This window comes from Mercenaria mercenaria, unplaced genomic scaffold (assembly GCF_021730395.1).
Source record: "Mercenaria mercenaria strain notata unplaced genomic scaffold, MADL_Memer_1 contig_3198, whole genome shotgun sequence".
NCBI classification, from domain to species: Eukaryota; Metazoa; Mollusca; class Bivalvia; order Venerida; family Veneridae; genus Mercenaria; species Mercenaria mercenaria.
In genome coordinates, this window is record NW_026461315.1 from 1 (window position 1) to 69,447 (window position 69,447).

General features: G+C 33.7%; 2 protein-coding genes across 2 annotated transcripts; both read right to left on the bottom strand.

The window, feature by feature from the left end:
- Positions 1 to 12,403: 12,403 nt before the first annotated feature.
- LOC128552826 (copine family protein 1-like) lies at positions 12,404 to 34,028 on the bottom strand. Its single transcript, XM_053533890.1, has 5 exons — positions 33,769 to 34,028; positions 20,433 to 20,533; positions 19,661 to 19,777; positions 19,069 to 19,200; positions 12,404 to 16,516 (listed from the first exon to the last, which is right to left on the bottom strand). The coding sequence occupies exons 1-5, from the start codon at positions 33,935 to 33,937 to the stop codon at positions 16,178 to 16,180; spliced, it is 858 nt and encodes a 285-aa protein (XP_053389865.1). The 5' UTR covers positions 33,938 to 34,028; the 3' UTR covers positions 12,404 to 16,177.
- Positions 34,029 to 59,525: 25,497 nt separating this feature from the next.
- LOC128552827 (copine family protein 1-like) lies at positions 59,526 to 68,970 on the bottom strand (the record flags this gene model as incomplete). The annotated part of the gene is made up of 4 exons (XM_053533891.1): positions 59,526 to 64,203; positions 64,946 to 65,077; positions 65,402 to 65,518; positions 68,841 to 68,970. Coding segments are annotated over 4 exons (685 nt in total), but the record flags the coding sequence as incomplete, so codon positions are not given.
- Between the last annotated feature and the right edge of the window lie 477 nt (positions 68,971 to 69,447).

Sequence of the window (69,447 nt, forward strand, 5' to 3'; positions counted from 1 at the left end):
CTAGCCAGTTCAAGAAAGGAACCAAAATCTTATGGTGATACAAGTTGTGTGCAAGTTTGGTTAAAATAAAATCATAAATGAAACTGCTATTGTGCAGACAAGGTCAAAATAGCTAATTCTGGCCCTTTTAGGGGCCATAACTCTGGAACCCATAATGGAATCTGGCCAGTTCAAGAATGGAATCAAGATTTTATAGTGATACAAGTTGTGTGCAAGTTTGGTAAAAATCAAATCATAAATAAAGCTGCTATTTCGCAGACAAAGTCAAAATAGCTAATTTTGGTCCTTTCAGGGGCCATAACTCTGGAATCAATAATGGGATCTGGCCAGTTCAAGAAAGGAACCGAGATATTATGGTGATACAAGTTGTGTGCAAGTTTGGTTAAACTAAAATCATAAATGAAACCTCTATCGTGCAGACAAGAAATTGTTGAAGCACGGACGCACGGACGGACTGACGACGGACGAAGGGCGATCACAAAAGCTCACCTTGTCACTATGTGACAGATGAGCTTAAAAAACGAGAATATTAAAGAGATATTTAAGCCGGATTATAACTGCCAGAACGTGTAGAAAAAACTACATACTTTCTGGTATTAATCATCTGTTTGAAGTACCATTGACCAATGTAAAAGCGTTTCAAACATGATGTCACAGCTTTGTCAATTAAATCAGTCAAGATATCTGTAGTTCTTAAAGAATTTTTTCTCTAATTTCTGACGTAAGTCTTTAATGAAGAGCATGTCTATGGTGCTAATTACATGTTTGAGATATTCAGCTGTCCGTAAATGCAAGCAGTGCAAACCCGTTAAGGTATTCAATATAAAATTTACGTAATGAGTGTACTTCTTAAACATTTTTTACAGAATTAAAACGAATGTAAGAAAACGACATCAATTTTGATGCGTGCGATTTCAAGCGTCATTGAAAATAGATATAAATCGAAATTTCAGAATATTCTTCGCTTGTCTTAGAATCGACCATCATGTTCTGGCAAAACTATACTACTGGGAAAACAAATTGATATATGTACCTTACGACAGTGTATTTCACTTCTATTTCCCGGATAATCGCTGAAATAACTACTGGGAAAACTCCATCTCCTTGCGTAAAGATAATAGTGTTAGATCACACCAAAGTGCGATTAATTGTTCTGTATTTCAACGTTAACCTTACTAACACAGTCATTTTATGCGCATAACTCATGTACTCAGTGCTCCCTAATGACTGATAATTGTTGACAAGTCTGATAATCAGTTTCAACCATAGCTTGTTTTGCAGTTTGCAGTTAAGGATAATAGACATCCATAAACCCATAACTTTATACTCGACTCAAACAACTATGAAATCATTTTACATTCAATGTTCATGAATTCCTATTCTTCATTTGAACGACTTTAAAAAATTCCATGCTATACAAAGTAATGAAACTGAATTAGCCAGGATCAAATGTTTGTGCACAACAAAATAAAACTTGGACATTCGTCTTCAAAATTTGTTGAAAAAGAAGCCCTTCGTCATAACATTTCTATTGTTTTTCAAGAATTATAAATTCTCAACACATACAGTAAAATATGTTGTGATGAGGGGCTCCCTTCAAACGAGTTTAAAAGGTAGAAGTCCTATCTTTTATGTTTATTTGCACAAAAGGCAAAAATATCTACAACTGGTCTAATTTGGAAACGCCAGTTCCATACTTGCTATGACAGATTTTATCAAGATCAAATCGTTTTTGTATATTCTTTCGAAACTTCTGAACATTTGGGGTAATTTTCTTATGTAAATCCTAAGTTTTAATTATAAATCAGATTACAACTGATTTCTTAGTCAAATATCCATGCGGCGATGTATTTACATAAAGAATAAAGAAGCCATCATTTACTTTGCCAAAAGGAATATTGGATCTTTCACAAGAACAGCTAGTGCTGTAGACGTTAAAAACCCTATTTTCAGATAAAGACAGAATATTTTGAAAAGAGAATGGAGAAAATCAAAAGTAGAAAGTAAATGTAGAATCCCCTAAAGCACTGAACACAACAACTGAACATAACAAAGGCAGACAGAGCCACACACCACAAAGCATGCAACACACAAATAGAAACTGTATTGGATTTTTTTAGAAATTGGAGTGCTCCAAATACATTGCGTTATGCTACTGTTTCGAACACAGATAAGTTTCCTTGGCAATAATTGGGGTCAATCGATTAATGATACACAAACGTTTCATCCCAAAAAAGAATTGTGAGAGTGTAGTGTACGATAGAAATGTTGCAGTTAAATCGCTGTTATGATTCGGTTGGTAATGTTATCATTCTTCAGAAGGAGTTGTGATTCTTCGTAGCATATAATTTCCGTTAGAAGGCTATACAATTCTTCCAAAACAGAAAATAAGAAAAGAAATAAAACATGGATTTGCAGATTAATGGCTTTTCTAAACATATACATACGCATATACACATACTTATACTGTACATTTATTGCATGCACCCGGAGGCACACTTGTATATATACAATGTATGTACCTCCTGAACACCATTTTGTTTTTAAATGATATTTGACTCACGAATCTAACTGCAAAATAGTTTATCATAAAGTTTGCTCGTCTTGCTGTTTGTGTTTGCGATGCATCACTAATATGTGGCGGTAGTTTTAAGAAGAACAATTTGGCTGATTTGAATAGGTAATCTGCGGCTTACTATTGTGTTTAATATTTGTGATCTACATTTTCTAAAAAAGTATATAAGTATGACGACCTATTGCTGTTTCTATTTCAAGCATTCTTTACATTTAAGAAAAATGAGCAAGCGCAGTTCAATCCTAGGGCGAGGCGGATGTTCTCCGTGACGATTTGATAAAAGACATTGCGTCTGAAATCATTCGTCCCTCATCTCTGATAATTCATGTGGGGAAGTTGGCAGTTACTTGCGAAGAACATGTTTGTACTGGTACAGAATCCAGGAACACTGGTTAGGTTAACTGCCCGCCGTTACATAACTGAAATACTGATGAAAAAAACGTTAACCCCCCCCCCCCCCGCCACCCCCAACCAAAAAAAAAAGTATAATTTTAGGGGACATATAAAGGCTATTTCTAAAACCACTGGCAGCAAAAATAATTTTTCAAGTTAAAGCTGACATACTAGTATTGCACGTTATCTAGTAACCGTCGTTTTGTAATTGTAAAATTCTAACATTTATTTCCGACATATGCAAGTTAGCTTCAATTTACATAGTAACAGTCAAACGATTTGAAAATATCAAATTAAAATTCGTATATAATTTAACTTGTGAAGTTAAATATAACTCGGGGGTACAAATAAATTTTACCAATTAATATACGTATTTGACAAATCTTTTTATTGAATGTGAACATACACATAGCCAAAGATCTAATGTATGCATTGCTCTTTAAAATATAGAACGAACTAAGTAGATAACATTTTTTGTTTGTTTCTTTTTTATTCAATCAAAAACACGCAGGAATGACGAATAATAAAGATAATGAGAGTCTTCTTTAACAATCTTATCTTGATGATAGGAAAATTTTTGTTTACACAGGAAAAAAGACATTGACAGGGTTTAATATAAGAAAATAAATGGAGATATCTCATTGACGATGAAAGACATTTCACTATATCTATTTAATATTTGCCTCGTGTGTGGTAGGTAAGATGGTATTTTTGAATAACTTAATAACTATATTGCTTAATAAAGACTTTCTGTACAACTCGAAACAGTGAGAAATAACGAGATAAAATCTATAATGTTTCTGTTCATTCTAATTATGTGTTGTCTGACCTACATATAACATCAAGATTAAAGCACATGCCCTATAGTACATAAAAGCACAGTACAAAACGCTTAATTCGAAATTCAACAGAAATATTAGGAGTTGAGATATATTACGAGCCGGTATACATTGCAGTCTTTTATTCCTCCCCTCATATATTCGAGAGGACATTATTTCCTGTCTTTATCTGTTACTGTAATGAACGGACAAATGTAACCGGAGAGAGGAAACAAAAACTTAAATATTCCTCGTTAGTTCATGCGGGTGGTGATCCTTACTGCATACAGGCACATAGCTATGCAATTATGACACCAGAATGTCTGTAGTGAATTTGTTCTCCGTAATTGACATATTCCGTAATTGGCAAAGAGTTGATAAGAAGAGATGATTACTTGACACCCATTCAACAACCAAATGCATAATCCAACAACCATTTCATAAGAGCTTGACATATTAAACCACTGATACGAAATTTTCAATATGTTCTACAGGAACATGTAAGAAAAATTTGATTTAAGGTGTTTAACACAAAAATCGTGCTAAATCATTTTTCTGGGATAGAGCAATTTATATATTCTATTTGTATATTATAGCTCGCACCGCCACAAGACCAAAGCAGACAGCACGGAGCAGACAGACATGTGCGTGAAATTAGCCAGAGCAGCCAGAGTAGCCAGAGTTCAGCCAGAGATTAGCCAGAGTAGCCAGAGTTTAGCCAGAGTTCAGCCAGAGTTTAGCCAGAGTAGCCAGAGAAGTCAGAACTCTGGTTACTCTGGCTAGCCAGAGTAGCCAGAGTTCAGCCAGAGAAGTCATAACTCTGGTTACTCTGACTGGCCAGAGTAGCCAGAGAAATCATAACTCTGGTTACTCTGGCTGGCCAGAGTACCCAGAGTTCAGCCAGAGTTCAGCAAGAGAAGTCATAACTCTGGTTACTCTGGCTGGCAGAGTTCAGCAAGAAAAGCCAGAGTTTCTAGGATGTTAAAATGTTCTGGCTATTCTGGTCAGCCATTTTATTTGCTTTGGTTAGTCTGGCTGGCCAGAGTAGCCAGAGTTTCTAGGATTTTAAAAATAGCCAGAGTAACCTACTTCACAAACATTTTCCGTCTTAGTTGAATTTGATTATGAAACTTAATATGTTATTTCTATCTTAATAGCATGCTTAAACTGAATTTCAAGTTAATTAATATTTTCAAGTGGCTATTTAGAGTAGCCAGAGTAGCCAGAACTCTTGTTACTCTGGCTGGCTGGCCAGAGTAGCCACAGTTCAACCAGAGCAGCCAGATTTCATCCAAAGTTCAGCCATAGTAGCAAGAGTTTCTAGGATTTTAACATGTTCTGACTACTCTGGTTAGCCAGAGTATCCGGAGTAGCCCGAGTCACCAGGACTTTATTTGCTCTGGTTACTTTGGCTGGCCAGAGTAGCCTGAGTTTGTAGGATTTGAACATGTTTTTGCAACTCTGGTCAGCCAGAGTAGCCAGAGTAACCAGGTCCCATGTTAACAAAAAATTTTCAGTCTTAGCTGAATTTGATTATGAAATTTAATAATTGAGCCGTGCCATGGGAAAACAAACATAGTGGCTTTGCGACCAGCATGGGTCCAGAACAGGCTGCGCATCCGTGCGGTCTGGTCAGGATCCATGTTGTTCGCTTTAAAGGCGTATTGGACTTGGAGAATCTGTTAGCGAACAGCATGGATTCTGACGCGCAGGCTGGTCTGGATCCATTCTGGTCTCAAACCCACTATGTCGTTTTCTCATGGCGTGACTCATATGTCATTTCTGTCTAAATAGCATGTTTAAAAATGAATTTCAAGTTAATAACTATTTTCAAGCGGCTATTTAGAGTAGCCAGAGTAGCCAGAACTCTGGTCACTATGGCTGGCCAGAGTTCAGCCAGAGTTTAGCCAGAGTAGCCAGAGTTCAGCCAGAGTAGCCAGAGTTCAGCCAGAGTTCAGGCAGAGTAGCCAGAAACTAGGTTACTCTAGCTGGCCAGAGTAGCCGAGTAACCAAGATGTCAGTTGCTCTGGCTACCTTGGCTAGTCAGAACAGCCAGAATTTCCGAGATGTCCATTGGTTCTAGCTACCCAGGCTAGCCCGAATAGCCAGAGAAAATAAATACTGTAATACCTATTGCGAAATGACCCTTTTGGTTATCTCAGGTTTGATTTTTTAGTATTTTATATGTATCAAGTGATTCATAAAACGGACTTCAAAAAATTGTCGTATTTTTCAAACAGCAGACAGCAGCCAGAGTAGTCAGACGTTCTAGGATTTTAATATGTTCTAGCTACTCTGATCATATATAAAATAAAATAAAATAAAATAAGCGGGTCTATGCAAAGGCTGTTTGTTTATATACATTGTATATAATGCTTATGTATGTTTTATTTTATAGGGTAAATCCGTAGAAAATCGGACATCGTATATATAAGTTGTAATTTTACAAAGTAGCCTGCCTCCCACGAAGGGTAGATACGACGAAGCGACACCGATCCATCCTGGATCTTCAGTACTTATATGGCTGTATGCCATACCACACTGTACTGTGATTTAGTGCAGTGCGACCTGGCTGTCATGGTCTTTTGTTTTGCATTGACCCGTTCTGGATCTTATTCATGGCATATTTTATCCCCAGTGTATTGTCTCATATTCCTTCTGTTAAAAAATGGCACCAAATTGAAAGTAAAATACACATGTACATGAAAATAAATATGCTATTAAGATAGAAATGACATATTAAGTTTTATTATTAAACTTAGCTAAGACTGAAAATATTTTGCGAACATGGTACCTGGTTACTCTGGCTGACCGGAGTAGCCAGAACATGTTAAAAGCCTAGAAACTCTAGCTACTCTGGCTGAACTCTGGCTACTCTGTTAGAAACAGCCAGAGTAACCAGAGCAAGTGATATCTTGGTGACTCGGACAACTGTGGCTACTTTGGCTGACCATAGTAGCCAAAACATTTTACAAATCTAGAACTCTGCCTACCCTGGTTAAATTCTGGCTACTCTGGCCAGCTAGAGTAACCAGAGTTCTAGATACTGGATGAGCCCTGGCTGCTCTTGCTAAACTCTGACTACTCTGGCCAGCCAGAGTAACTAACCAGAGTTCTGACTACTCTTGCTGAACTCTGGCTACTCTGGCCAGCCAGAGTAACGAGAGCTATGTCTTCTCTGGCTGAACTCTGGCTACTCTGGCCAGCCAGAGTAACCAGAGTTATGACTTCTCTGGTTGAACTCTGGCTACTCTGGCCAGCCAGAGTAACCAGAGATATGACTTCTCTGGCTAAGCTCTGGCTAGCCAGAGTAACCAGAGTTCTGACTTCTCTGGCTACTCTGGCTAAACTCTGGCTGAACTCTGGCTGAACTCTGGCTACTCTGGCTAAACTCTGGCTGAACTCTGGCTACTCTGGCTACTCTGGCTGCTCTGGCTAATTTCACGCACATCAGACAGACACGTTATTTTCTGAAAAGCAGTTAAATTCGTGTACTAATGCCTAATATCTTATGTAATACCGGGTAAATAATACACCCTCATAGTTTTACTGAGTTTCTTATGGGAGATTTTTTCTCATCAGAAAAAAAGTCGTTTATAACAGAAACATTGCGTTACACTGGATAAGACGTTGCGCAGCTTTGAAATCATGGTGACTTTCTTGTTTATAGACATAAATTTCACGCGCTTTGTATAATCACAAGGGTACCTGTTTTGGCGAAGAACTTTGTTACCTCCTGAGGCAGATATGCTCATCTGCACCTACTAGCGAACGATTATAATACTGTCATTCAAAAGTTCATATCTTGGGCATCGATTTTGAAACGTTATATTTCGAATTATACCTTGAAATAGTTTCTCCCCAGGTAACCCAATTCTAAAGATCTATTTTAGTCAAATTCTACAATATTTTGGTAAGAGGCAGCGTAATGTAAATTGCGTGAAAATTAGTTCAGCGACCTTTTCATTTCATTCATTCAATGGACGGACAAATGATCTGTCAATATGATATTAAGATACAGCTGGCCACATTAATTATCGATCTCAAGAACTTGAATCTCTTGCGTCACATAAGTTTAAATAATACTGATTCATACGTGACAACTTTCGCAACAAATGGTTCCTCCTTTTGTGAAAATATGATGCTCGAAATGAATAGCGATACGTCGACTGAAAAAGATGAACGAAACAGTTCGACATACTTCATCAAAATTAAACAGCAATAAGCACGTTCCAAGTTTTATAGAGATAAACGTAAAGGGAATATCAAAACTATTTTGCTGGCGTTGAATCGAGCATCTGCAGAATTATAGTTAGATACAATGTCAAAATGAGACCCTGTCTGTTTCAACAAGAGCAAATATCTCAAAAACGCACATGGACTATACAATTTATTTGACCATATAATAGCCATTAATGTTAACTTTTAGTTATGAAACATTTCATTTAAATGTGTGTTGAAGAAAATTTTCTCTTCGCCAAAATGTCATAAAAATTGTAGTATTCCTATAGATTCCCATTAAAACAAATACTTCTAAAAGCAATCTAGCGAAATAATATAAGAACACGACCCTATTCTTTCATAGGCCAAATATTCCTTTTATTTTCTTAAGCTTTACAGTTACTAAATTAGCCAAATGAAATATAAATATTGATCAAGTTATATTGTTTGTTTCAGCTCTAGTTAATTAACTAAATTACATGACAGTAACTGTATCTCTTTCAATCACTCTGTTGAATTCGTCAGAAAAAAACTTAAGCTCCGTAAATACGTCAAATGCGACCGTTTTAGATGTAAGAGGTTCCGTATGGTTTGTTTCAGTTTGTTAGTTAACAAGACCTTTCTCTTTGAGGTATCGATATTGTCTCTGGTATTTCCATCACAGCATGTAATGGAAATGAAGCCTCGGGATTTTCAGCGTTTTTCATAACTTAATGAGAGTTCACAAACTGAAAATTATCAAAAAGTCTCTCCGTTAGACCATCATCAAAAGTCTTCATGGATCCCCATTGTCTGTCGCTTATTCCAACAACAAATATGGAAAGCTGGTAAAGTGATGCTTCTATTAGAGCAGCTTTCGTAGGAGTATCATATGCGACAATAACAGGAATGTGATACTGAAAAAAAAAATAAAATTGAAAAGGCAGGTTTTGTGTTCTTTTCTTAATGTGACACATTGGTAAGCATCAAATACACATACGCCAAAAGAGTCTGAATGAGCATTCAGGATAACTTTTGAAACTAAATATATTTCTTCCCGTATTTGCAACTAATTTAAACTCAGCGCGGGAAACAAACGCGCGAAATCGACGTCAGACGTATATGACGTTAGAAAGACGCACACGACTTAAAGTTCCATTTCATTTTATTTCTTGCTGCACAACTTTATGAAAGTCTCATTAAGTAAAATAATTTGAATCGAAAAATATACTATAATGAACAAAGAGCGACTACAATTTAATTCTATTTTAAGCAAATGATTCAAAATGTACTAGTAGATTGGCAAAGAAGTGAGTGATATGCAGTGAGTGATATGGTTTATATCTCACTGATAAAATACAGTATTTCATCAGTAAGTATAAAGTACCCTATGCATCCCTTATCTTACACATTCGGAGACAAAAATATAATTTGATGTTTAATTAACGAGCCATTTTCTGGAAATTATGTGTTTATTTCTCGCGAGATTTACGTCACCAGTTTAGTTAGAAGCACGTTGATGATGTGTTACGTGCTAAATCTGAATCTTTCGCATTTATTAAAATAGAAAAAGTGGAAACTTCACAGGTCGCTCAACACGACAAAAACGAAAATGTTGCAGGCTCGGTTTGATTGAGCCTGTTCATGGACGGTATTGAAAGTGCATGCTACCGTCCACGCCCTCTAGCCCCGGGTTGAGCAGAACTCAGCATTTACACATGCTAAAAGCACAAAAAGCAATTTAGTGACATCCGCAGATCTAATTCTAGCAGATCCAGATTCTCTTTCAATAGTTCATACGGACTTAGATTGTATTCGGTCCGAGTGCAGACTCTATTTGATCTTTTCATGCCTTTGTTGCTCAATCAAGACACGAATTTTATCCTTACTTTTCATACATTTCTTGTTTCTATTCAGTTTGTCTAATTTCCCCGACACCACATCCTTTTAACCTCCCCTTACCCATTTTTGTAATTTAAATATAATTTAGATGTTCTTGTTGATGGTGTTTTCCCCAACAGCTTCATCCTTTTACCTACAACCTAACAAGTTTAGATCTTTGTATATGATAGAAATGTACTTGTTGCTAGATTTTTAAAGTAACCCTTTCTGCTCAATTTTTCTGTCACAATGTCTTTTTGTTGTGGGCCTACTTTTTGATGCACAACAATTTGTCTGTGTTTTGGATGCGCTGTGCTTCCAGGAAATCTATCCTTAAGATTTATTTTTATGTTTTTATACAGGTCCTATCAGAAATTATTGTGTAACTGCTGATTTTATATGATCTTGATACATGTCCTGTTTGACTTGTTTCCGTACTGGTGGTATACATATTCTGTTTTCTTTAAATGAGCTTTTATTGATAGAAAGGAACGCAATACTTGCTGGTGACATATGAGCAACTAAAGTAAGTGCAAATAACCTCGTCCCATTCCCTTGTACCCACTATATAAAAAAGTTTGACTGCAATTATATACTGATCTCTGATTTAGAAAACAGTATCAAGATATTTGAATGAAACGCGATTTCTTTCTCTTTCATAACTTTTTGTATAAACAAAACTGACATCGGCGTCGAATTACTTTCACGGAATACATCATGATTTCCTTAAATATGGAACAGTTTATAAAATGCATTAATTTTTTTGTTACTGACATTGCCATAGAAATATGTCTTACTCACATATTGATGATGGAAAGCTCTTTCATTACCTTTTACTGGTATATATCTATAAGTAGATGTAGTATTGTGATAAGTTTTTGATTTTTCTAATTAGAGATTCTTATATATTTCTATAATGTGTACGTTTTTATTCCTATTAAAGGCAATCATGCAAAGCTTTCAGCGTATAAGTTATCGTTAAACTATGAAACATACCAAAAATGCAAATATATGTGCGCTGAAATATATATTGCATTATGTAAAACGTTCAGCGATATACATTACACTAAACGAATTGTCATTTTTATTCTACATATAAAGACAAATGACAAGAATAAATAACCAGTAGGGATAGCCACATCCTGTTCATATTTCTACTCAATGAATAGAAGTGTATGAAAGGATGTGTACACGATCTACATTTTCACAAACACAAATAAATAATATAAAGCATATGAGCCGCGCCATGAGAAAACCAACGCAGTCTGGTCAGGATCCATGCTGTTCGCTAACAGTTTCTCTAATTGCAATAGGCTTTAAAAGCGCAGTCTGGTCTGGATCCATGCTGGTCGCAAACCCACTATGTTGGTTTTCCCATGGCGCGGCTCATATAGACAACACGGACAAAAGCAGGAAACGGTCAGTGGCAAAATATCACAAGGAAGAATAAACCAGTTCTAAAGTAACAGGACAGTGTAAATAAAAGTTGTCAAGCTAGATAAATCATTCAAAGTAACAGGACAGACAGTGTAAATAAAAGTTGTCAAGCTAGATAAATCATTCAAAGTAACAGGACAGTGTAAATAAAAGTTGTCAAGCTAGATAAATCATTCAAAGATTTACTGTTAATAAGCGTAGCATCGAACAGCAAAACAGTTTCAGAAATATGCGATGTGGCTAAAGAAGTAGTGTCATAAGCTCTTTTTTAAATGTTTTATAACTTTGCAAAATATTGGAAACCAAGCTGCAACCTTTAAGGTTTATTTAGTATATATTTTTCAGAAATATGTCAAAACACAAAAAAAGCTTGACACAAAGTTTAAAGAAACATGTCAGTATTGTTTAGCAAATGCATGGGTGGTCTAAAAGATTTTTAAGCCGAACGAATCAGGTGTGTTGCACTTAGTGCTGAAGTGCCCGTATCTTTTTAATGAAAACAATCACTACGTTTAGAAGAAACAGCATACTTTCTGGTGTAAATCATTTGTTTGAAATATCACTTACCAATCTAAAGGTTCTCAAAACGTGATATGACAGGTTTGTCATGCAATCTTGACAACATCTCTGCAGCTCTCAAACTGACAATTTATTCATACTGAAGAACTGGACAATGATCGATTCTATTATCTCCTCTTGTTTATTAAGATAAACGCTATTCACAATTGTCTCCCTTCCACCGTCTAGCTAAATACAGACCAATATCGGATATTTCAGCGAGTGGCGCAGACCAATATGCTTCTGCTATCTGACAACATCAAATTTGATAAAAGAAAATTGATAAATTATTCAGAAATAAACTGTTAATATAGACGCAGTGCCTCCGCTGTCATCACCGAGATGATTATTATCTGTGTACTAAATTACATGATCACCGTTATTACCCAAATAAAAAAGTGATCATGAGCAATAGAATTTCATTGGTAATAAGGTTATTTGCTTTCTATGGCTGTCGTAGATGCTCCGAACACAATTTACGCAAAACATTGCATTACATAAATTGCTACGTCAGAGGGTAACAATTTCTTGTTGCAGTAAAAAAAGTAACAGAAAGACAAACCAGAAACTATTAACACTAACAAAATTTTATTCACGAATTTAAGTAATAATTCAATTACCTTTGAAAATGTATAAGAGCTGTTAAATCCAAATTTTATATGTAAAAATATTCCAAATCCTGTTGAGGTCAAATTCAAATCCAATCAGAATAAATTCCTCAATATTTCATACAGTTCAAATGTAACGATAGTATATCCAAACATTATAATTCCTACCTTTTAAGATAACTTTTTAAATCCACAAAGTTTAGTAAATCCTTCAAATAATCCTTCAAAATATTAAATACAAAATGGTAATATCTAGTTATTACGAAATACAGGAAAGTTTCATCAATATATACAATCTAAGTTTTATACTCCGTTAATCTACAACTTCTAACTATATATTGTATTATGGAAGGTTACAGAATTTTCACGTCACACTAAGAATGAAAAAACAAAACATTCTTGAAAAGTCAAGGACAATCTTTTCTAAAAATTACTGTCATACACTGTTTATCAGTATTGTTACAGAACACAATCGTATATTCTGGGTCAACATTTACATAATGTCTTAAAACTAGATCAGTAAACAATATTTTGCCTCAGTGGAAAATAACATTTACATAGCAAAATTCTTTATTTCATATATGGCTAAAATTTATAATTACTTATATGAGTCTTCAAAATACGAGACTGTCGCTATATCGTATCTTTTTTTAGAAAGAAACAGATGTAATCAATTATGCGTATCACAGACTAGCTTGCATATATAGTATAATTTTTAGAAATAAGCAGATATAATTCATAATGCGTAGCAACGTTGCTTATCAAGTTACTTTCTACTTTGAAAATGCATTAGGACTGATGAAATATAACCATCTTTTAGTTATTATCATTATTCGACAGTATCTTTTACTTTTCCTTTTTTCTTACGGAGAGTGGGGCAATTATGAATATTATCATTCCTTCCTAATGACAAACAAACTTGCTTGATAGTTCCTCCGACACAAAACTTCAAGTGTCATTATGAATTATACTCGCACTGTCATTATCACTTCTAAAATTATCAAATATCAAAACATATTCTCCAAAATGCACACATGATTAATTATTTACTTATTCGCTCCAGCCACTCAAAATCTTTGTCTTTAAAGCTATACTTACACATACGTATATGTGCGCGTTTGGGTACGGTTCGGATGGGATTGGTCTGTAGTTTGGACGGACACGGATAATACCCCATTCACAAATACGGCGCGGATAGCTACGTCTAGCCACGGATAGAAACGTAGTAATCAGTACCGATCCGTACCTGAGCCGTACCTTAAAGTAGACATCCGTATCAATCCGTCCCAATCCGTACGGCTCAAGTTTCAAAGTCCTAGAGAGGTTAAATCTATACAGCGTCACAAGTCATTGTGCTATCTGTATCATCTGTATTACTTTAGATTTTCTGTCGAGCAATTACACGTATATAGATATTTTACCAATGAATAAAGCTGAAACGGGACAATTTATAATGAAGGTGGTCTACACCTTTTCTCAATATAATTCGATATAAAACTGACTGCGACGTTGAAGACTACAGTAAACAGTCTCTTGTGCAGAAAAATGTGCTAGAAGTCAGGAAGATGGGTAATCTACTTGATGATTCTAAAACACTAAAGTACGTTAAAAACATCTAAAATGTAGTTACTTGCTATGGTAAGCTTAAGTAGTTGAACCTTTATAACAAATACGATGAATGAACAAAGAAAAAACCTTTTTTGGAAAAGTTTAGTTTTTTAACATAGAATAATGTAAATTGTACAGACTATAGGTCTTTAATTATTTTTGTTTAATCTCCTATTAGATTCAAGTATTTTCAGTTGTCAAAAGGTCCTTACTTGGTGACCCCACATACTACTGCGGAGCGGGATTTTCATGATGAAAGGTCGATAAAACAAATCAATTATTCAGTTTTTTAGTAACTCTTGCCGGAATAGTATGTAAAATATAGGACCTCGGAAAACGCCTTGCTTCAGATTCACTAACAAACCTTGTGATCGAACAGGAAAAGTTACATTCGAAGAACGAAGTTGCCTTTACAACACTTCGGATGAAAACATGATTATTTGTTAATTTACATACATGGTGGCTGAGCATATATACACATTAACACACATTTGAATGCAATGATATTACATAGAAGAAACATACATAGACAAACATACATATGACACCTTGTTAGCTTGTAACAAACCGATGCGCATGTTTAACTTTTACAATTTGTTTGAAACTATTCACTATGTGCTAGGTTTGTCATGGGGTCATGTCTGTTCTTCAGGTTTGGAACAAATTAAAACAATACGGTCACATCCCGGGTAGAAGAAAAACAAAATAGTTATATACAATACTAAAATCCATATTTCTATCATTTGTGTGACAATATGACAAATGATTCAATATCTTTAAAGTTAATGTCTATGAAAAAGGCGAAAGCAGTAGCAGATACAACAATTTACATACCTTAGTCCTAAATACAACTTCCAAAGGGAAATCACATTGAAATCCATTTATTAAGTAAGAACAGAATAACAAGGACCATATTAAACTGTTTAAAAGACAGACACATAAAACTGGACGGTCAGCATTCCCACGGAAGCGCGATTGGTGGTGGGGAAGGTGAAAGGGGAAGACGCAGGGAAAGAGACCTTAGATAGGTTTTAGCGTTGTAGCATGTCTATATCACCAGTAGTTGTAAGAAAATCTTTATAGATGAACGCGGCGCAAAGTTGGCCGCCTTGTCGGAATTTGGGCAATAAAATAAATGAAAATATAGAAATCAAAATGTCGTATTTTACTATATACATAAACATCTACGTTGATATTTAAATTTGATTTGTAACTAGCGAAGTGCAGGCTTTACATAAAATGAATCCATCATTGTAGGACATAATATTGAGAAAAAGTAACTGATGTGTCCGTCTTTTGATTATCAGAAATAAATCTATACAACAAGATTTGTAAAAATCTGCTAATATATGGACATGCAATGCAAATAATTCTCGTTAACCTTTAGTCTGCTGGCGGCAAGTGAGTCTGCCTTTGCAACCAGAGCAGACTAAGATTAGCGTGCACATCCGTGCAGTCTCATCATGGTCTGCACTGTCGCTATTCAGTTAGTACATTTTCAGTGAACATCAATTCAAATAATCAATGGTACTACACATTTTGAATGATGTACCAGTCCATTTTAGAAATTAGGCAGGCTAAAGGTTAATGGATTAATTTGTAGAAACACCAAATGGTAATGACAAAGTAATGATACATTAGAAAACCCGTTATGAGCGAACACGTAAACTCGACGCTAAATATGGAACTTTTATGCGTAATGCAAGATTGGTCAGTTACTGAATTTAGAAAATAACATTACACTTCAAATATTTCCGAGACCGCTTGGAAATGAGCTTTAGTAAAAAATCTGCTGTTTAGAAAAATGATAGCTGGGTGATTAAGTCATGATAACAAGCCTTCATTCATAATTGTGTTTAGAAATTATCCTTGTATCATATTTTTTCTTCTAAGCCTCAATACAAATTTCAATAATATGATAGAATTTAAACGAAAAGCAGCTTATTATAGCTGAAATGTTCGCAATTTGCCTTACTTCTAAGCGTATGGTATTATCAGAGTCATATTATGTTATCCTCAACAAAGTTTTCATTTGATAACCTTGCATCTGCTTTCCTGCTGTCTTTAGTTATTGTCGCAGATTTCAGGAATTGAACTCCTTATGATACATGACTTGAGTGCACATTCTTTTTTTCTTTAATAAGCCCTTCATGTTTAAGGTATCGATATTGTTTTGGTATTTCCATTAATGCATGTAATGCAAAGGCAGCCTCAGGACTTCTACCGTCTTTCATCACCTCATGAAAGTCTACAAAGTGGAAATTATCAAAACGTCTATCCGTTAGACCATAATCAAACGTCTTCATGGATCCCCATGGTCCGTCACCGACACCGACCACAACTATCGAAAGCGGATAATGTGATGCTTCCACTAAGGCCGCCTTTGTTGGTGATTCGGAGGAAACCTGGCCGTCAGCAACGATTACAAGAATGTGATACTAAAAGTAGAATAATATAAATGACAGTGTAATTACAATGCCTGGGATTTTCCCTACCTGAGGGACAAAATGAAATGGAAAACCGAGCGTTATCGAGGTTTTTTATCCAAGCTGTCCCGAGGGTTAGACAAAACAGCTGACTTACACAGGCAGACATGTTAGATCATTTTTCTTGCCTATCACGTTCAAAATAGATCGTAGAGATTTATAGATTTTGGTATTCCTGATATCATTTATATAGTTTGTGACGTCACAATAGTGCGAGTACTACGTCACCTTAGTGCAAGTTATTTTAGACAAGATTTTTCATTAGGGTGAGACAGAAATATTGTATTGTATTGCATTGTATTGCATTGCATCGTATCAAATCATATTATATCATATCATATCATATCATATCATGTAACTCTTTCGACTGTCCATACCAGTCCATACTATTTTTGTTATTTTATGCCAACAAAGCTCTTCTTGATAATGAACGTTTCTGTACGTGCAACTTTTAGATAATATCTTCCGTTAAATGCAATTATAGGCGACTTGAGAATACTACACATCGAAGCCCACTTCTATTCTGCGGGGTATTGGTATTCAAATTTACATAGCTTGCATAACTAAACAAGCCCGTATTTTGAATCTTTCTAAAATAAACCTGCGTTTATTTGTGTTAGGGCCTTATATCGGATACACAATGATTTTTAATCAAATAATGGAATGATATATAAAATTACCCTTCTGTAAAGAGAATGAATAATTGATTTATTGGCAATTTATATCTGTATTTGTTCTTTCAAATATTAACGTACTGAAATGGTTTATCAATAAATGTAAGCATTGTTATAGTTGATAAATGATACCCTTTAATATGCAAGATAACGCTCATTTCAGTAGGCACTATGATCATGTTTATTCATATTTTATTCTAGGTACCTTGACCTTTGACATATAATTGTGACATTTAATTGAGAAGTATCTGCAAGATCAAACTAAATGCATCGGTTAAATGAAGGAAATCAGAAATTTACTTAATTAGTCTCACCACAAATAAAAATAAAACAACAAAACGTAATATAAAAAACTTCACGACATGTCCAAAAAGTGAGCTTCAATAGTATTTCTAAATAATATGTAAATATTACATTACGATTTACTAGGACGCTTTAAATAGGCAACAAAAAAAGCCTTTTTCTAAAATCATATATAAGCAACAAATACTGAATAAAACAGCTACCCCCAATTACTTTGCAAATATCTTCAAAATAACAGATTATACTTTTTAAATGTAGTGTACAGTAAGAACAATATGTTATTGATGAAATACCGAACGTTCAGCAAATTCAAATCTCGTCCTCAGTTATATTCAATAATTTTACTAATTCAATCCATTTTGACAAGTCACAAAAAAAGATGTTTACAATCTGCATGTGCATACTTAAAACAAAAACGCATTTTGGGATGAGAATGAGATAACTTCGTTTTCTTGCCTTTCTAAAATTGCATTCATCATTCGTGTCATATTCAGACATTCTCTAGGAAAAAAAGTATTAGTGTGAAAAGTTCGTATTCTTACAAATTTATTCACTTTTTTCTAAAACACAGCTTTTAAGTTTATTGTGGCTTTTTACAAATTAGGTGAGTCATTCAATTGAATAATTTGCGCCATTTAAGATTTTTGAAATTGTGTTATGTTATTAACTCTTTGCTCTAAAATATGCTAAATTTCAAAGACGTATTTGCAGAAATTGCAAAGGTATTGGAAAATAAGCAAATTGCGGTTAGCTATTTTGTTCCGTATATATATACCCTCTGATCTTTAGATATGAGCATATAATGCATTTTCGGGAAGAGTCATCATGTTTTTATTGGATACAAGTGTATGGTTTATTTACACCTATGATTGGAAATCAGATCCGGTATAATGTAAAAAGTATGTGAAAATATCAGTTTTAACACATGACCTTTTGACCTCTGTAATTTGCATGTTATGGTCATATTTTTGAGACAGCACACACATGAACCGAGAATGTTTATACTTTGATAAAGTCTTTTTCTCCAAGTATTTACATTCCGGCACTCATTGACTTTTTTCAGGGACAAAAACCACCTGACAATGGGTTCATATGACAAAAATATTATTGTTACAACTTTTACTTAAAATGTTCTCTGTTATGATGTTTAGTTAAAGGCTGATGAGAATCATTAACTCACACTATCATAAACTCATATTCGCTACCTTTTTTCCTATACATTGAATTTGTTTACAGTATTTTAAATTTATTTATTTATAGAACATTAAATAACATATGTTTTATACTATAATATAATTTAATAGAAATCTGATTATTTCATGTGTAAATAATTACAAATGTCAATTTTTTTTTATTTCAAAACGTTGAAGTAGTTCCTATGATACTGAACTTAATAACCTACAATGACCATTATATTTATAACCAATAACATGCATAAACATTAAAATGGTAGAGTCATTCTATCTATTGCTCTGTCATGATTTCATAGAAATCCAAAGTGTATCTTTTGCTACAACTTTTCTGTACCTCATTCGTTTCCTTGACAATTTCAATTGCTTTATAAATCAATGGTGCAAAATTTGTTGGTCCTCCCATTTTTACAGTCGGCGTAACTTCGTTATAAACATCAAGTACGTCACTGAATCCCTCACATTGAACCTAAAGAAAACAAGGAAATAAATATAACTTCTTTTACTGTTACAAAACAACACAAATTACACATTACAATTGATCCGTTCCATTTTACATGACATTGTAAATATTTAATACACTAATTTGTACACTAGTTACACATTTGCGCTTGTGGCGGCTACAACAATCAAACACCTTTCTAAGATGTTTGTGTAACATTTTATGAAAAGGTTGAACCGAAGTTAAAGGAGATTGTTTACCTAAATGACGACGCTGAACATTGCCATTTTAGATATTGATGTTGTTATTTAACGAAATATCAATCAGGTCTTAGCTGGTATAGTTTTATTGTGTATTTCACTTCGTTCTAATTAGGCCGTTTTCTGATAATGACTGAATACTTTTTTGTCGAAATAAATTGTCTTCTTTTTTGGACGGTTATTATTCTGACAGAATTGGAACAAATAAATAATAACTGCGAAATTACCCCAGGGCTAAGTTCAAATACACTTTTATCTTTTGTTTTGAAGTCTCCAAATCCATACACTGGAATTATACCATCTTCGTCAAATGTTTCCAACGTTTCACCAAGAATACTAATTACCTAAAAATGGAAGATTAATGATCTCATCACAAAAACGTTAACATAAATCCAAATTTCAACTTATAATTTATACAGTTGTTTTTATTACTTTTTTACGTTGAATTTCTAAAGCTCTTGCATTCACGTGTCATTGACCTGACTGGGAAACATCTGAGAAATGATGCATCAATGCACTTTGCTCTTTCCCTATGAAATATTTCAATGCATAATACGGTTTTGTAATATGTTGAGTCTGTCTGTATTAAAAGGGATTAATTAACGCAATTATGTATCTGAAATTTATTCATTCAGCTGGTGTTTTGTTTCTTTACATTATATAGTTAGAAAATTAGTAGTTGATTGTCTACAAAAGTTGCGTTTCATTTACGTGGTGAAGCATTCGTTTTCGTCCATTTTAAATTCGTTTTCGTCCATTTTACATACTATCTGTCTTTTTGGAAAAATGTTTTAGAAAATCGAAAAGAAGAAGAGGAACTGGTTAGTTGCAGTGAAATGTAAATAAGCTTTAGTCAGTTACCTACAGAAATCTCAGCTCGTAGAAAATACATTTTACTTTATTTTCCAAGTGTGCTGTCCGACAAATGCGAACATAAATTTAACTAAACTTACCGAATTATAGCAATAATCTTGTAATACTAAGCACTCCTACATTTACCTTCTGATAAGGATTGATGAAACCCTCAGATATTGCGTGCAAGCTTTTTCCTCCGAATGTGTTCGCACCCTGATTGTTGTTACTCATTGTGTAATCAATGCCTGCAATAATGTATAATTGTACTGCAAGTCCATCACTACTCAGAAAATGAACTTTGTGTGCATTTTGCTACGTAATGAAATTATCTTTAATGATACGTAAATGCATTTGAAATTAACTTAATATTTTCTCAAAATTATTGAAGCATGTTCGAAATAAGATCTGGTGTATAATTATAAATTATTACCTTGTGTTTGGTTTTTAAATATACTTACAGAAAATGATTTACCTTTTCTTTTAGAGAACAACTGTAAATGCAAACTAGTTGTCTTAGAAACATATGCAGCACAGTTTTCGGCGAAATACTTAGTATAACATCCGTAACGCCTTTGAGCATAAGGTTTTTACGTAAATGAATTTAACCTAGTAAATTATTTATCAATATAATTGTTTGAAATATATATCAAAATAGGTTTAAGTTTAATTGTTATCCAAAGTTTTAATAACCGGAGCTTTCTACCTTTATCACTGATTACGCAATGTAACATATTTCACATATCTTTCACTGAAGGTCAGGAAAACAAATTTATGTGACTGTTATGATTAAATATATAACATTGTTATTCCTTTTTACACTAGTTGGATTTTAAACTTGTATGCTAAATTGTAATTTGAGGCTTTACCCTAAATTTGTATTATGCGTTTTTCTCTCTTTTCAAATTGAGAATTAGAAATGCCGTAAGTGTTGAAGAAATTCCAAATAAAGATTCTGTTAAAGCGATATTGCAATATTATAATCCTTAACTAAAACATGCATGTTCAAGAACTGTTAGCATGCTTCATTTTCAAAAACTGCATATGATATCAACAAAAAGATGATCGAAATTAACAAAATCAAGAAGTTGATATAATGAGTACTGATCACTGATATCCATTCTTCTGTTACTTACATCCAAGATCTTCACAATCTTTGGTAATTCGTATCTGAATAATTTGTATGTGTAAATAAAAGATATAAATACAAAGATTATTTTGGATTAATGTCTGAACATAAAATGATTCCTAAATAATAAACATATGGATATTTGATAAAATGATAATGAATGCATTGTTACACCCTATAAGGCTCCCTTCGGATAAAGCTTTTCTGGGAGCTGTATTCGGAGCACGTATTCGTATATATCTCCTGTGGAGCTTTATTCTCCGAATGTAGCCCCTTGCTAAAATTCCAGCTATACACCGAACACTTGTAGCCCTCTTCATAGACGCCGTAGTTACTAATTCATTTAAGATCTTAACACAGAATAGCAGAATCTACAGTATACTTTCAGGCTCTGAGATTGGCTACCGGTATCCACATTTATACAGACTGGTGAAAAACAAATGCAAGCTGTAATACCAAGCATGGACATTGGTATACAATTTTATGTAGCTGAATAAAATAAATACATAGCTGAAATGCCAAGCGAGTCAATACATATTATTATTATTATTATACCAGATTTGTTGAGCGCCCTTTTCCTATGGAATATACGTTCAAAGGCGCTTTACAATTAAACATGTGACATATCGCAGATATGTAGGAAAATAACAAAACATAACATATGCAATCACAAAACTGAAACTGAACAATTTGATTAAACGCCTTTTTCATAAAAGATATATTCAATAGCGTTGTACATAATAATAAAAATAATAGTTATTACAACAATATCATCAATGAACAATGATAATATTTACAGCCTTATTGTAACAAACAGCCATGACCGCACCTCTCCCCTTGAGGTCGATTTACCCCTATTGCCAATACCAGTGCTTTAAGCACCTGGTACGCCCAGACGGGCTGCATATAGAGGTTCAACCCCCCCCCCCCCCCCACCCCCACGGTTAATGGTGCCATCATATACTGAATTAGATAGAAATATCACACACTTCAAGTGAAACTCAAGTCTTGCAAAAAAACACACATATAGAACGTCATAACACTTAAAATGTGACATGATGAAATAAAAGATGAATTGTCAATTTAGTTAATTACATGATGAATTGAACAGTTAAGAGATCTTCGTCAGCGACGAATGACTTGCCGTAGTTCTGTATCACAAAAAATAACAATGGCATTATTTATTATGGGTAAAACAGTCAATACATAGGTTCCCGAACCCTGAATCTTCGATTGACGAGGTCATTTATTGAATAGTCGAGCGCTGCTGTCTTCTGACAGCTCTTGTATAGTACTATGAATTCCAGTTTTCATGCATATATCATTTATTCCAGCATTCATGAAGATATTGAATTGTTTATTTGGAAAAGTTTTGACAAGTAGATATGTGTTTATCTTTTTTAGATGGATTTATCATTCTCACGATACGCTGCGTTTGAGGATTCAGGAAAAAAGTCTGGAATTACAGAACATATATACTGTAGAGACATACACATGGTGTTATGGACAATTCAGAAGCTTGGTTTCTTAATTATAGCAAGAACTCTAAATGGAAGTACTTTTTAAGCTTTGTGTACGAATACTGTCAAAAATTATGTTATTATTGGAATAGGAATATTCTAATATATAAAACCGAACCAACCTCTCCGTGACTTAATCGAAATTTATTTTATTAATGGGTAAGCCAGAAGGATGCAAACGGCGACCAACACGATTTAGTTAAAACTCCAATAAAAGCACGTAGACATAAAATTTGTGACGAAAGTGAATAGACATTTATGATGCTGGTTAATTTAAACAGTTTTTGTCAGTAAATTATTCAAAGAAATATAGAAATATTCAAACAACTGCGAAAATTTTAGACATTTACATCTGAGATGAATCTTCAAGACTTTTACTATCACCACGACGGCGAATGAACATTTACAACTATTAGTTCTTGTAGCTAGTATGTTGTGGTACACCAGGTACTATTGACATCAATTCGAGTCATTAAATGACCAAGTGAATAATTCATAAATTCGTAAAACATATTGTTCCAAGATATTAGAACATCAAAATCGCTGTTTATGCGGAAGACAAATCTTTGGTTTTATACGGAATCTGAGAGTCGATCAACAGGCGATTCAGTTTACTAGCACATGCGGAAGACCGAATTAGACATACACTCGCAGTCATGAGCAGCACCAACTTCAGGATTGGAAATGATTCAGATACAAGACTTGACGTTTTACTTTTAAGTTCTTATATTCAACAATGACACTTTGTGTCTTATACAGTGACAGTCTGTAACTCTAGTGACACAGAGACTGATATATAGTATTGTTGCGCCACAAAGTACAGTTTTATCACCAGTGAGGGAGTAAAAGAATCATTTTCAAATATATAGAAATTGCAGTTGTTTCCCTTCATTTCAAGTATTTGTGAAAGATATAAATCTTTTATTTCGTATACACAGTTAAAGATAAAATGACTGCAATTTCTTTTATTTCAAATAGAATGCTATTGTAAGTAAGAAAGAAAACGTCCACTTCTGCATGTTTTCACACTTAATCAACTGGTGAAGGATTCATATTTACTAAAGACTCAACTTTAATTATTAGCACTCTACTTTACAATGTTAACAAGTAAATACCTTCCCTTCTAACAATGCTGCTATTTTGATTGAAAATAATTAAAAAGAAAAAAATCTACAGAATCATTTCAGTCAGAAAAAGTTAAAGATCATTATTATATTAAAACATTCAATGTACTTTTGCTTTGTTTTCTCAGTGACTTTACAGCGGACATACAGACATTTTACAATACTGCAACATACCAGTTTGTATAGAATGGACTGATTAGTCAAGAAACTTTCAGCTACGTTAATACTTGAAGATACTATCCATAGCCGTTCTAGTACCGTAGTAAAAATAATACTACCGTATTACTGCTAAATACTTAGGTTTTTTTTCGGTTTTTTTTATTCAAACATTTATGCAAATATTATTACCATAATTATTCATAACTGTTATTACCGTACTTTCCCCCCATGTCATCACCGTATTTCAACCAAATATTTCATTATTTATTCAAGAATACTGTTAAAGTACTTCATCCAAATATTAGTTATTTTAAAAAATAAATTACATATTTATCCTATAAATACATTCGTATCTATCTTATATTATAGTACCGTATTTACACTAAAAGTCCAGTATCATGTGATTGTATTCAAAGAATACTGAAACAGTGTTATAGAATTGTGTTTACTTTTGGGAAGTATTGTGATATTGTGTTGTTGTAAGCTTGTGGAGACTGTTTTAAGTAAGAAAGACAGAAAGCAATTGTATTGAAAAGGACAAAAGTTGTGGTGACTCATAGAATTTACTGACTATACGTAATTTAGTACAGTCAAACTTATGTTAGCGACCACCCGTGAATAGCGACCACCTGTCGACAACGACCGACTCTGGTCCCCCCGTAGAAAAATACTCATAAAAAGGCCGTGACCGCTACCAGCGACCGGCCTGATTCATTCCCAAGGGTCATATTTGCCCCCAAATAACGACCAAGCTGGATCGTTCCGGCATAAAAATACTTAAATTCCGCCGAATTTTCACAACTTTCACCTAATAGCTAACATAATAATTACTGCTTGATTGAAAATTTGCAAGTTTGCACTGGCCGAATTAATGTATAGAACATAAAGAAAGCAAGAAGCTGTGAAAATACCTTTTATCAGCATGATAATGGCTAACTGAGAAGTGACCCTTTCCCCCCCCCCCCCCCCCCGAATAAAGACCACCTGTGAACAAAGACCACTTTTGCTTGTTCCCAAGAGTGGTCTTTGTTCACAGGTTTGACTGTATATAGTTTGTGCATAAGTGAGATAACGCTTTGTAAGCATGATTGTGAATAAATACTTGAAAGACATTAGGCGTGAAATAGTTCTCTTTACAGTAAAAACGTGAGTTTGAGTTTGAGACTTGCAGGATCCAGTTAGTACGAGTTAGTACGCAAGACATTTTAAGTTATTGTGCAAATCGGTGCACAATGGGAGACTTTGATCAGTTATCTCCCTTTCATACTCTGTTAAAGTAAGTAGGTCCTTTCATTTGGATTACTCTGTTGTTATCGCTATGTTATTTGTAACAATATGATATAAATGAAGCTAAGTTATTGATCATCATAACTGTTGAATTAAAATGCCTTCAATTACATATTCTATGAAAATTCAAGTGTCTAATTTTGACTTTCCAGACCTTAAGTTTAAAAAAATGCAAGATATTTCATACCTTAGAACTGAGATATCTCATAGGCAAAACAGCGATAAGGTCAGAGGATTACAAGTGATTGGACCTACTTGCCATTTAATTATCTTGGACATAATCAAATATGGGAGACAATTTGAAACTCACCAAATCCCTTATTGACTTATCTATTTAAATTGGCAATTGAGTTTAAAGTATTGATATAATACTGAGTAATATAGATTAAATTGTTGAATTTCACGGATTTGGAGAGATTAGGACTCGAGAAGGTACTAAAACCTTATGTTGTGAGTTACTGAAGTAACACTATAATAATAAGAAAGAGAAATAGATCCTGAAGACCCTTCTGTTGCTGCAGTTACTGAAGAGGAAGCAATATTATTAGAATTTATACATGTCTTGGGTAGAATTAGTAGAGCTTCTAAAAGTATTAGGTAGTGTGAAGGAAGAATTTGTAAAGCTTCTAAATGTATGTGGTAGTGTGAATGAAGAATCAAGTGATGGACATACAACAGGGCCAACATTTAGAACAACATCAAAAGCTGGGGCTTACCACTTCGAAAAGTTATCGACATTTTACGGAGATGAAAGAAAATGAGAAGTAATTTGAGATACTTTTAGATATGAGGTACACTCACTTATAAGTGATAAAGTGTTTACCGAAGAAAAGATTATGCTTGGAGTACTTAAAGTATTGAATGGTAGTGCAAGTGATAAAGATAGAAGGTAAGGACCTGGAGTATCAGTCAAACAAGTCTTGGAATAGTTAGAAAATGCTTATTGTATATTGGAATCAAAATAAAATATCATGAAAAAGTTCTATACTTGTGAACAAAAGTCAGATGAAATTGTGGAAACGTTTGCGTCACGTTTAGAGCAGTTGTCTGACAAATCAGTAGAACTGAAAGAAATCAAGAGGAACGACACAGAAATATTGAAACAAGTTTTGCATTCTGGAATAAAGAAAGATTTAAAACAAATGTCTGTATATATGTGAGACAAGATAGCAGGATATAATGATTTCAAGAAAGAACTTAGTAAGATAGAGTCTGACATAAAACTTGAAGTCCCCGCAGAGGAAAAGAAAGCATGCAAAGCTACAGTAAATGTTGAGAAAGGAAAGCAGTTACTTCAACGACTGAATGATAGTATAGATGTTCTTGAGATGGTAAAAGAACAACTTATGAATCAAACAGACTGACATTGTATGATGGCTGTGGTGATTCAAGAAGTACAGTGAGGGGTAGAGGACGTGGAAGAGGTTATTGTAATCCACAGAGACGGACAGGTACAGGGACTTTTCAGCATACATGTTATCTTTGTCACCACAAGGGTCATTTACAAAGAAAATGCCCTACAGCTTACAACCAGATAGTTTGTTACAAATGCAGTGAGAAGGGCCACAAGAAAAACAATTGCCCGAAAGCTTAAGTTCTTCGACTGTAGGATCGCATCAAAGCACTAATAAAGAAGATACTAATAGATTCGACATACACATTTAGTCAACATAATATTACACGGCATTCCTGCTACTGCATTTTTTTGATACAGATAGTCGCGTTAGTGTTATAATAGAATCATTTTATAAGCAACATCTTTCACATGTGGATTTTCAGCCTGTCGGTAACATACTTAATATAGAATGTGCAGGTGTATAAAATCTGCCTTTCACAGGTTAGACTGAAGTTGAATTGAAAGTTGAAACTGGCCTACCTAAAGCCAAACCAGTAACTTGTCTTCTATTAGTCTATTAGTCATACCAGACACAAATTCTCAGTAAGAACTCAATTGTCATTGGAACTTATTCATTGCAGGAACTTCTGAAAGACTGTAAAGTCACTTTTGGAGAACAGTTTCTGCAGAAAGCTAGTTTGCATACCAGATGGTATCTAAGTTGTAAGACAATTAAAGTCAGAGAAAGAATTTAAGAGACATAAGAATAAACTAGATGTTGTCAGGAGTGCATCACCAGAAAAAGTTGTTTTGAAACAAAATCATTTCATAGAGTTTTGACATGTTACACAGACAAAAATAGACAATCCCGCCAATACTGCTATTATACAAGAGACTGAAATCAGTAATATACCATCATTCATAGACGTAGCACCAGCAGTCATTTAGTACCAGTATAAGTAAATCTCTGAAATAAAAGTCAACTTATCGACCTTAACGACAAGCACAGTAACCATCGTGCCAAAGTCAGTCATATGTGAACTGAAGCCTGTCACCGTAGCAGAAGAAGTGTTTGAAAAGGTAATAAAGGGCCATAAAAGAGACAGAGTGATTTATGAATTGAACATTGATGATACAGGAATACTTAATCCAGACCAGAAATTGCAATTAAGAGAATTGTTTTACAAGTACAAGGACATTTTTTTCCTTAGATAATATCGATATTGGCAACTGTAATGAAATAAAACATCAACACTACACCTTTTAAGCAGAGACACCGTCGAATATTGCCATCAGTGAAAGATGTGGTGCGTCAACATATTGAACAGTTACTCTCCACCGGAATTATACGACCATCAAATACATCACCAGTACATATGTTTTGGAATTAGTATGCTTTGACTATCTCACTTTGGAACCAAACAAAGGCGGAATAGGAAACATTCTTATCATTACGGACCATTATAAATAGTTTGCATAAGTCATTCCAACTATGAAGCAAACTGCGAAAACAACAGCTAATGTTTATAAAAATAACTTTGTCATACACTATGGAATTCCAACTCGGTTACACTCTGTCCAACGCTCAAACTTTGAAGGGAAATTATTAAGGAACTTTGTAACATCACCAATATGAAGAAAAGTCACATCTTACTATATATCCGCAGGAAAATTTAGGGCCAAACCCTTTTAAATAGAACCTTATAAGGTATGCTTGGAACATTAGAGACAGAACAAAAAAAAGGACTGGAAATAATATATAAATTCTTTGGTTTACGCATGCGATTGTAATCCACATGAGGCTACCAAGGTAGCACCATATGAGCTCACGTTTGGACGCAAACCAAATTTACCAATTGATGCTACATTTGAAAAGGCCAGAAAATACAGTGCACAAAAACCTACTCAGGAATATATAAATGATCTTAAGGAAGAATGGAGAAAACAAAAAAAATAGTAGAATCACATGAAGATAAGGGAGAGTCTAAACAAAAGAAGTATTAGGACAGAAAAACAAAGACCGCAGAAATAAGTATAGGAGACAAAGTTCTAGTCAACAAACTAGCATTTGAAGAAGGCAAACTTGAGATTCATGATAAGTTTGAAGAAGATGAATATTTAGTGATTGATCAACCAAGACCTAATTTCCCTGTCGTCAAAGTAAAATCGACAAAAGATGATAGAGAAAAGACTTTACATCGAAATTATTTGATTCTGGTACATAGTCAGGATATTGAAGAAGAATGGAGTGGGGATAAGGTTACAGAGGACACTGTAAAAATGGAAAAAAGAAATATTTGAGGAGAGTAGGAAAGACGAAAGTAAGGAAGACTTGAAGAGTCTGACAATGAGGAAGAATATGAATTTATAACAAGTATAAGTCGGTATGGGGACACCAATAATCCCAACTGGAAGACAATCTGAAGAGAATATTGCAGAAACTGGCTTTAAAGAAGTTGCAGGGGATACAGTAGTTGAAGACAAAGAAGACGATAGAACAGATGTTAATAATGGAAGTAGACTTACACAGTCATCAAGATGAAGGAATGTTAGAGGTTAAAGGAAGAACAAGAAATCCGGGGATATCAGGCAGAAGAACAGAGTGATACAGAACAAACTGATTCAAATATAAGAACCAAATACGTACTAAGAAGTTGAAATGGAAGTCACACAGAAGAATGATGACACAGCAGCAAAGATACTACATCAAACAGAAGAAACAGATAACACACCCGAAGTAAAGGATGTATCAAAAGCTTCAGCTACGAAAACGATGACCAGCTAGAGACAAGAAACTTCCAAAGCATTTTCAGATGTACAGGCTGTTGGCAAGGCCTTTGCACACGAAACCACAAGCTCTCGATGCACTGATGAAGTCAAGATGGACAGTGACACAGCAAATAAACTTATTGTATTACTGATGAAGTAATATGCTGTTTTTGTTATCTGTTTAATGTGTCACTTGAGTAAATAAACAGGATATGACAAATAATTATGTAAAAATGTAGAACTGTGTAGTCACAGCTTTTCTTATGCAGGGGGAAACAGTATAAATTAAATTAAGATTACAATATTTTTATTTTTATATGTGTAATATTACATTTATATTATTATTCAAGTACTATTCATATCACTAAATTTATAAGGACTATAACTCCTGATATCGGTTTATTTGTTTATAATGTACATATGTGTTACCTATGTGTTAACTGTAATATGTTAACAGTAGTATACCATTTATAATGTTACACTGAATTTATTTGCAAGTTTGTAAATACGTGAAGAGATATTGAGGTAATTTGTCACAGAAAGGTAAATTGTTTTGCTCACTGATATAGTCTGATAATGACGGGACGGGACGTCATTTCAGAAGGCGGAGGAGTATGAAGTCAAATTGAATTTTGGTGATTAAAAGTCCTTTGTAAATTATGACTGGTAATAAAGGTTCACCGTATTAAACTAGGACTTTTGTAATTTGTCATTTATAATCAAGTTGTCATAGGTTTTCTCGAATGATTAAAATAACAGCAAGTTTTTCTGACTTTACATATCTTATGTCGTTTGTACCATCAATTTTTTCAGTTAACTTGTCACAATCATCACTATACAGGAGAGAATCGACACAAAACATATAGTGTGTAGAGTGAGTAAGAGCCATTCATTTCCACAAATTGGTAAGCGTAACTTGTCTCCCTTTTGTCATTTTATTATTATTTTGTATTTTTAATTGTTTGTAATTCTGAAAACACTGGTAATTACTATTACGATTGATTTTATGCATTGTACAGGTTCCCGAACCCTGTATGAACGAGGTTGTTGAATAGTCCAGCGCTACTGTCCTCTGTCGGCTCTTGTATAGTATATGTGTATTCCATCATTCATGAATATATTGTTTATTTCAGTATTCATAAAGATATTGTAACTGTTTATTTGGAAAAGTTCTAAGTAAGTGTAAGTAAATATGTGTTCATCTTTTAGGATGGATTTATAATTCCCACGATATGATGCGTTTGAAGATTCAGAAAAACGTCTGTAATCACAGAACATATATACTGTAGAGAACAATTTGTGGTGTTATGGACAATTTAGAAAGCTGGGTTTCTTGAGTATAGCAAGAACTCTTAATGAAACTACATTTTAAGCTATATGTAAGAATACTGGAAAGATTTATATTATTATAGGAGAATAGATAAACTAATATATAAAACCGAACCCACCTCTTCGTGACTTATTCTAAATATATTTGAGTAAAGGGTAAGCTTAAAATAATTATCTTTAAATACCCAAGCACTTTACTCTGTAATTTGTCATCAGTTTTCGGGTACAGCTACGAATTTTTTATCAAACGAACACGTTTTTAAGATAATGTAATGCTGAAAATTACCAAGTACAAAATTTTTAAAACACTCGTGTAAGTCTCCCAGAAAGGTAAATTTTCAAGGTGTTTTAAAGTTGAACAACTCTCATACAACGATGCATGATTAGCAATATAATAGTTAAAACAAGAAGTATCTTTAAAAACGATACACGGCTGCATCAGTCAATTAACACTTTAAGCTACGAAACGGGCATGCACTTTACACTAGAGTCAGTGTATCTGGTTTCGCACTGTACGCGGTTTCGCACACCCAGCAAATTCATGTACTTTGTGAGAATAAAGCAGAAAATTGAACAATTCTTTGTTATTATTTCACGAAACTTAGTTATTCCTTACATAATTTGACACAAGGAGTCGTTCCCCACTGAAGCCTCGTTCTGGTAAGTGCAGACGAAAACACTAACGATACCAACGGAGGCCAGTATATGTCAGCTGAAAAATATCAAATTTCATGAAAATAATGACTATGCAAACAACAACATTGTGCAAAATAAATTGAAAAATCACTGTAAGTATTTACCTATTACTTTACCCAAATAAAAATATTTCAACGGTTATTGAAGTTCTCCCAACCTGCAGAATGACTTCAACTTGATTGTTTCTTTTATTTTTGTTTCAGGTATTCAGTTGCTTTAGCCTTTTCTGCCTTTAGAAGTAAAACAGGTATTGGTACCTGGCTTTCACTTTCATAACTTCTTTTAAATTTTGCTTTCAGATGTTTTGTTGGGAAATGATTAAATTGAATTAAATAAATGGATAAAAGGTTAATTAATATTTTTCTGTTGGGTAACTGCATTATTGTCATTGAATTCTATAAATAGCAGGATGTGCAAAACCGGGTACACTTCAGTGTAACAACTGATCAAAATGTGTTATCTGAATTAAGCAGACCAAGAGCTATGACGGCATTGCAATGGTAAGTAAAAGTAGCGTGTTTTAAAGCAAAAAAGTTAGTTTATTAAAGCATGTAGAGGTAAATTCAATGTTAATCATTTTTCGCCAAATAGAAATGTATTCTTGGGATAAGCGTGCGAAACCGGGTACACTGACTCTATTGCATACGATTGGGTATTGATAAAAGAAAACAAAATGTATTTTTAAAGTAAGATTTTCATGCTAATTATTAAGAACATATTTTACAGAACACATGTTTTACATCATAATTATGTCAATCATAATCTAGAAAATGTTGCCAAAACATAAGACTAAAAAGGAGGGGTTGAAAAGTGTGTGGGGGGAGGGGATGAAATGACCATTCATGAAATCGTTAAGGGAAACAAAATTACCAAAATGGGGACGAGTAGACTGGGGGATGAGTTGCCTAGAGGACGAGCTGACTTTTAATCGTTTACGAGAGATCACTCTGTTTCAAAGTGGTAAGTCGAAATCTGCTGCAGGGGATTCAGGTTTAACAAGCTATTATCACAGAAGCATTGCAACGGATTATACTAACTAACAATACAGCAGCTCAGAGCATCTGCACACCCAGTAAGAAAATATTATCTATTCCATTCGGAAACTTGTGGAATTTTTCATCGACCAATCAAAATAGACAGTTTTAATTAGCTGTTAAATGACGTTCACCCGAGATATAAACAGGAAGTAAAGATGAAATCAGTACCGGCCTACATCCGGAATATATTCGTGTGAACTAGTTCGATAAGTGCAATATACAAAATAGATAAAGAATTATCAGAAGTACCTATACTGCATCACAGAACGCAAACCGTACTGAATATGGTCCCACCAAAATAAACATACTGGTACATGTACTAGTACAAGATAAGCATAATACATCCTAAAATAAACAAATCAGGTAAGCACAATTTTGATCTTTGTTTTTGATATTTCATACAAGAATAAAATAGTACAAGTTCAATTGTTTTTGGTTTTCCACGAAAGACAAAATACAAGGAATATAATTATGGAAAAAATATCATTTAAAGCTTTGTAAAATGCATGAACAATTACTGTTGTTTAAAATGGCTCACCTCCGGACTAACAAAATATCATTATGATTATGATTATTTTCCAAAGTTATGAAAAAAGTATATCTTCAAAAAGTGTATTTTGAAAATAAATGTTACATCGAATTCCACGAAGCAAATTAATTTCACTTCCCCTACTACATAAGTAAAGTGAAAACATTAATGGACACGACGGATTCTTAAAAATTAAATTGAAACGTATATTGTACGCTTAATGGATGCTTTTCCGGCTCAGATTTGACTTTAGCCTAGCAACATTCAGTGCTGAATCGGTTAATATCACGACTGTTTGGTCGGCAATTCATATAAGAAGTCATACAATCATTAATGTTGGAAACAGTATTTCAGCTTTACAGCGATAAAATATCAATATAATTTATCATTTTTCTGTATTCTTTTCTTTTGTTCCTTATCAGTTATAACTTATATTATTTACAAGTAACTGATAACTTTTGCCTCAGTATCCGCTATAAGCTCTATAGTGTCCGTTTTCCTTGCTTACTAAAAATATAAGAAAGTTAAATCCATTTAAATGTGACTTATAAGACAGAAAAAAACAAACCGAATATCAGGTTGCATTTTTCAAGACCCTGCATTTGTATTGCTTCTCTCACATCATCAATGTCTTTATATTCATCACGTTTAACATTGGAAGGGATTTTGTCTTTTCTCGAAGCTTTGCTTATACTTTGTCCACTAACGTGCATAAATCCAGACGCTGAGACACTCATGATTTTGAATAAATATTCCAAATGTATTTCTCTAGAAAAAATTAAAGTAACAAAAATATATTTCCAGTACAACGACTGATGAATAAAACTATCGTTGACGACACACACAATATCACGTACTTAATCAGATTTATGAGAACAATGTAACGTCTGTTCTGAAAGAATTGTGACTTTATTATGTGTTATCTATCATGTTCGTTTCGAGAAATTCAGAATAATATGTCTAAATAGATGTGTAATATGTACCGGTGATAAAATTAAACATTATAACATTATAAAAGAATTGTGTAACATCCGAAATGGCGGGTTTGGTTATAAATTCGTTTGAAGATTAAACAAGGAAGAATGCGTTCTGTTTAAACATTACCATGATTAATACAACTATATATGAATATTGTTTCGTCCTCGTGTGTCATATAACTGTTTATTTGACAAAGCTCAAATGTTAGTCATGGAGATACGTAAACAATACTTGGTACATTAAATGTATACTAGATCCAACTTTTATATTTAAAAACATGGCTAATGTGTAATTACAATACTGTTTATCAGTTTTAAATACGTACCGCTGAATTTATAACTTGCTAAACACAGTATAAACGTTGTACCAAATTTAGAGATATGCACAATCTCGAGATCGCACAGGTGCAATTTATTTAAGGATCCCGAGTTAGCGAACGCAGTCTAGATAAGACCCTGTTGTTGATAGATCATGCTGGTATCTCTGTCAATAAATATCTATTGGTCCTGGATTATATCGTTATTGATTTGTCTTCGTAAAAAATACTGACCTATATGCTGTTTTGTTCGTATTAAATGCAAAATGTTTGATAAGATATTTTTGAAGTATTCATAATTTTAACATCATGACATTAGCACCTTTACAATGAACAAACAGACTTCAACAGCAAGTTACACACTAGTCCAGAAGTAAACTCCGTTGGTTTAAACATGTACTATAAACTACGAAACTTCATTTAAATATTGAATTGATTTAATACTTTGGTTTTAATTAAAAGTCTGAGCTTTTAAACAGAGTATTAGTAGAATGTTATGATACCCCAAGTGAAAATAGTACCATTTCATGCAAAAAGTTAAATACGTATATATCTATCTGAAAGCTATGGGTATTTTTTCCCTACTGAATATGATTAATACATAGTGTGCCCTCCTGGTTGTAATTCATTAAGGAATATTGTTGAGACTTGCTCCTTTTTATTCTTTTAAAAAGTGTAGTCTCCGAGCTAAGGCTTGAAATAAAAATCTAAATACTTAATTTACAGACATGAAATTTTTAGATTATTATTGCTAGTATTTTTATGAACATCGCAGTAATGCACTCGAAAATCTATAGCTCATCAAAATATAATATTATTGCTCCTAGCGATTTAAATTAATCGGTGTTTACGACTTCACCACCCCTGTTCCTGATCGTTATCGGGTTGTTATAAACGGCTAATCATTGAACAGAACTGTTATTTCCAAAAATTATGCTAATATAATGCTCTTTTTTTATCAGTTTTCGTTTTATTTTATCACGTATGAAATAAAATATGTATCTAATTCCGAACACAGTAATGAATAAAAGAGGGCTAAAGTACCCTAAGTCGCTAATCTGAAACTGTTTATTTGACCTTGAAATAAACACATGTGGCACTGAATCATGAATGGTAACACCTGTGTTTAGTATTACAAGAGGGCTTCTAAGTTTTAAGTCACTCACCTGATCTTGACTATTTTAACTTTCCTTGTTTTCCCTAAATTCATGCACTCAAGATAAGATATTGATCGCTCAAGATAATATGTTGATCGCTCGAGATAAGATGTTGATCGCTCATGATAATATGTTGTTCGCTCAAGATAAGATGTTGATCGCTCAAGATAATATGTTGATCGCTCAAGATGATATGTTGATCGCTCGAGATAAGATGTTGATCGCTCGAGATAAGATGTCGTGCGCACGAGATAAGATGTTGATCGCTCGAGATAAGATGTTGATCGCTCAAGATAATATGTTGACCGCTCGAGATAATATGTTGATCGCTCGAGATAAGATGTTGATCGCTCAAGATAATATGTTGTTTGCTCAAGATAAGATGTTTATCGCTCAAGATGATATGTTGATCGCTCAAGATAACATGTTGATGGCTCGAGATAATATGTTGATCGCTCGAGATAAGATGTTGATCGCTCAAGATAATATGTTGATCGCTCAAGATAAGATGTTGATCGCTCAAGATGATATGTTGATCACTCGAGATAAGATGTTGATCGCTCGAGATAAGATGTCGTGTGCACGAGTTAAGATGTTGATCGCTCGAGATAAGATGTTAATCGCTCAATATAAGATGTCGTGCGCACGAGATAAGATGTTGATCGCTCAAGATAATATGTTGATCGCTGTAGGTAAGATGTTGATCGCTGAAGATAATATGTTGATCGCTCAAGATAAGATGTCGTGCGCACGAGATAGTTTAATCTTAAAAAAATAACATATATCCTAAACATACCACCGTAGAAATGAACTAAAGCACTAAAATTCATTTTTTGTTTATGCGATGGTAGGATAATAGGATGATTGGATGAGCGATAGTATGATAACAGGATATCGATATTAAGATGGTAGGATAGCGATGGTATGATTATAGTAATTACTAGTGCTATCCTACAATTCTACCATCGATATCCTACAATCTTACTACCATTCGATCGCTAGCCCACTATCCTACCATCGCTATCTTATCATCCTACCATATCTGCTGTCCTGCCATCCAACCATCCTATCATCCTATCATCGCGCTTTGATAATTAAACGATGGGCGATGGTAGGATATGAAATAAACAGTATTCCGTAAGAACCAACAGAGTGAAAGTGTAAATTTAAATAAAAATAACTCTTATAGCTGCATATCTGCCCTTTTGAGTGTTTTAAATCAGAGTTTATAGGTACTTATAGGTTTATGTATGTTGTAGGCACTAAAGCTGTATTAATATATGTAACTCCTTATTATCAAACAGCCATGACAGGATGTTAGGTTAGTACGATGGTAGGATGGTAGGATAGTGATGTTAGGAAAATAGGAAGGTAAGATAGTAGGATGATAGGATAGCGGTAGTATGCTAGTAGGATACCATCGCTATTCTACCATTCTACTATCGCTATTCTACTATCCTACCATCCAACCATACCTACTATCTTGCCATCCTACCCTCGCGCTTTGATAGTTAGGCCATTGGTGATGGTAGGATGTGAAAAAAAAACAATATTCCGTAAAAATCAACCTTCGCCGTCCTACCATCCTACCATCGTCATCCTATTATTCTACCATCGCCATCCTACCATACTACCATCCCAATGCTACTGTCCTACTATCCTTCCATCTTGTCATCCCGCTTTCCAAAAGTTGCATTTTAATAATTAGGCGATGGGCGACGATTGGATATGAAAAAAACAGTATTCCATAGATTACCACGATTTATACACTAAATGCATGCTTTTACATGTTTTCGTGTCAAATTGTTGTGCCTCAAGTCGTGTGTAATGTCGTATTGCCTTGTGTTGTATTGCATATTATGTGTCAACCTAATAGAGTTTACAATACGAAACGACGTACGACAATGCGACATGACTTGCGGCATTATTTGCATGGCGCGTCGCGCGTCGTATGTCAAACCTAAACCTAGAAGAGTAGACGGTCGACAAACAACACGACGCGTGACAATGCGATAACACACGATACAATACGACACGACATCGCAATGTTAAATATTTACGGGCGTCGAGTCGCATTGTCGTGAGTCATGTCGTGTCGTATTGTCGAGCCGACTGCCTAGGTCGACATAGGACATAGTTATTCATACCTTAAACTCAAAAGCAAAACAGTTGAGAAGCTTAAATAACATGTCTTAAAATGTTGTTTTGAAAAGCTTAATGATGTTATTATTAATGATCAACCTTTGTTAAAGGTGTCTATTTGGGATAAAACCATAAAAGCTACCGAGATTTATCTACACAGTATATTTAATTCTTAATACATAATTTTATAACCGCACTGTTAGCGGGTAAGGTTAAGTAAAAGACGGTGAGCACAAGACTCGAGACAAATTAATAAGTTTATAAATCAGCTGTGAATTCGCGAAAAAGATTAAACTGTAACAACAATAGAATGAACTCATGACTGAGATAGTAGTGTCGCGATTTATAAGTAAGGAACATTATGTCCGCAAGGCTATTCGTAATCTACATCTGAATAAGTTAGGCATATTTTAAAATTATCTTTCGATTTGAACGTACATGTATTTTCAGTACAGAGTTTATTTGCTTTATGAAAGTACAGATAAGTATACTTGGGTTTATGTTTTGTATGTTTCTAAATTGCCGCGTGTTGGTTTAATGGAGTATTTGGTTCAAAAGACTTGATTTTTTAACGTAAGGCAATAAACAATATCCACAGTCATTTTTCTGCCTTATAATGACAAATCATGGCCACTTTGAGCAAGACTGTAAATGAATTTGCTAAGATATGTCACCATAGAGCATAGAGTTTTCAACGGCTTTTTGTTACCAGTTATAGTAAGGCATATAATGATAAGAGAATCTTTCATTAGTTGGAGGTGCAGATGGAAAAATCTGGCTCAAGGGTAACTGTTTAGGTGGTAACGAAGCTCTGACGAATTACCGCGGAACAATTACTCGTGTAATGCAATTATTACATGCAGAAAACGTGTAGAAAACGATACTACATACGCCGTCCTCTCTGACACTTTTTTATTAAACCTTAAAGGGATGTATTACGTTTTTGTTTTGACACAGAATTAGGTTTTGACAGCGTCTGATGTCCTTGTTATCAAGTTTACTTCACAATTCTACCATAGACGTAATTTAATAAATGTTTCGATCTGCGGACGACTGTATCACTTATATTTTTATTCCTCAAAAGTCAGTTTAAATGTAAGTAATGCACATTATCGGCACCAAGAGTTCAGCAAACTCTGTGACCCGCGTTGATAAAATTCTGCTTACATCGATCTAATTCTTATCCCTGTGAATTATTTTGTCATAAATTTGGCGCAGATTTTTCAAGATTTTAACCGTGTTTCCGACCTAGATATCGTCGATCGCTGTGCTAATGCTCCGAAAAATACCATAACTTCCATTGTATAATCGATCGCAACAAAAAAAGGAAAGATAAAACTTCATAAATGTCCGTTTAGTCCCGGATTCCAAACTTCCAGTCGTGCACTTGGTATTATCGACCTCTTTTCCCACACTCCACTCCCACAAACGAAAACGCAACGGATTTAAAGCTTAACATTGGAGCCTTTAAATCTAGATTTCCAGATTAATCCATTGTATGATGATAATGCTACCTAAATATCCAGAAAGACTTGTAATGTGATTTCAATAATGGAAAGCAAAAACTCCTGGGAACTATTTGAACCTGCTATTATGCGATTTTCCATTTTTGTTTTCGCGTCATTTCCATATTTAGTGTCTACATACCTTTATTGCAAAGGATAACATATAAGAATGCAGATTTGCTGCTAATAATAAACAAATAAATATGTTATTTGTTTATTATTAGCAGCAAATCTGCATTAAGTCTTGATTAGACACTTAGAGCCCCTCCTTCCATAAATCTGACAGTAATCCATCGATTATACGAGATTTAGTACAATATTGTTTTGTAATAGTCTTACTATTGTTTTTACAAACGTGAGTTTTTATAAAACGCTCTCAACCTAAGTTAGGCATATTTTAAAATTATCTTTCGATTTGAACGTACATGTATTTTCAGTACAGAGTTTATTTGCTTTATGAAAGTACAGATAAGTATACTTGGGTTTATGTTTTGTATGTTTCTAAATTGCCGCGTGTCATAAATGTCCGTTTAGTCCCGGATTCCAAACTTCCAGTCGTGCACTTGGTATTATCGACCTCTTTTCCCACACTCCACTCCCACAAACGAAAACGCAACGGATTTAAAGCTTAACATTGGAGCCTTTAAATCCGGATTTCCAGATTAATCCACTGTATGATGATAATGCTACCTAAATATCCAGAAAGACTTGTAATGTGATTTCAATAATGGAAAGCAAAAACTCCTGGGAACTATTTGAACCTGCTATTATGCGATTTTCCATTTTTGTTTTCGCGTCATTTCCATATTTAGTGTCTACATACCTTTATTGCAAAGGATAACATATAAGAATGCAGATTTGCTGCTAATAATAAACAAATAAATATGTTATTTGTTTATTATTAGCAGCAAATCTGCATTAAGTCTTGATTAGACACTTAGAGCCCCTCCTTCCATAAATCTGACAGTAATCCATCGATTATACGAGATTTAGTACAATATTGTTTTGTAATAGTCTTACTATTGTTTTTACAAACGTGAGTTTTTATAAAACGCTCTCAACCTAAGTTAGGCATATTTTAAAATTATCTTTCGATTTGAACGTGCATGTATTTTCAGTACAGGGTTTACTAGTACTATTGTTTTTACAAACGTGAGTTTTTATAAAACGCTCTCAACCTATCTACGGGACTTTTTAAAAGTTTACGATACTTGGAAATATAGCTGAGTTTTTAAGGCATTGCCACACATTTAGGAAAATATTTGCATCTTTATTGAAAATACTGGACATCATTTCCGTCATCTTTAAAGTCATAGGTAGTAATTTCATTAGCAAATGCGTCAAAAACGGGTATGTATATAAATTCACTATAGCATTACACTTGATTACTTTTTCTACGATTATCACCGACTCATTTTAATGGCATGGTAGTGATTGCAGCTAATTAGCAAATTCATGTGGTGATTTACGCAACCTCTTTTAGCGGCTCAATTAGCACATTATGATAAATAGATAATTATCATTAATTTCGTTATTTTAACAGCAAGGAATCAGATTTTATATACTTTTATGTGACCGCCATAAGGCAATACCGAATGCCATTAGGTCAGTCAAAGTAAATGCACATTCGAACAAAGAAAGAATTAGTTTTAATGATGTTTATTTTGAGTATGGACTGTCTGATTTGTACGTGTTCCAACGTTAAAAATGGCGGGAGGTTTTGAAGGTGTGAAGAGTGTTACACTTTCGAACGTCATATGGGAGGGAATTCAAGTCACGAATAGTTGCTGGCAAAAAGGAAGAGTTATAAAAATGCGTTGTGGATGGCATCGTAGGTATGTTATCGGAATTTCTTAAAGGATATTGATTTTGGTTATTTTCAGTAATCAATCTGCTGAGATAATGAGAAGTAAGACCGTTTGTCATTTTGTATAATAGAATGGGCCTGTTTTTCCTACGCCTTGTTGGAAGGGTCTCCCACCGAAGCTCAGACAGCATCGTTTGAATACTGCATAACTTAGTAGCACCAGTAACGATCCTCACAGCCTCATTTTGAACAGCATCTACATCATTTTTTTAATTCTACATAACAATTGTCTCATATAACATCTCCGTACTCAAGAAGAGGCCGAACGAATGAAACGTACTGGAACGTGACAAGATACATTTTAGCAATCGCATTATGCGTAACCTCTACCAGGCTTTATTTACCGACGAAGATATATTCTCCTTCCACTTAGCGTCCTTGGAAAATGAAATACCAAGATGTTCGTGAGTTTTTGTAGTAGAAATAGAGACGTCGTCTATGACTAGACGGGAGGGGGTGCACGATCTCTTTCCCTAGAGAAGAGCACAGTTTCAGTTCTTTGGGGATTGAAAATCACCAGCCAAGATCTTGACCAATCTGTTATTTTACGAGTATCATCTGCAAACAGCTGGATGTTGGGTAAATGTTGAGCATTTACAATATCGTGTATATAAATGAGAAACACAAGAGGTCCAAGAATTGAACCCTGAGGGACGCCAGCGAAAATCTCTCGTAAGGACGAAGAAGTATTTGAAATAACAACTCGTTGCCGACGGTCCGAAAGGTAAGACGAGAACCATTCAAGGAGCTTCCCGCGGATACCAAAAGAAGAAAGTTTTTGAAGAAGACACCGATGCCAGACTCTATAGAACCTCATTCAATGCTTTACATATTTCATTGTAAAAGAATGTCAGCTGATTAACATTTGAATCACCTTTCATCAAACCAGACTGATGCGGGATTAAGAGTTTGTTAGCGACAATGTTATTGTAGACGTGCTTATGGATACAGCGTTCCGTAAGTTTGCCTATGCAGCTTAAGAGCGAGACAGGACGATAGTTAGACGGTGTGAATGGATCGGACTTCTTGAATATTGGCATGATATTAGCGAGTTCCCAAGAAAAAGGAAGGAAGAAAGATTGCTGAAGGAGCTTGTCGAAGTAGAAGGACAGGGGCTTAGCAAGAACGCTAGATCCCTCTCAGAAAGAATTCTTTGTTACAAATGCATACCCATTCTAAACAAAAATGCTCTATACACATCTAATTGATAATGGTAAGCACGAAAACCTGTTTACTAGAGCCTTAAACAGTTATCAAAACACTATTTAAGCCATGAGAATTCTAGAAATTGATAGACCAGTCCATAAAAATCCCAAAACCTGTAATATTTGAAAGGGGAAGATATGCCCGGGAGTTACGGATTCGGCTGAAGTACGATTAAAAATCTTTACAAAAAAAGTTGTATTTACGCTTAGAGTGATAGTCAAAACCAGTTGTCAGCGGTCCGAAGGACCAGTGAGTCATTCATTATTATTCTTTTACATGACAGCTGAAACAAATTTCACTTTTTGACCAAAGTATTTACATTAGCGCAGCAAACCAGTGTTAAACTTTAAACTTGTCATGTGTTAATACGTTAAGGGAACGAATATATATGATTTCCAATTCCTATTGAAAAAGGGTTTTATATAGCAAATGCGAACATTCAGGTGGTTGGCATAATTTACTGACCATGTTTTACTTTTTAAGCTACACTATGAAATATTTCATGCTGTTTTATCTATAGGTCTCAATATTGTGTAAGGACCAAAGGTCGATGTCAGTGTTTCATATTAATTTGTGTTCATGTTCTTTGTAGACAAATATGCAGAATGTCTTTGGGAACTAAATATTCACAAGACTTTATGAGACTCAGTATAGTACTTTTCATTACCCTTATTCAATGCTTATTTGTTATGCTCTTCTGTAGGAAATAAAATCAATATTTCAAACGATGACACGAATTCAAAAAGACTAAAAGAAAGTTTGTTTGGTTTTAAAAGTTTTTAAGATATAAATTAGTCAAATAAGAGATAAGCTTCTACGATTGTAGAACGTTTTAAAAATTTTGAAAATATGTTTCCTTCCATTTATTTATTATTACTATTTTGCATATAAACCATAGGCTTTCAAATACTTATAACATGTCTACGTTCTTGTTAGAGTTGTTTTAAGATAGAAATCAGTATAATTAAAACGTTTTGCATAAATACATGTATATTCATATTTAAGGTATTTACTAGCCTATTTCGGAACTTCATTTCAGCGTCGCTTTTGTATTTTGCTTTTGGCAAAATGTAAAACAAATCTGTTTACAACACACTCATAATACACACAAAATATTATTCCGATACACAAAATCTGTTGAAAGAAAACGTAAAGCAGTAAAAGAAGTGTAATTTTGTTTTACGAAAACATTAGAAACTAACTAATTCAGAAATAATACACAGATAAAGGTAAGTATTTGTTCATACAATTGTATATATGCATATATTGCTAATTACTAGACTGATCCTACGGTGCGCAATATATATATATAGTGAGATTGCGCCCGCAATTTATGGATCCGTAAATAGATTGGGTACAGCATAAATATGTACTATCATTCAAAAACCTAGAATTTTTTTTAACTTTCAGCTGTTACTGCATGATATTTAGTTATGAATGTAGCTCTATATACATAACTAGTTTATATATTTAGTTTGTTTGTTTTGGGTTTAACGTCGTTTTTCAACAGTATTTCAGTTATGTAACGGCGGGCAGTTATCCTAACCGGTGTTCCTGGATTCTGTACCAGTACAAACCTGTTCTCCGCAAGTAACTGCCAACTTCTCCACATGGATCAGCGGCGGAGGATGAATGACTTGAGACACAATGTCTTTTATCAAATCGTTACGGAGAACATGCGTCTCGCCCAGGGCTTGAACTCGCGACCCCAAGGTTCGTAGATCTGTGCTCTCCTTATTGAGCTAAGCGGGTGGGCTTTATATATTTAGTAAACTTACAGGGGATAAGTATTCTCAGCTTTTGGAAAAGATATATGAAGGTAAGATGTTTAAGTGAAGAATGGGCACTGGATAATTTTAAACGAAGGGCGCGTATTCACCTGAAATTCTGACCTAAACTTAAGAGTCCCAGGTATTTAATTTCCCATAACATTGTCTGTAGGTGGAGGAGAATCATTAATGAAAGTTTTCAGAAGTTTAAAGGAGAAGTCTATATTTCAGACATATAAAACAATTTTGAACTCATGTCTAGGCATATGATCTAAAATATACAGGTTTAGTTGAGTATCACTATGTCTAATTATGATCACATTGAAGGACATATATTACTTTTGTAAAAGAAACGTTGTTTTGGATAAGGTAGTGTCATTGTTCTCAGCAAAATGTTATTCGTTTTGCTTGTGACTTATATAGTTCTAAACATATGCATTGGTCAAAGAGTATGACCTTATTAAGTAAGCAGAAAGTGTTTGTTCCAAATATCAATATACGATTGGGCGTTGATCAGAAACTCAAATTTTCTCAAAGAACAGAAAACAAGGTTTGGAAACGCTTTGAAAACGCATTTAACGTTCTGCAATTGAAATGAAATGTCTTATTGCAAGAATATGTCAGTTAAAGTCCGTTAGATATTGAAATCACTCATGCATGAAAATGAAATGGGTGATTAAGAGACAAAATCTTTTTTTGATTTGCGATTAATTCAATACGACATGTTGAATTGATGAAAATCTCTCCTCCCATAACTGGCACACTGGAACAATACTTTTTGAAAAATATTACATATATTATATTGAAACATATATACATGTTTTAATGGCGGTATGTATCAAAGTAAGTGTACACACGGGCCGATAGATAGATAGATTAGATTATTAGATTAGATTAGATTAGATTACATACATACATACATACATACATACATACATGTTTTAATGGCGGTATTATCAAAATAAAGTAAGTTATACTTTAAAACGATACAGTATTCTTGTAAACTGCATAAAATTCCAGTAATTCTAGTCTCATTCTCTTACTGGATAACAAAACAGACTTAAGCAGTTTTTTTACTTATATACTGTCTTCTTAATATGATCTAGTTCAGCGACCAACGTACTTGGTTTGGATCATAACAGCATCAAACATATATTACTAATATGCTTTCTGCTATTCAAACATTAGCCATTTCAAAATGAATACTTAAAGCCAAACCAAGTTTCATTGCAAAAATGATACATGTCCTTCTATATAATCATACTTTAGCCGACAAAGAGATATGCGAACTATTATGAGAAATTTTACTGTATGTTTCAACTTCAATACTAAAATCTATAAGAAGATTCTTTGAAAGCATAAAACCTAACTAAGCAAATAGTGTAGCAGACTCAGTTCGAATGAGTCTGTTCGTAAGAGGTTTTGAAATGTCGCATTGCTTTGATTGTCGTCATTATTTGTGGTCATCAATACTTTCAGAAAGCGTTTCATTCTTTCCATCTAATAATCATTAACGTACTCCTCTGCCGCAGTGTAGTGCACTAAACCAAGGACAAAGATACTGTAAATTATCGTATATAAATTTTCTTTCTTTTTTCTTCATTTCTTTTATCATTCTAACAAAATCTCATAATATCTTATCTCATAAATATACACATAGATACCTCAATTTCAGGTCAATGCCATAACTATACACACTCAAGGAAACGAATTCATATAAGTCTTATTCGAATTCTATGTATTGCTCATATATAGCTGACAGGTATGTATGCATGTATGTACCCATGGTATTCGAAATAAATACTGTTTAAGCCAATAGAGTAAATATTCTATTTCTTTTAAAGAATGGTCACATTTTATCATTTGTGAAATGGTTATATAAAGACAGATAATTTTCAACATAAATTCGCATCTGAAAATTATGTTTTTCATGTATGAATAAACAATACTTAACTAAACCTTCATACTGACATAATAAATACACGGTCTTACCATTTAGAAATACAATGTAGAAATCTATGTATCTCAGAAAGAAAAATAGTTTATTTTATATATATATAATCTTATACTTATTTAAATACAGTATTCACTTTTAAATTCAAGATGGCAGCCATACTGATGGTAGAAAAAAAAATGTTACCAATGCAATTCTGATTACGTGACACATAAGCTTTCATAAAAAACATTATTTTTCAAAAAATATGAAACAAATCCAAAGGAGCACAATTCGTACAAATTTTGTTTGATGTTTCATTTGCTTAAATGTACCTTAAGAGTAACTGAATTATTACATTTTCTCTAGGATACCCACTTCTTTTACAGCATCAAGGCGTAATGTTCAGTTCGGATAATACCCTCCCCTTTTACGTTTGAAAGTAAGGACAGAATTACTACTCTTGCCGATGCTCGCACGACTATCGCAGGGGATTCGCACGTTCAATGTACGTTGTCCGTACGGGCTTCGCAGGGCGTTACGATCGCCGTACGGGCTCCGTACGACTTTCTTGGTGATTCAAGATGGTATAAAAACAGGAATATATTTTGAGATGTATTCGCTTCAGGCGAGTAGCTAAATGGACAATTTTCAGACGTCGCAGAAAAAAACGTCAGTACATTTACTTTTTCATTCTCAGATGTAACTTATCTGCTCAAAGTAATTTGTTTTATTTCTCAACTTTATAACTATCTCCAACAAAGTGGAAGTTAATATTTAAAAAAAAATAGCAACTCAGCCTCAGTAACTAAAACTGAACTTATTTGACCTTTTACTTATGCTGTGATCTAAGCTTGACCTTGAGAGGGTGATAGCGCCTTTGAAATATTCCAGTTTCAAGAGGTTAACATTGGACATAGCTGTCGAGCTATAACAAAGTATGCTATCAAAGGCAATTTCTAGGCCTCTTTTTGGAACTATAAAAATAAATTGTATTGTTTCTTGGAAAATTATCAAGGCTAAAAGTGCATCGTAATAAACAAAATATCTCTTTAATCGACGCAACTATAACAAGTGAAACATGCGAACATGTAAGAATTCTTATACAACGTGGAAATAAGTTTGAAGTGCAAATGATATTGCTTAAATTCTCACAAAGATATTTTGGCTAAAAGTGTATCGTAATAAAAAAAAACACACTATTTTATAGAAGTAAAATAACAGGTGAAATGTGTTGAAGTGTTGTTAATAGATAGTGATCAATAATGATGTTGGTTTGTTTGTTATGCACGTACAGTAAAACAAATTGATGCTGCATTTGTATGATGAAATGGATGATGGAGTCATTTAGCAATTATGATGTAGTCATTAATCATGACGTCGACAAATCATGAATCATAAATTAATAAAATTATCCATGAAGGGGCCATGGACAAGACGAAACTTTTTCCTCTTTCGTCCTACCAATACGTTCAAAATTAGCTTAAACTGTTTACTCATCAAATTGCAACTTATAACTAAAATATGCATGTACAATTATTTCAGATTAGACATTACTGTGAATAATGTTAAATAGTAAATGGCATCACCCTTTTGGTCCAAATTTATAACAATTGATATATCGGATTTTCGCCCTAAATACCAAATGATTATGTTTTTGTTCCTATGAATCGGCGTCGAACCAAAACTATAAAGCAGCTCTGAAACAAGTATCGATCACAGAATTAATTTGTAATTAGAATAAGCCTATTTACTTTGAATAAATTGAACTTGAAAGAAAGTCATGTTCAGCAGTGCAAAAAAAAACAAGATAAAGATATATTCGCCATATTTGTTTTAGAAAATGCTGATGAGATTTTCAATTTTCAGAGATTTATTTATTTAAGCCATCTTGAAGTTTTCAGTAACGAGATATATGTCTGTAATTTCAGGGGAAACGCGTGATTTGGGCACGAAAACACATTTTGTTATTTAATTACAGATACTTTCCCTGAACATAAACAAGTCATTTCCAAAGACTAATGATCCAAAAAATGCTTAAGGCAGTAATGTCTTTGAAATTGTTGTAAACGTGAGGAATGTTGTAGCTTGTAAATTCTCGTTTAACATGTCTGTTGTTTGAATGAATGCATTATGTGACAGGAAAGGCCGTACCGGCGACAGTAACCATCAGAACAAATCAACACCCTTTACAACATTTACACATTTACATAAGATGATTATTAACAATGAATAGATGATATGAAAAAAAACTGATTATAAGAAAGAAAAAAAATTAAAAGTTCAGTATCACCAGATACAAAGTTCGTATAGTTCCATTCTAATGTGACGTGGTACAGTTCTTTAATTTAATTGCGAACTTTAAGTAGCACAAACAATATATGACGTATCTTTAAAACAAGTCCCTTTAAACCGTGAATACGTTGATTCCGTATTGGCTCCCTATGGTGGTAGGTGATTGCATCCCTGAGCTGACTTCAGAGGATAACAAAAATCAGCGTCTTTGCGGTTTACGGCACAACCATGGGACGAAAGCTCTGCGCTGGGAAAATCACATCCAGGCGAGTGAAGACAAGTGAACCTCGGGCATTGTACTTCCGGGTTATGACATCACCAGGTAAAATCGTCTGGCGGAAGAAGCTAAAATATATAACATATGGGCAGCACCATAGCAAAACAAATAAGTCAGGGCATAAAACTGCTCCTTTGGGTACACCATACCTCTGTAGGCTCCCATAAATAATACGTGCTACTTATACAAAACATATGTGCTACTAAGTTCATACGTCACGTGATTAAAATACGTCACTAATTACTTCCATTATTACAAAAATTACTTACTAAAAAGACTAAAGTCAAAGTAAGAAAAGATATGAAAAGTTTATGATGAAAAAATTATAGTAATGGAAATGATAAACTGCAGCCATTATTTACAACTACAAATAAACAAAATTCAATGTAAATCAAACGTTGTATCCTAGTTGGCATCCATATAATATCTAATGCCATACAACAAAACGGACATTGTATGTATATGCAACAGACTTGCACACAATTTCATATTACAATAATATATTACATACATGGAACTAGACTTGCCACATAGATTTATACATAAAAAAACAATGCAGTAATGGCGTTCCATAACAACGAAATGTTTGACATATGTTTTTGAAACAGAGTACTTTATAAATATCATGTTACAAATTTCAGTACAAATTTAACATCTTATATAAACGAAACATTTTAGATTCCTCTTTCGAAATAATTTACAGAAGTCTGAAAATTTAATAAATATCCTGACATACCGAAACTAGCCAAAATCATTTGCCAAAAAGTAAATGTTACAGAATTCTGTAGAATGAACAAAAATTTACCAAATAAAAATCGTAATGCAAAAATCATACAAAAATCTAACAAATAAATTTCTTACCTCGATCGAGCATAAATTTCTAGCAAGAAAAATTAATCAGACATAGATTCGTCTATAATGTCGGAAGGTGGTGTGCGCAAGGCATATCTAGTCCAGTCTATTTGTAGGGTAATGTCCCGCCAAATACTAAATTTTCATGGGATTCACGGATAATCCGTGTGCTATGACTATTGTCATTTTCACGGGATTCACGATATAGCCGGGAAATCTGACTACTTTGGCGCGGATTGAAATTGACAATTCGAGGCCCATTATAGCGGTTTTGGGGATAAAAACATAAATTACTAAAGTTTATAAAATATCAACTTTCCTATTACTGAACCGAATTTAATGAAATTTACATGGAAATTTAAGTTATGAAATACAGAAAAACATGAGAGGTATTTCATGCGTGAAATCTGACATTTACCTCAATAACTCAAAATTTACAAAAAGATGATGCAATACCTGCATTTACACTACAGATAAAATAAGGCCCGTATGTTAGTTTGTGACACATTAAGATGCGATTTATTTGGCCGTTAACCATATTAGAATGTTATCTGAGAGTATTTCGAAAAACTGATTACAGCTATGTTAATTTTTTATATACCCTTGAAGTTGCACACCACGAACATATTCTTAGAGCGATAACATCAGAACGAAAGAAATTAAATCAAGTGGTTCAATACAAAGGTTTGTAATAAAAATAAAACTAATTTCATTTTTGCACTGAAGCCAGTGTAAATTATTTGTTTTGTATTTTCCTCGCGCCCTTGGTAAGATGAATTAAGTTGTAGATTTATTTCAAAAATAATATGCCCATATTCTTAAATATTTAAACTACTGAAACAGCGACAATGTTTGTTTACACATTATAATGGTTGATTTAGTTAATTTAGTCAATTTATTTTAGGAAATCTCAACTTTTCAAAATGATGAGATAATCGATCCAAGACGGACGGAACACTGAAATTTCATACAAGCTCATGAAGGTCAACATATCTACGATTCTTACATAATCAATGGCGATACAACAAACACGTTTGTTTACTTGTTTCATCCTACTAAGGGCGTCAAGTTGAATATTCGCTTTATTTAAGGTAAACAAAACAAAACAAAACGTTTCTGAGTGGCCTCAACACCATACCAAAATTCAGTATATTATTATAAAACGTTGGCACTTTTATGTTGTATCACTTTTGTAGAAATAAATGCTTATAGCATTTACTTGTCCTGCTATGAGGATATAGCAATGGTGTGTTATTTATTCAAAAATGTTTCAGACCAAACATACCTCTAAAATTTAGAACTTAGAGCATCAAAAATTATGTTAAATCTTCCCTGGTTTAAACATTAAGTCACAAGCATTGAAGTAGTCTTTTCGGCTTTACTCATAGTAGTAGGTAGTATCTGAATCGTCAAATGTAGTAAGAGACAAAATGTTCTTCTGGTTAAATATTACGGACACCTGACAATACCTTAAAGGTATTTTTTTCTGAAAGTTTTTTGTTTTCAATTACAAACAAAAAAGTTAATCCCTCTTGCTTTCAATTATTAGATAAATTTTCATTTCCAGATAAGATAAATATCAAAACGATGATAAGATAAAGCTATTTATATTGTATTTTTTTCGCATTTGAAACATGCACATTCCATATACAGGTTGTTGTGAGTTTTATCAAATGGTACTGAGATTCGTTCTTTTCAACACCTTAAATTGATGCATTCAGTGTACACACCTTTACAGGAAAGTTTTACTTAGAACATGACATTCACTACTGTACCAATGGAAATAACATTCCATACACTATATTTGACATAAAATACTAATTCTGTACATTCTTTGCTTGCCCGTACAAACATGTCAGACAACATTGTAATTTGTAAAAGAATACGGGGAAAAACAAATTTTGTTCTTGAATGGGAAAAAAGTTCCAGCCGCTTTATCCATTTAAATTTTTAGATTGTAATTCGATATTTTTTTTAGACCTGTTCAAACTTTATTTGAATGACTGTAATTTATGGTAAATGGTATACTGAAGTTATTTTAAGGCATTTTAAACAAGCGCAGGCAAGCAAATTCTATTAGCTGAACAGAATAACATCTTTTAAGGAGAAAATATTATATTTATGCAATTCAATAATTGGAAATGCATCTTTTACGAAATCATTTTATTTTCCATAAAAGGAATATTCTTGAAATATTATAGGCAAAGTAAAATCAAGTTATTCGATAGTTTTTGTGCATGTTCCATTTCCCGGAGCTTAAATTTGAATCATAGATTATTTGTAATAATTGCTTTTATGTTTTGGCTATACGTTACGAAACTATCTTTTTTCTTTAATTTTACACAAATACACTATGACTGGCCTGTCACAAATCGTCATTACGCTCATCAAAATTATAATTATTCACCTGTCAATCAAAGTCCTTTCCAAAAAGCACACGGCGCTTTTGGTGTATAAATCGTTCTACGTATATAATGGAAATTGCTTTTCTTTAGGTAGATTCAATCTACAGAGCTGAGTTCCATATGGAATAAATGCATAACAATTAAAAGAATGCAGTTGACTGAACTAACTCTAGGCTCATTTTAACATACATGTCAATACAAGAATCCGTCCCATCATGTTTCTTGCAGTCCGTGAAAAATGTAATAAGATTACATTGATATATATGAAATGTACTCAAGATTAATGCTAAGACTTAATTAGTTATTTTAACACCATAATACCATATTGGTTCTATGAATTATTTTGCATAATGATATACGGCATTTATTCGTATGTATAGCTTCATTTAAAAATGAACAGTGATAATTTACGTAATATATACTAACAACAACAACAAATTTAAACTAAATACAACTGTGCATAAATTTTAAAAATGAAATTTACAAAGGCGTGCAATTTACTTCGCAATATACTATGGATATACTATTTCTGAAACGAAGGTGTATACATTATTTACTTAGTCCTGTATTAAATGACCGACCGATCGGCTGGCATTAATGTTAATTAAAATATCGTGATGGAAATCATGACCGCTATATGCCATACGTTTATTTGTTGAATTTCACGAAGTATAAGCAATAAATGCCTTAAATTCTAGCACTGTCAACATGTTATTTTCACAAGTCTATTAATGTTCTAATATAAGTTTGGTCATAATCTTACGTGCGATTGATAACAGCAGAATATAGTTAATATTAACTGATCTTGTTATTGTCCCTAACGTGAACTTTGGTGATAAATATAGAACTACTTTTCGTATGCATTACATTTTAATTCATCACAAGACAAAGATATTTGATCTTTATATCAGTGATCCATTCTCTATGATTAGTATATTTTTTTTTTTCATGAAATCCAATGATACCTATGTTAACAAGTGTTGCTACAAACATGGTGATGATATGTAACGTATCATACTGTAACCTATCGTATGTTTATTAATTCTATCTGATCTGGACACAGGTTCTATCCGAAAGTATTGTATGTTCTTGATTCTATAGGAATCTGTCTGTATTGTTTCATGAATGGTGCTAGATATGTTCCGCTTACTCTAAAGTTGAGCTTTTATTGCTGAATTTATAAATCGGGTGAAACTCCAATTGGTGTCTGAAAAAATGCTTTGATTTCCTGTATAAAAATTCTGTTACACAGGGCGACATTCGGCAGGGCGAAGTTTGTTGGAGCGACATTTGGCGGAGAGTTATAACAATGTTCGACGGGGCAACTTTCGGCGGGGCGTCGATCTACGGAGCGACACATTATGAACGACGTATTCGCTGTGTGGGTGCGAAAGAACGAAATAACAAAATGACACAAATCAGCCACCATACCGTACACTAAACAGATTTTTTCTTTATTCTACACAGAATTCAAGAATAAATACCCAGGTACATAGCATAACGGCCAGTTGCAAAGCATCACAGGAAAGTTTTCGTTGGGTCCTTAATTATTATTTACACTATCCTGTTACTTTGGAACCTGTTTAAACCAACAGCAGGTCCAAAGACAAGTATCAAAGCAGGTAAATCCCGGATGGCTTTAAGAACTGTCTATTTTCTACCACGGAGCCTACCACATGTTCCAGTAAATTTCATAGCAGAAAGCGTAGCATCGAACTGCAAAATTATTGAACTGAACATCAACAACAGACATGTTAGAATCAAAACCTCTTTTAATAAAACGCTATATAACTTTGCCAAATAATGGAAACCAACCTGTAAACTTTTAGATGTATTATACGTACATTTTGCAGAATAATGTCAATATTAAAAACTTAAAAGGATGAGACCGCGTTTATATGAAACCAATATATCATTAATTTATTATTTATCATTAGGACAAAATAAAAAAACGAGAATGTTAAAGAGATACTTACGCCATAGGATAACTGCGTTAACGTGTATAAAAACTACATACTTTCTGGTATAAAGCATCTGTTTGAAGTACCATTGACCAATCTAAAAGCGTTTCAAGCATGATGTCACAGCTTTGTCAACTAATTCAGTAAAGATATGTGTAGTTCTTAAAGAATTTTTTCACTAATTTCTGACATACGTCTTTAATGAAGAACATGTCTACAGTGCTAATTACATGTTTGAGAGATTCAGCTGTTCATAAATGCAAGCAGTGCAAAGCCGTTTTGCTTATTTAAAGAATAAAAATATATGTCGAGATGTTACGAGCTCGGTCTCTGGGATGGGCGAATGTTTTACCTCCTGACAATTCTGTATAGCATTAGATATATTTCTGTCTACCAAATATACTGAGCATGTAATACTAATAATATTGTTTTAATTGCGTCTTTACATCGTATATATATGGTGTTGTTTTGAAACACCATACACTATTTTATGAGTGTCTTGAAGATTCGAGTCGGATGGTAAGCTTTTTTTCGACCAAGTATGAATGATAACCTTTAAAGTAAGGTATTCAATATAAAATTTACGTAATAATGTACTTTCTAAACATGTTTTACATAATAAAAACAAATGTGGGAAAACGACATAAATCTTGACGCGTGCAATTTCAAGTGACATTGAAAATAGATATAAATCGAATTTCAGAATATACTTCGCTTGTCTTAGAATCGACCATCATGATCTGGCAAAATTATACTTCTGGGAAAACAAATTGATACATGCTCTTTACGACAGTGTATTTCACTTCTATTTCCCGGATAATCGCTGAAATAATCAACTACTGGGAAAACTCCATCTCCTTGCGTAAAGATAATAGTGTTAGATCACACCAAAGTGCGATTAATTGCTCTGTATTTCAACGTTAACCTTACTAACACAGTCATTTTTATGCGCATAACTCATGTACTCAGTGCTCCCTAATGACTGATAATTGTTGACAAGTGTGATGATTAGTTTCAACTATAGTTTGTTTTGCAGCTTGCATTTAAGGATAATAGACATCCATGAACTGTAACTTTATACTCGACTCAAACAACTATGAAATAATCTTATATTCAATGTCCATGAATTCCTATACCTCATTTGAACGACTTTAAAATTTCCATGTCATACAACATGTACAATGTAATGAAACTGAATGGGCCAGAATCAAATGTTTGTGCACAACACAATAAAACTTGGACATTCGTCTTCAAAATTTGTTGAAAAAAAAAGCCCTTCGTCATAAAATTTCTATTGTTTTTCAAGAATTATAAATGCTCAACACATACAGTAAAATATGTTGTGATGAGGGGTTTACTTCAAACGAATTTAAATGGTAGAAATCCCATCATTTATGTTTATATGCACAAAAGGCAAAAATATCTACACCTGGTGTAATTTGGAAACGCTTTAAGTAATTTAATACAAATTTCATTCTTGCTATGACAGAGTTTATCAAAATCAAATCATGTTTTTACATTCTTTCGAAACTTCTAAGCATTTGGGGTAATTTTCTTATGTAAATCCAAAGTTTTAATTATAAGTCAGATTACAACTGGTTTCTTAGTCAAATATCCATGCGGCGATGCATTTACATAAAGGATTAAGAAGCCACTATTTACCAAGTCTGTGCCAAAAGGAATATTGGTTCTTTCACAAGAACAGCTAGTGCTGTAGTTAAAAATCCTAATTTCAGAAAAAGACAAAATATTTTGGAAAGAGAATGGAGAATGTCAAAAGTGGAAAGTAAGTGAAGAATCCCCTGAAGCACTGAACACAACAACTGAACACAACAAAGGCAGACAGAGCCACACACCAAAAAGCGTACAACCCATGAATTCATGTTACGCGAAAGGTAAACAAACACAAATAGAATGCAAAATATTCACAGCTGAATAATAAAAGAATATCAAAGCACTGAAAGTACTGGAGGATCGATTGTCTCTGAACAATACAGAGTGTACACATCATGTGTAAACATCATGTACACAAAGTTTGACATTTAACCATATATGTGAACTTTACTTTTGATGTAGGAACTCATATGCTAGCCTTATGCATTCAGTAATCATATTTCACCATCCTATAACCAGCAGTATCTTGAATGGTAATCGAGAAGTAGATTTTAACACAACTGAACTGAAAATTCAAAGCTTGCACAACAGGTGATTTTAAGTTAAACCTACTTTTTGTGAAATACATTCAATATTTATTTATTGTCTGTAAACAATATTATTGTTGAATTATAACAGTACAAACATATTAAAGCTATAAATTTTGTATAGCTTTTGACTTTGGTATATTAGGGGTGGGGGTTACACTATAATTTTTACATTTCCCTTTTAGTCACTTTTTATGCAGAGCAGGTATGGTTTTGTCCAGTCCACAATTTTTTATACCCAGTAGTAAAATACTCTCCACTGGGACTTGAACCCAGACCTCTTCCTACATGGTGTAAGAAGCATTCTTACATTTTAAATATGGAGAGGATTTAGCAAAATATTGTAAAACTTGAGAATACAATATCAGAAGAATCCAAAACAAATGTATACAAATTATAATGGCAAAGTGAAAATGTATAGTTATGCCTACATGTATTTTCCTCCATCTATTTTATTTCAAGAAATTGAAAATCATGAGATTAATCCACAAGAGCAGTCGGATGACAGCGCACTCGACTATTAGAAGAATTGATTGAAGAATGGAGTCAAAATATTTCTACAGATATTCAGACAAAATAGAAAAAATACATTAGACAAACAATGTTCCCGTATTTGTGGATTTCGATAAGTCTTGCACTATATGGCGTATGTGAACCAATTTCAAAGTCCAAAAAGGGCCATTATTCAGCCAAAATCCTTTACGGAGTTATGTACTCTTGCCTATAACTGGACATGGTGATGGTAAACAAGTGTTGAAAGTTTCAAAGCTTTATCTCAAAAGACTTTGTCAAAATATGAACTGGTACGAACAACTTAACCATGATTTCTAAGTCAAAAGGGGCCATAATTCAGCCAAAATCCCTGATGGAGTTATGTGCTCTTGCCTATAACTGGCCATGGTGATGGTAAACGAGTGTTGAAAGTTTCAAAGCTTTATCTCAAAACACTTTGTCAAAATGTGGATTGGTACGAAAAACTTAACCAAGGTGTGACGCCGACGCCGTGGTGAGTAGGATAGCTCTACTTATTTTTTGAATAGTCGAGCTAAAAATTAAATTCTTCAACCAAATGCAAGTTTCAGAAATTATCTATGTAATTATTTTGAAATAGGATGAGAATATCATTTCTTCAATAATACTTTTAGGTCTGTTGTGCGGCATTTTTGAAACCTTTGGTTCTCTTATAAAACTAGAAATACTTCAGTCACAGTGGTAAAATCACTAAATGGAGTTGTATGAACATACAAATTGGACCCTGTCTGTTTTTGGCAACCGGGAACATAAAGCAAAAGCACTTAACTACAGTGCCACCTGCAAATTCAAAGCTGAATATTCATGCCAAGTTACATCAAAATCCAACCATACATGAAGAAGAACTTCAATTTGAAATTTGACCCCCAATTGTGACCTTGACCTTTGAAATAGGAACATGGGGTTTATGCATGTCACATCTTCTCACTTAGGTAAACATTCATGCTAAATATATAAACAAGATGCATGTAAAAGTTATGTCTGTTTTTGGCAATCAGGAACATAATCATCAAGATTAACATTCTGACCAAGTTCCATGAAGATACAGTCATAAATCTGACCTCTACAGTATTAACAAGTTTTTCCTATGATTTGACCTGGTGACATAGTTTCTGATCCCGAATGACCCAATATCAAAGTCTTCCAAGATTTTATTACGGGTAACATTCTGACTAAGTTTCATTAAGATTGGGCCAAAATTGTGACCTCTAGAGTGTTAACAAACTTTTCCTTTGATCTGACCTGGTGACCTAGTTTTTGAGCCCAGATGACCCAATATCAAACTCGTCCAAGATTTTATTAAGGGTAACATTCTGACCAAGTTTCATTAAGTTTAGGCCAAAATCGTGACCTCTAGAGTGTTAACAGTCAAATTGTTGACGACGGACACAAGACGATCACAAAATCTCACCTTTGAGCACTTGGTGCTCAGGTGAGCTAAAAAAAACACCATTACTGGCATACGAGTAGTCCCTGGACAGATATCGCATATATTTCGTCCTCAAAAGCTTAAACAATATTAAAAATAAAAACGATTAACATATATACACAATTAAACTCCGGCATTACCAGTTTAGGGTTTTCCCTGTGAAATGATGTCATGTTTGCGGGGAATTAGCGAGGCCCAAAAAGGGGTCTGTAGAACGTCAAATTTTAACATGCTCTATAGTAATGCCCGGACACCATTTTTGCATGAATATATTTATCGGGAACTGCCAATATGAGCTGGAGTTATGATAAAAGACAAATGATATTTTATATAACTGTAAAAAGATCACAAGTTTGCGTCAAAATTTATTTGTCCCAGTCACATGGCAAATTGCGACAACAGAAAATAGAATAATTATGCTAAAGTCGCAGATATTTATTTTGCAATAACTGGCTAATTGAACAAATTATGAAATATTTTGGCAAATTAGTATTGTTGTCACAAAGAAAACAAGTTTTCTTGTTGAAAGTGTATGAATCGTCGCTACTCGTGAACAAAGAAGTATAAAATACACAGAATGGCAACTGGCTGTAATCTCGCGTGATCTCGTGTCAGAGCGTGGATCGGCGTTATCTTAGTAAAAACAAACATCGGCGAGCATGGAGTTACAATTTGTACCTTTAAGACTACATTTAAAATACATGTTAGCTTCTAAAACAACATAAGTTTAATGTGAAATAGTCTTAAGACACAAAGTACACGTTTCTTACCATCAAAAGAAGCGCGTTGATACGGTGATAATTAATTTACCGATGAATAATTGCTTTCGCATACAAAATGGCACGTGGAGAACGCGTCACTTCCGGTAAACGAGATCTCATTCAGTTGTCAGTTTTATTTGGCGAGATTTGCTCTATATGTCTTTCAAGTTGCCGATCTATTTATTTTTATAGCTCTTTGTCATGAAGTAAAGACATGTAGCCTTAATTTTAAAACCCTCTAGACGGGCCTTTTTTGCGCATGGGCAATAAAAACGGAAGCCCCGCCAGTGAAAATATAAACAAGTAACCATTCTGTAGGATTTCCACATATACTCATATGATTACCTGTGAAAAAATTTGATAAACTTCACCAGAACAAGCGTCTGTATGATTAGGCATAAAAATATGTAGACAAATCGCGAAAATAGAATGTTGCGGGAGCGTGTCAGGGGACTACTGCTGTCCAGGGACTACACGCATGCCAGTATCATTGTAAACAAACGATCCGAAATTAATCTTAACTTCAAAGCGTTTGCCAACTTAATTAATAGTGATCAACAGACACTTACAACGAGATCTCATTCAGTAGTCACGGATTATTAGCAAGATGCCATTTCACATTGCCGATCTATTTATTTTTACAGCTCTTTGCTTTAGTAAGTAAGGCATGGAGTGTGCTCATGACTTGTAATTATCAGAATTATAAACAATAAATTTACAAAAATCATAACAACTAATCAGAACTTTTAGCAGCAATTATTTTATACACATGCTATACAGTACATAATACGTACATGTTACTTGTTGTATATATTATGTAACGGATCTCTAACCAATTCCATTAAAACAAATTGGGGACGAACTGACTGGGGCGAAATTACGCCTTCATCCTGCATAAACAGATATTAGGGCATTTACAAATTAAATCAGCATGTCTGTTGTACAATAAAGGTATGATCTGCCTGGTGATCCGAATAGTTGGGATGAGATATTAACCTCTTTTTGTTCGTGGAAAAATGTTTTTCTGACATGTATGCAAAGGACGCAAATGAAACAAAGGGAGGTAACGTTTTAAAGACTATTCGCACTACAGCTGTTTCCCTTGCTATCTCGGACTGTTTTTTTGTTTTTCAGGTAAATAAAATCTTATCGATCAAAATCGCTACAAAAAAAGACTTTTCTGGGCTAGCTGTAATCTTTCAACAACGTCTTAAGGATCAGTTTGTGCTGTAAACAAAGCTGGCATCGTAGGTTTGTCGGTGACCTAGTTTTCGCGCATTAATATGTCACTGCAGTCAGAAATACAAAACAGAAATGTACATTAATAAAAACTGAGAAAAACGTTAAGAATTTCTTGTTTTGGACGTTCGGCAGCTGAAAATACATTCGTGCCAGAATAATTATATTTTGATGGTTGACTTAATCTATAGCATGGAACTACTTTCCGCACTATTTTGTTCGGTTTGCAGTAAGGAAATTTCTGCATTGTTAACTTTTGATCGATTGTGAGACAATCGATCCAAAAACTCGAAATATTGAATGAAATTCATCTTAGATATGATTTTGAATTTGAAGTCATACAACTGTTTGTTTAATTCATATTGCACATTTATGCTGCATATACACATTTTAGCGTACACGTGTAGTTAAACGACGACTGACATACATTTTCACATCAGCCAATCAGAATGGTTTTGCTATCTAGACCGTTATATTTGTAACGTTGAAAAACCTATAAACTACGCGTTGTTTCTCTGAGATAAGAAATATTGATGAAATGTGACCGGTACACAATGGAAGATAAATTACAACATCCATAGTACACATTTACCGAACTGCGCGTGTTGGGTATGAAATGTGCGATTGAAATGGGTTAGTATATTTTCCCGATCATGACCATGGTTCTTATAAAATAACTAGGGCTAGGGTATAACATGTACAGAAGCGTTTTCTTTCTGATCTGGTGCCAGTGAGTTCTACAACTTGTTTTAATCACGCTCGACACCTCATTCCTGATTGAAACCATCGCAGATGTGGCCTGTTAGCCTTGATAAGCGTTTGTAATTTTGTTTTTCTCTTCGTGTAGAGTGAGTATCATTTTAGGCCCGCCCGCTTAGCTCAATAGGGAGAGGGCAGATCTGCGGATCTCGAGGTCGTGAGTTCGATCCTAGGGCGAGGCGGATGTTCTCCGTGACGATTTGATGAAAGACATTGGGTCTGAAATCATACGTCCTCCACCTCTGATTCATGTGGGGAAGTTGGCAGTAACTTGCGGAGAACAGGTTTGTACTGGTACAGAATCCAGGAACACTGGTTAGGTTAACTGCCCGCCGATACATAACTGAAATACTGTTGAAAAATGGCGTTTTAACCCAAAAACAAAAAAAAAAGACAAAAAAGTATCATTTTAGGGAATATACAACGGCTATTTCAAAGACCACTGGCAGTAAGAAAAATTTGATTTAAGGTGTTTAAGACAAAACTTGTGCTAAATCATTTATCCGGGATATAGCAATTTATGTATACTATTTGTTTATTATAGTTTGCACCACCACAAGACGAAAGCAGACTGCACAGGGCAGACAGACACGGGATTTTCTGAAAAGCAGTTAAATGCGCCTGAGTTCAAGTTTTAGGCTTCCGTTTCGACATCTTATCTATACAGTCAAACTTCGTTCATTCGAACTCGGATAATTCGTACACCACTCTTCACTCGAACTCATTGTCAGGTCCCGGCAAAATATCTATATAATGTATATTTTTCGATGGCTTGAACTACCGATAACTCGAACAAATTTTGTTTGTCCCGTCGAGTTAGAGCGAACGAAGATCTACTGTATATCATTCGACGTATGTCCGATTATTTTCACATACCAGACGTCAACCACGATTCCCGTTTATTTTTAAAATGAAAATTTTGAGATAATTCAAATGAAGTATTCCTTTTATTTAGTCGTTTTCGTTTTAAATTCTAAATTCTGTAAATTCATAGATGTATGTAGATATATTCTTATTCATGTATTTCGAGGTAAATAAGTACAATCTAATCGTCGACGATGAGATTTTAGCGTTGAATGAAATCAATTCATAGTTATATATGACTGATTAGAAACAAATTGCCTTGATAAAGACATATAGAACACCAACGAATAACGAAATTATATGATTTGACATAGGGCTAGGGACAACATATTCTTGTTTCCTCCGGTGCTGGGAAACTTCATCTTATGATGTAAGATGACCCCCGCGCTGCAAATGACGTTGAACTGTCTTTATTCATGTTGTACATTCGTGCACTAATGCATAATATATTATGTAATACCGGGTAAATCAAACAACTTCATAGTTCTACTGAGTTCCTTATGGATATTTTTTTTCTCATCAGAAAAAACTAGTTGTTTATAATAAAAACATTGCGTTACACTGCAGACGATAAGACGTTGTGCAGCTTCCTCTTTATAGACAACTTTCACGCGCTTTGTATAATTACAAGGGTACCTGTTTTGGCGAAGAACTTTGTTACCTCCTGAGGCAGATATGCTCATCTGCACCTACTAGTGAACAATTATACTACTGTCATTCAAAAGTTCACATCTTGGGCATCGATTTTGAAACGTTATATTCCGAGTTATACCTTGAAATAATTTCTCCCCAGGTAACCCAATTCTAAAGATCTATTTTAGTCAAATGCTACAATTATATTATTTTGGTAAGAGGTAGCGTAATATAAATTGCGAGAAAATCAATTCAACGACCATTTCATTTCATTCATTCATTGGACAGACAAAAGATCTGTCAATATGATATTAAGATACAGGCGGCCACATTAATTATCGATCTCAAGAACTTGTATCTCTTGCGTCACATAAGTTTAAATAATACTGATTGATACGTGACAACTTTCGCAACAAATGGTTCATCCTTATATGAAAATATGATGTTCTAAATAAATAGCGATACTTGTCGGCTGAAAAAGATGAAAGAAACAGTTCGACATACTTTATCAAAATTAAACAGCAATAAGCACGTTCCAAGTTTTATAGAGATAAACGTGAAGGGAATATCAAAACTATTTTGGTGGCGTTGAATCGGGCATCTGCAGAATTATAGTTAGATACAATGTCAAAATGAGACCCTTTCTGTTTCCACAAGAGCAAATATCTCAAAAACGCACATGGACTATACAATTTAATTGACCATATAATAGTCATTAATGTTAACTTTTAATTATGAAAAATTTCATTTAAAATTTTGTCTTCGCCAAAATGTCATAAAAATTGTAGTTTTCCCATAGATTCCTATTAAAACAAATACTTCTAAAATCAATCTAGCGAAATAATATAAGAACACGACCCTATTTTTTCATAAGCCAATAATCTTTGTGTGTTATTAAGCTTTACAGTTACTAAATAAGCCAAATGAAATATAAATATTGATCAACTTATATTGTTTGTTTCATCTTTAGTTAATTATCTAAATTACATGACAGTAACTGTATCTCTTTCAATCACTCTGTTGAATTCGTCAGAAAAAAAAATTATATCATTTATAACATATAAATATATCAATAAATTTATGTTATAAATGCACTGATGAATCAACGTGCATACACTCTGGAACAGTTTTAAGTATCTGAAAGAAATGATCTGTTTACGCTAATTTAGAAAATAGACAATAACGCAATTCCATTAAAATCATCACTTACAATTTTCAGTGTACTAATGAAATATTATTTACAAGATTTTAGCGTATTTTCATGACCTGCTTGATATTTTTAAACTACAATAAATATGCTATAACCAAAATCTTACGTCGTGGTTATGACTCCAAAATAGCCAACGTTGGTTACAACGTCAGGTATTGGCTGTCTGTGTTTTACATGTTCTGTCTCATCAAGTAACCATTCAGAATATTTATATTGTGCTTAATTATATTATGTATTCAGACGTTATTTGCTTTCAGTTAGACGTGTAAAGGTAGTTTCAAAGCCAAGCAAAATAAGGGTTTTGATCATAGTGTACATATTCGAATAAAAAAACACTTAAGCTCCGTATATACGTCAAATGCAACCGCTTTAGGTGTAAGAGGTTCCGTATGGTTTGCTTCAGTTTGTTAGTGAACAAGACTTTTCTGTTTGAGGTATCTATATTGTTCTGGTATTTCCATCAAAGCATGTAATGCAAATGAAGCCTCGGGATTTTCAGCGTCTTTCATCACTTCATGAAAGTTCACAAATTGAAAATTATCAAAAAGTCTCTCCTTTAGACCATCATCAAACGTCTTCATGGATCCCCATGGTCCGTCGCCTACCCCTACAACAATTATGGAAAGCGGGTAGTGTGAAGCTTCTATCAGAGCAGTTTTCGTAGGCGTATCATAAGCGAGTTGGCCGTCTGCAACAATAACTAGAATGTGATACTGAAAAACATAAAATTGAAAATACAGGTGTTGTGTTCTTTTCTTAATGTGAAACATTGGACCAGGTTAGCATCAAATACGCATACGCCAAAAGAGTCTGAATGAGCAAAAAGGTTAATGTAGAAACAGATATAGTTCGACTCGTAAAAGTGTTGTTGTTTTCTACAAACGGTAATTTAAACGTATCGATTTACTTTATCTATACAATATAGACGGAGTTAAAGTAAGTCCACACCTAAATACACAAGACAATAAAAATGCATATTTATGTATACTTTCAAACGATTGTGTTACATTTACATTCGCTCTGCTGTGTCAGACAATAGGCCGTAGATAAACAATTTGTCCTTCGAGTATTATTGCGTTTATAAAACATTGCTTTGTGAAAGGCAATATACTTTTTATAGCTCTCACGTACAAACTCAGTCGAACTGAGTCAGACTGCTTTAATTTTATTTAATTCTTATTCTCTATATTCTTACTACTTGGATAAAAATGGGTATTTATTTGATAATCATACATATGTAATAGAACGCAGCCAAGAAAAATAGAAGCAGCCTCTGTTTCATTGAGTCTCTTTCTGAGAGCTTATGGATTATTAAACACGTTTATTATCTTATGACTTACCTCTTGTGGACCTGATTCAACTTTGATAACTTACTAGAAGATATTTGATTTTGATTTTTAAAAGGGTATGTTGCAAATGTCCACAAGTATATATATAGATACATAATAGATATACCTCATTTGTTTCTTTAACTATCTCAATAGCTGTAAATATCAATGGGGCAAAGTCGGTTGGTTCTCCAAGTTTTATTGTTGGTGTCACTTTGTTGTATGCATCTAGCACATCACTGAAACATTCGCACTTTTCCTGAAATAAAATAGGTAAATGCATTTTGGGTGGAATATTGTAATATTTAATTACCGAAGTCATGGATGCTAGCTTAGGCTTTGAAAGTTAGTACACAAGCTAAAGAGAACCTGCACTTTTAATTACTGTTATTCAGTTCATAGTGGTAGTTCATGTCTTGATTTCTTTCCCTTTCAGTAATGACCGAACTCTCTATAACCTACAAATTAATATGTAACGATATATACCTTGCTGCATAATTATATACGTTTGTATAATATTTGTCTGCAAATTTACATTATCTAAAAAAATCCTTTAAACAACTTACAGTTACTTTTAGCTTACCCCAGGTTTTAATTCAAAAACAGTTTTGTCTTTACACTTAGAATCACCAAATCCATATGCAGGGAATACGCCATTTACATTCAAAGGCGCCAGTGTTTCACCAAGGATGCAAATTACCTGAAATAATCAATCTTTGAATTACACATTATAGTGCCACTATATTGGTTAATATGTATTCTACGTTTGTGTTCAAAGTTAGTCTGGCTACCGACTAAATAATCTTTGTATTTTTCTAATCATTGTCTTATATATTCTGACCGAACTTTTATGGCTCTGTTTATCTAGTCTGGTAAAATCTGGTCAGGGCTTGTGACCGATATTTCATGATAAACCGTTAGCTGATCGATCTCAAGTATGACACGCTGCAATAAATTTCACCGGTGGAGAAATCTTATAAGCATTTAGTTAACAGGAGGTCATCAGATGCCTGAGCTGAGATTCAGTTTCCTGTTTAAAATTCTAGTCTGGCTAGTAACTATAAAAAGCAGAAAGGTCTGTTTTACTCTTTATCTGTAAGTACAGTCATATAATTACTATAATACTTAAATGAAAGGATATCAAATAGTCTTCTGATCGGTGTAATTAATATATAAAAGGTATGTAAAAGTACATTTATGTTGTCATGAAAATTAGTAAGTCATATCTAAAAGTGTATTACAGCAAGTAAATAACATCATATATATAGGCCATTCCATGAGCAAACCTGTATTAGTGATAAAAAATCAAAACTGAGATAACAAAATTTTTATGAAGAACATAAGTTTTACCTTTCAAATCTGGATATTTGAGGTAATTATCTTCACTACTTCAAAAACTACAATGCTTTTTATACGTCAACGAAGGTATTTTTATACGTAATGTTGAGAACGTCATGAAAGCAGAATGACGTTGTCGTGCATGGCGCCTATTTTATAAGTCATTAATGCAACAAAATATGCATATCACTTACTAAACATCATACATTTGAATACGTAGGAACAGTTTAAAATATAGTTTTACTGGAAAAAATCTTGACCGTATATTTTTGGTTAAATCACGGTCCTTTTATCCGGTTGTACAGTTCTGTATATTCACGATACACGTATGCTTTGAAATTTCTGCTGCCGTGAAGACACAAATGATATTTATTGGTAAAATATGGACGGATTTGATTTGCCTTGTATAACTGTGTTACATTATACATGAACGTAAGAAAAACAATGATTTTTAATTATATTATGTCACTCATACAGGTTTTCTCATAGAACGGCCCATATATAATAGTAAATATGTTGTTATTGAGATAAAGTAGGACACAGGAAAGCATGAATATTTTAACAATCGACTAGGCTATAACAAAAAGAATTTATGTCTTAAAATATAAAAAGATAAGTGTAATTAGGTCATACCTTGTATCTATTGTACATACAAAGTAAGTAGCAACAGTCTGAGTTTTGAAATAACACCATTTGTTTATAGATTCTTTACAAAAATTTATGCTATTATATATCTCCTTTAGTTGCTCTTATACAATATGATGTAGAGAGTTTTATTTAAAAGTCACTAAAGCTGTTAATTTGCAATAAACATAGACACCAGGTGTGATGACATCATTATATTTGCTAGCCCAGAGTGGCTTCTTGGACAAAGCAGGACTTTTGTGTCAAAACTGTCAAAAACCGACAAACTGAAGGCCTCTGGGGATATTCAGTGACAGTTCTCACTAAAATTAACTTCTTTAAAAGTAAGTTGTAACCAACATATTCTATATCTATTTTTGTTTTTTTTTAATCACAAGAAGGAGATACACAGGTATTTTTAAGAACAAGATGCATGATTTGATTTTTCTATTTTACTAACTCAATATAAATAGTTATTAAACAAACTCATATGATTATATCTGCTACTTGGCAATGTAAATGTATCATAAGTCAAGAAATATGTAAGATACTATCAAAAAAAGTATTAAAGTAGCAATTCAATTTCACAAAATTTATGCAGTCAGGTGTGCAAAATAATAAATAAATGCCCACAGTATAAAATTCACATGTCTAGAGCTTGTCTCCTAATTATCATGCCTGTTTACAATATATGGAAACTACTGACAGACAGTCTTAGCATTTACTAATTTAGCAATGAACTATTGCACTATTCTGTAAAGTGAAAATAATAGATCTGTATAACACTTTTTTCCTATTACATATTCTTAAATAAATTTTCAAAACAATATATGGGAAAAGTATTTGATTTGTATGCAGACAACCTCATTCATCCACTACATATCTGTTATCCAGTAAGCAACATGTTTTCTCGAAGGAATAAAGTGCTCACTAATCTACAGATCAAAGTTTATAACAGCAGGGGCTATTTATCACATAAGTGACTGGCAATAAATATCCTTGAATCACAAGTCAACGTAAAAAGATCACTATCTACCTGATGAATGGTTGATCTCCTGTATTCAGGGGTGCTGAAACCAATCTTTCACAAACGAAGTGTTTTGAGAACAAAAGGGACATAATTATACAAAATTTGAAAAGCCTGAGGATTATTTCCTGTAAACAAAACACAGGGTCTGAACACAGACTAGTTCAAAGTATGCAAAAAGTTCCCCTGCGATTATGGTTAAGCAGTTTGGATGCCATTGCTATCTATCAGCTGCATTTGTGTACGCACAGCATTACGTCATTTATAGTAAACGTTTTATATGGGACGCTTGAGTTTTACTCGCATTCTTTTGACCCAGCATATGTCGTAAGTGAGAAATTAGGTTGTTTAAGTCTTTATGAGAAATTGATTCAAACGATTTAAATTAAAGAGAAACAAAATCATGAAAATTGCTGAACCTTGGTATTTTAGGTATGAAATACATGGTTTTATTGAAGAACAATAGTGGCCCAAACATACTTACAATACACTCATTCATTCATTCTATACCAAATAAACAATGATAAAAACTATAAAAAAAATAACGCGAGTCATTTTTGAAGAGAAACTGAATGACCAAAATTGTATAGACAAACAAAATTCAAATATGCTTCTCAAAAATTAGTAAAGGAAAAGGTCATCTAGTTCCACTGGTCTTACGTGCGACGATCGTGGTAAAAGTCCCCCCATATTTGGATTCGTTGATTTTTTAAGTAAATTTATTTAATTCAAAATAGAATTTTGCTTAAGACGGTGCTAGAGGTCGTGAAAGGTTGCACATTTCATTACCTGTTATGAACAGACTAAACCAATTCGAGTCTGCAATCAGTTTGCTACGATGTGCTTTACGCTCGCAAAGGATTTTCTTACAGATGTTATCATGAGTAAGCATGATCAATATTTCCTTCTACGATACTGAACACTGTACATGTTTAATGATTAAATTCTATGAGAGCTGCAATATTTGATGCTATGCTTTATTACTGATAACAATCATGCTTTTGCGAAAAATGTCTAGACGTTTTTCATTTACCTGTTGGTATGGATTTAGAAAGTCATTCGAAATCGAGTGTAAATTCTTTCCTTGAAATGTCTTGTAGCCCTGATACGTATTGCTGATGGTATAGTCGATGCCTGTAAAGGTGCATACACATTGATTATTACTATATTACTAGATCCACGCTCACGTAATTATACGCTTTTATATTCTTGTCTTCATCATACAAAAAAGTTGATATATCCGGATAAAAATCATAATTGCTAAGAGCAAAAACGCTATAATATGCCTCTGAACATGTAATATCCTACCACAACATATAAAGATACTTAATACTTTCATATCTAAAGCGACTGAAGTGTTATAATGTAATATAGTATTCAAAAAATTGAGATTTGAAACGACATTGTTTACGCATATTTTATCTATGCATTACAGCCATCACATATATGTCATATGTACCAGAAGCCTACAAGAGAAATTAAAAATATATAGACTATAGGCCTATAGAAATGACAGCTCTACAAAACTACAAAGTATCAATATGTAATAGTTACTGTTCAAGGAATAGGTCTGCATTGTGTTTATAGACCTGTGAGGGATTTGTGAACCGAGCGAGCGTAGCGAGCGAGGTTTTTCAAAT

Bases quoted from the DNA above. Each gene is read 5' to 3' on its own strand.
- LOC128552826 (XM_053533890.1), bottom strand. From the start codon at position 33,937: ATGAGTGTCTCAGCGTCTGGATTTATGCACGTTAGTGGACAAAGTATA. The intron at 19,778-20,432 runs GTAAATGTAGGA...TTCCATTTTTAG, and splicing joins TCATCAATCCTTATCAGAAG to GTAATTAGTATTCTTGGTGA. The intron at 19,201-19,660 runs GTAATTTCGCAG...TGTTTTCTTTAG, and splicing joins TATTTGAACTTAGCCCTGGG to GTTCAATGTGAGGGATTCAG.